Source organism: Hordeum vulgare, chromosome 2H (genome assembly GCF_904849725.1).
Source record: "Hordeum vulgare subsp. vulgare chromosome 2H, MorexV3_pseudomolecules_assembly, whole genome shotgun sequence".
Taxonomy (NCBI): domain Eukaryota; kingdom Viridiplantae; phylum Streptophyta; class Magnoliopsida; order Poales; family Poaceae; genus Hordeum; species Hordeum vulgare.
In genome coordinates, this window is record NC_058519.1 from 631,444,718 (window position 1) to 631,516,354 (window position 71,637).

The 71,637-nt window shown below is 45.6% G+C and overlaps 4 protein-coding genes across 7 annotated transcripts in view; 2 read left to right on the forward strand and 2 right to left on the reverse strand.

The window, feature by feature from the left end:
* The first annotated feature begins 27,666 nt into the window (after positions 1-27,666).
* On the forward strand, positions 27,667-31,007 carry LOC123428096 (lipoate-protein ligase A). 2 transcript variants are annotated; one of them, XM_045112260.1, is made up of 4 exons: positions 27,667-28,310; positions 28,400-28,638; positions 29,315-29,463; positions 30,421-31,007. In XM_045112260.1, the coding sequence occupies exons 1-4, from the start codon at positions 28,126-28,128 to the stop codon at positions 30,667-30,669; spliced, it is 822 nt and encodes a 273-aa protein (XP_044968195.1). In that variant the 5' UTR covers positions 27,667-28,125; the 3' UTR covers positions 30,670-31,007. The 2 variants fall into 2 exon arrangements, with proteins under 2 accessions (XP_044968195.1, XP_044968196.1); XM_045112261.1 differs by having other exon boundaries at positions 28,400-28,593.
* A 4,830-nt stretch (positions 31,008-35,837) lies between these two features.
* LOC123428097 (purple acid phosphatase 22-like) lies at positions 35,838-40,880 on the forward strand. 2 transcript variants are annotated; one of them, XM_045112263.1, is made up of 5 exons: positions 35,838-36,023; positions 36,105-36,605; positions 39,388-40,257; positions 40,340-40,428; positions 40,526-40,880. In XM_045112263.1, the coding sequence occupies exons 2-5, from the start codon at positions 36,183-36,185 to the stop codon at positions 40,740-40,742; spliced, it is 1,599 nt and encodes a 532-aa protein (XP_044968198.1). In that variant the 5' UTR covers positions 35,838-36,023; positions 36,105-36,182; the 3' UTR covers positions 40,743-40,880. The 2 variants fall into 2 exon arrangements, with proteins under 2 accessions (XP_044968198.1, XP_044968197.1); XM_045112262.1 differs by having other exon boundaries at positions 35,839-36,023; positions 36,147-36,605.
* Positions 40,881-57,658: 16,778 nt separating this feature from the next.
* LOC123428852 (auxin-responsive protein IAA33) lies at positions 57,659-58,514 on the reverse strand. Its single transcript, XM_045112971.1, has 2 exons — positions 58,105-58,514; positions 57,659-57,988 (listed from the first exon to the last, which is right to left on the reverse strand). Exons 1-2 carry the CDS (start codon positions 58,512-58,514, stop codon positions 57,898-57,900), a joined length of 501 nt encoding a protein of 166 aa, XP_044968906.1. The 3' UTR covers positions 57,659-57,897.
* Positions 58,515-69,838: 11,324 nt separating this feature from the next.
* The window catches only part of LOC123428098 (vacuolar cation/proton exchanger 3), a 4,744-nt gene continuing 2,945 nt past the window's right edge, over positions 69,839-71,637 (reverse strand). For both annotated transcript variants that reach the window (XM_045112264.1, XM_045112265.1), the window contains exons 8-12: positions 71,180-71,296; positions 71,038-71,091; positions 70,734-70,850; positions 70,442-70,535; positions 69,839-70,329 (exon numbers count right to left, since the gene is read on the reverse strand). In XM_045112264.1, the coding sequence (XP_044968199.1) occupies positions 70,316-70,329; positions 70,442-70,535; positions 70,734-70,850; positions 71,038-71,091; positions 71,180-71,296 (396 nt within the window). In that variant the 3' untranslated portion in view covers positions 69,839-70,315. The remainder of the gene's footprint in view (positions 70,330-70,441; positions 70,536-70,733; positions 70,851-71,037; positions 71,092-71,179; positions 71,297-71,637) is intronic.

Sequence of the window (71,637 nt, forward strand, 5' to 3'; positions counted from 1 at the left end):
CTTGTGGGTCATTAAGACTCTTTTCTGGTGCCGTTGCCGGGGAGTGAAGCGCCTTTGGTAAGTGGAAATTGGTAAGGAAACATTTTTATACTGTGCTGAAATTTATTGTCACTTGTCACTATGGAAACTCTTCCTTTGAGGAGATTGTTTGGGGTATACTCACCATGAACGGAAGCACGAGGAGTTGCTCCTCAACCTGAGGTACCTACTGAAAATATCTTTGATGAAATTCCTTTGGGTATGCTTGAGAAACTGCTGGCTAATCCTTTTACACGAGATGAATCTTCACATCCATACTTTCATCTAATCTATGTAGATGAAGTTTGTGGTTTATTTAAGCTTGCAGGTTTGCCCGAAGATGAGGTAAAGAAGAAAGTCTTTCCTTTATCTTTGAAGGATAAGGCGTTAAAATGGTATAGTCTATGTGATGATGCTGGATCATGGGGCTACAATCGGTTGAAATTGGAATTTCATCAAAAGTTCTATCCTATGCATTTAGTACATCGTTATCGGAACTTTATTTATAACTTTTGGCCTCGTGACAGGAAAAGCATAGCTCCAGCTTGGGGAAGGCTTAAATCAATGCTATATTCATACCCCAATCATGATCTCTCGAGATAAATCATCACTCAAAACTTTTATGCTCGGCTTTCTCATGAAGATCGTACCATGCTTGACACTTCTTGTGCTGGTTCTTTTATGAAGAAGGATATTGATCACAAGTGGAATTTATTGGAGAGAATCAAACGCAACTCTAAAGATTGGGAGCTGGAGGAAGGTAAGGAGTCAGGTATGAATTTCCAGTTTGATTGAGTTAAATGTTTTGTTGAGACAAACACTTCTAGAGATTTTAGCGCTAAGTATGGACTTGAATCTGAGATAGTAGCTTCTCTATGTGAATATTTTGCTGCTCATGATGATCTTCCCAAAGAGAAGTGGTTTAAATATCATCCTCCTGTAGAAAGCAACATAGCCAAAACCAATCTAGTTGAGGAGAAAATCATAGCTTTTAGTGATCCTGTTGTTCCTTGTGCTTACACTGAGAAACCATCGTATCCTGCTAGGATAAAGGATTATTCTAAAGCTCCAACTGTGATACGTAGGGGATACATTAGACCACTTGCACCCCCTGAGGAGATTAGAGTTGAACCTAGTGTGGCTATTATCAAAGATCTCTTAGACGAAGACATAGATGGGCATGTTATCAAATTATGTGGGGACTCCGCTAGAATTGCTAAACCTCACGTGAAAGACAAACACAGACCTGTAGTTGGCTTGCCCGCTGTTTCTGTTAAGATAGGAGATCACTGTTACCATGGTTTATGTGATATGGGAGCTGGTGTTAGTGCAATACCCCGTTCTCTATATGATGAAATCAAAGATGAGATTGCACCTGCTGAGTTAGAACCCATTGATGTCACTATTACGCTAGCTAATAGAGACACTATCTGCCCTCTGGGAATTGTGAGAGACGTAGAAGTCCTGTGTGGTAAGACGAAGTATCCTACTGATTTCCTCTTCCTTGGTACTGCACAAGATAGCTTTTGTCCCATCATATTTGATAGACCCTTTCTCAACACTGTCAATGCTCACATTGATTGCATTAAGCAGACTGTCACAGTAAGTTTCGAGAGTGTGTCTCATGAATTTAACTTCTCCAAGTTTGGAAGACAACCCCATGAAAGAGAGTCATCTGGTAGGGATGAAATCATTGCTCTTGCCTCTATTGCCGTACCTCCTACGGATCCTTTAGAGCAATATCTGCTTGAGCATGAAAATGATATGCATATGGAGGAGAGAGATGAGATAGATAAAATTGTCTTAGAACAATATCCTATTCTCAAGAATAATCTGCCTGTTGAACTGCTTGGGGATCCTCCCCCACCAAAGGGTGATCCTGTGTTCGAGCTTAAACAGTTGCCTCATACTCTTAAGTATGCCTATCTTGATGAGAAGGAGATATATCTGTCATTATTAGTGCTCTCCTCTCAGAGGCGAAGAGAAGAAGTTACTAAAAACTCTGAGGAAGCATCGCGCTGCTATTGGATATACTCTTGATGATCTTAAGGGTATTAGTCCTACTCTATGTCGGCACAAGATTAAAACCGATCCTGACTTTAAACCAGTTGTTGATCATCAAAGGAGATTGAATCCTAAGATGAAAGAGGTCGTTAGAAAAGAAATATTAAAGCTTCTGGAAGCAGGAATCATTTATCTTGTTGCTCATAGTGATTGGGTAAGTCCTGTACATTGCGTACCTAAGAAGGGAGGTATCACCGTCGTTCCTAATGATAAGGATGAACTAATCCCACAAAGGATTATTACCGTCTATAGAATGGTGATAGACTTCCGGAAACTGAACAAGGCAACCAGGAAAGATCATTATCCTTTGTCGTTCATCGACCAAATGCTAGAAAGGCTATCCAAGCACACACACTTCTGCTTTCTAGACGGTTATTTAGGTTTCTCGCAGATACCTGTTGCACAATCTGATCAAGAGAAAACCACTTTCACCTACCCCTTCGGTACCTTTGCCTATAGACGTATGCCTTTTGGCTTATGTAATGCACCTGCCACCTTCCAAAGATGTATGATGGCTATATTCTCTGACTTTTGTGAAAAGATTGTCGAGGTTTTCATGGATGACTTCTCCGTTTACGGGTCTTCCTTTGATGATTGCCTCAGCAACCTTGATCGAGTCTTACAGAGATGCGAAGAAACCAACCTCGTCTTGAATTGGGAGAAGTGCCACTTTATGGTTAATGAAGGTATCGTCTTAGGACACAAAATCTCTGAAAGAGGCATTGAAGTTGATAAGGCTAAGGTTGATGCAATTGAGAAAATGCCTTGCCCCACAGATATCAGAAGTATATGAAGTTTCCTAGGTCATGCTGGTTTCTATAGAAGGTTCATTAAAGACTTCTCTAAGATTTCTAGGCCTCTTACCAACCTCTTGCAGAAGGATGTTCCTTTTGTTTTTGATGAGGATTGTGAGGAAGCTTTCGAGATACTTAAGAAGGCTTTGATAACCGCACCTATTGTTCAACCACCTGACTGGAACTTGCCCTTTGAAATCATGTGTGATGCTAGTGATTATGCTGTTGGTGCTGTTCTAGGACAAAGAGTTGACAAGAAGTTGAATGTCATTCACTATGCTAGTAAAATTCTAGACAGTGCCAAAGAAACTATGCCGCTATGGAGAAGGAATTTTTAGCAGTCGTGTTTGCATGTGAAAAGTTCAGATCTTACATAGTTGACTCCAAAGTCACTATTCACTCTGATCATGCTGCTATTAAGTACCTTATGCAGAAGAAGGACGCTGAGCCTAGGCTGATCAGATGGGTTCTCCTGCTACAGGAATTTGATTTGCACGTCGTTGACCGAAAGGGTGCTGACAACTGTGTAGCAGATAACTTGTCTGGGCTAGAGAATGTCCTTGATGACTCACTACCTATTGATGACAACTTTCCTAATGAGCAATTAAATGTCATCCACACTTCACATAGTGCACCGTGGTATGCCGATTATGCAAACTATATCGTAACCAAATACATACCACCCAGTTTCACCTATCAACAAAACAAGAAATTCTTCTTTGATTTGAGACACTACTTTTGGGATGATCCTCACCTTTATAAGGAAGGAGTAGATGGTGTTATTAGACGTTGTGTGCCTGAACATGAACGGGGACAGATCCTGCAGAAGTGTCATTCCGAAGCCTACGGAGGACACCATGCTGGAGATAGAACTGCCCATAAGGTATTGCAATCAGGTTTCTATTGGCCCACTCTCTTCAAGGATGCCCGTAAGTTTGTCTTGTCTTGTGACGAATGCCAAAGGATGGGGAACATCAGTAAGCGTCAGGAAATGCCTATGAACTATTCACTTGTCATTGAACCATTTGATGTCTGGGGCTTTGATTATATGGGACCCTTCCCGAGTTCCAATGGGTACACTCACATCTTAGTTGCTGTGGATTACGTTACTAAGTGGGTAGAAGCTATCCCCACTAAAAATGCTGATCACCACACCTCTATTAAGATGCTTAAAGAAGTCATATTCCCAAGATTTGGAGTCCCTAGATACTTGATGACTGATGGCGGTTCACACTTCATTCATGGTGTTTTCTGCAAGATGCTAGCTAAGTATGATGTCAACCATAGAGTTGCATCTCCTTATCATCCTTAGTCTAGTGGTCAAGTTGAGTTAAGTAATAGGGAGATCAAGTTGATCTTAGAAAAGACTGTCAATAGATCTCGAAAGAACTGGTCTAGCAAACTTGACGATGCACTATGGGCTTATAGGACTGCTTATAAGAATCCCATGGGCATGTCACCGTATAAAATGGTTTACGGTAAGGCCTGTCATCTACCTCTTGAGCTGGAACACAAAGCTTATTGGGCAATCAAAGAGCTCAACTTTGATTTCAAACTTGCCGGTGACAAGCGGTTGTTTGATATCAGCTCGTTAGATGAATGGAGAGCCCACGCATATGAGAATGCCAGGTTGTTCAAGGAAAAGTTAAGAGATGGCACGACAAACGAATACAGAAACGAGAGTTCAATGTGGGTGATTATGTCTTGTTATACAATTCTCGTTTGAGATTCTTTGCATGCAAGCTTCTCTCTAAATGGGATGGTCCCTATGTTGTCGAGGAAGTATATCATTCCGGTGCCATCAAAATCAATAACACGGAAGGAAATTTTCCTAGAGTGGTAAATGGGCAAAGAATCAAGCATTACATCTCTGGCACTCCCATAAATGTTGAGACCAATATCATCAATGTCATAACTCCAAAGGAGTACATAAGGGATGTTTATCAGCCTGTTTTAGACCTTGAAAACGAAGATGTATCTGTTTCGGCTAGAAATTGGACTCCGATACTTTTCCAATAGGAAATTTCCTCAGTTTTGGAATTTTTGGAAAATTAGAAAAATAAAAATCAGTCCGGAGAGCAAACGAGGCAGCCACAAGGGCCCACTCCGCCGCCACCCCCTAGTGGCGGTGGGCAAGCTTGTGGGCACCTCGTGTGCCTCCCGGACTCCGTTTTCTTGCGGAGGACTCCTTCTGGCCCAGAAAAAACAATATATAGTTGCCCGAAGGTTTTGATCTCTGTATCGCGCAGTTTTCCTCTGTTTTCGTTTCGAGCTTGTTGTCTGCCGCAGATTTAGGTCAAGATGTCTTCTCAAGATTCAAAAGAAGAGATCTATGTGGCTGATGATCGTGATAACTCTAGGATTAATGGGGACTTGGAACCATATGTCTGGACCACTGATGAGGAAGAGAACTATGAGCCCAAAGGGAAGGAGCAAACGAGTTCCGATGAAGAGGAGGCTCCTCTACCTCAACCTGCAAGCACACATGTGGAGTTCAAGAAGTCAAGCCTCCCTGACCATAGGAAGAAGCCTAAGACCTTGTTTATCCCTTCTCGTTTCTTGCAGGAGAGTTAGCAGGAGCTTTGCCATAGAGTTTTGAAACTTGAGGAGGAAAATGACGATCTAAGGGAGCAGAACTTTTTGCTCAAGTGGAAATTAGACAAGCTCAAGACTGCTCCAACAACACCTCCATCACCACCAAAGGAAGACAACTAAACATTGGTATGGGCAATCCCCTTGGCTTCTGCCAAGCTTGGGGGAGTTGCCCTGGTATCATATCACCTTTATATCTTTTGCTTTTACCTTTGTTTTAGTTCTTTCCTTTTCAGTTTTTATTTCTTCTTTTAAAGGAATAAGTCTTTAGTTTTTAGTTTGAGTCTTTTACTTTTGTCTCTCCCCTGTTGTATTCGAGCTTACGAGCTATATAATAAAGAGTTTCTTAGTCAAAGGGCTTTGCTTTGTGCCATGATCAAAAGTATGAAAAGAACGATAGCATAAAAGATCATGAGACGATCTTATGGAAAGTGATAACTTCACTTATGACACTATGATGATTGAAACTTGTTGAGAATAAATCAACATAGACCTCAGTCATTGTTGCAATTAATAAGAAGTAATAAGGAAAGAGAGGTTCACATATAAATATATCATCTTAGACACTTTTTTACAATTGTGAGCACTCACCAAACTATTACATGCTTAGGCGTAGATGTTGGACAAGGAAGACAACATAATGAATTGTGTTTGCTTGGTTCCAAACAATGTTATATGATTAGAGATCCCTTAGCATGTGACGATTGCTTCCACCTCATATTAGCCAAAACTCCCGCACCAAGTAGAGATACTACTTGTGCATCCATAAACCTCCAACCAGTTTTGCCATGAGAGTCCACCATACCTACCTATGGATTGAATAAGATCCTTCAAGTAAGTTGTCATCGGTGCAAGCAATAAAAATTGCTCTCTAATATGTATGATCTATTAGTGTGTGGAAAATAAGCTTTGTACAAACCTGTGATGAGTAAGACATAAAAGCGACAGACTGCATAATAAAGTTCTTTGTCACAGGAGGCAATATAAAGTGACGTTCCTCCACACTAAGAGGACACGCATTCAAACCTCAAAAGCGCATGACAACCTCTGCTTCCCTCTGTGAAGGGCCTATCTTGTACCTTTACTTTTTACCCTTGTAAGAGTCATGGTGATCATCACCAATTCCCTTTTTGCCTTTGTCTTGGCTACCGTCACATGCTTGGGAAAGATCTATATTCATATATCAACTTGGAGTTGAGTACTCATGCTTTAGTGTTGTTGACTTTACCCTTGAGGTAAATCGTTGGGAGACAAAACTATAAGCCCCTATGTTCCTCTGTGTCCAGCTAAAACTTTGACACCATGAGTACCACGTGAGTTGTAACAATTATGGAAAACAAAAGAGATGATTGAGTATGTGGGTTTGCCTTACAAGCTCTTATTTGACTCTTTCTGATGTTGTGATAAATTGCAATTGCTTCAATGACTATGGACTATTGTTGGTTACTTCTCGGTAAGGTTTTTGCTTCATGCTTTGCTTTGTGAAGGAATTGTTACTTTCCCATAAGAATCTTTATGATGTATTGTTGTTCTATGTGTGATCATGATGCCCTCATGTCCGTATTATGTTTTATCGACACCTTCGTCCCTTAACATGTGGACATGTTTATGGAACTTGGTCTTCGCTTGAGGACAAGCGAGGTATAAGCTTGGGGGAGTTGATACGTCCATTTTGCATCATGCTTTCATGTTGATATTTATTGCTTTTTGGGCTGTTATATTACTTGTGGTACCATATTTATGCCTTTTCTCTCTTATTTTGCAAGGATTATTTGAAGAGGGAGAATTCAGGCAACTGGAATTCTGGACTGGAAAAGGAGCAAATCCTAGTCCACTATTCTGCACATCTCCAAATGCCCTGAAAATTTACGTGGATTTTTCTGGAATATATTAAAAAACTGGGCGAAAGAACTACCGGAGGGGGGCCACCAGGGCCCCACAAGCTTGCCCACCGCCACCACCACCCCTGGTGGCGCAGGTGTTAGAGCATATATCTCCATATGTGGTTTTGGTAATTGATGACAATTCCTATGGACTAATGGTTGCCTTAAGTTATATTTATAGGATTTGTCCATAGGCACTTCTTGAAGTCCATCTGTTGGGTTCAAGGAGTTTATATGATGACCAAGATGGTATTCAAGGTATTATCCAAAGTATGGTCATAGAGACACATGGTTGATCAAGATCTCAGACAAAGAGTAAATCAAGATGATCAACACACAAAGCGTACAAGATGTACCGAGAGGGATCAAGTGATCCCATGGTATGGTAAGCATTGTCCATTACGTGTTTGTGTACTAACCCATAGTCTTCGTGAGAGTTCTATGTGGGGGTTAGGTGTGTTTCCAACACATGGTTGATCAAGATCTCAGACAAAGAGTAAATCAAGATGATCAACACACAAAGCGTACAAGATGTACCGAGAGGGATCAAGTGATCCCATGGTATGGTAAGCATTGTCCATTACGTGTTTGTGTACTAACCCATAGTCTTCGTGAGAGTTCTATGTGGGGGTTAGGTGTGTTTCCATGGGCTTGCATCAAAGGGAAGATCTCATACAACCCATGAAGTATGACGTCAAGTTTCGATCGTCATCAAGATTGCAGTGTGCAAGTTCAAGTGGATCAGCACGAAGATATCATGCTTGAAGCTTGCCGTCCATTGTGGTGGCAATGGACTTGTGAAGATATGCTGAAGAGTGGCTCACCTATAGTGAGTATGGGGGAGCAATCAATTAGTCTTCATCAAGCCAACGCAATCAAGAAAGGTGGTCCATCTTGAGGAAGCCAAGATCATCATCATCTAGCTCAAGAGGATGAGGTGCAAGGTATAGGTTTGCCTTTGATAGGTTTTCTGTTTAGGATAGATTGCTATACTATCAAGGGGGGCTCTCAAGTGAGTAGCTTGTTCGCATCGTTCGTTGAGAGCTCAAACCATTTGCATCCTTGCATCATACTTCTTGGTTCTTGTTTGGTGTTTCTCTTTGTGAGTTTTAGAGCTTATGGTCATCTTCGTGACAAGCTCGAGTTCATCGAAAACGGAGTCCGTATGCATCTACTATGATGTTTTCGATGTTGGAGTTTTTGCCGGTTCTTCATTCATAGAGGACTCACATCTCTATATCATTGGCATTTTTATATCTACATGGTCGCTGTTTGGGTAGCTCTTGTCGTCCTGAATCCAACAAGCTTGGGTTTGCTCGATTCGGAGCTCGTATGCGAAAGTTATGACTGTTTCAGTGGCAAGCGGTAGTACCGCTGGACCTAGCGGTAGTATCGCTGCAGCCAGCGGTAGTACCGCTGGCTGGCGGTAGTACCGCCCCTGGTCAGCGGTAGTACCGCTCCAGGAGCTTAGTACCGCCTGCCTAGCGGTTGTTCGTGGACGGACCTTTTTGCGAAGACTTTCTTTGCGGTGGTAGTGCCTTTGCACTACCAGGGGGCCAGCGGTAGTACCGTTGGGGCCAGCGGTAGTACCGCTGGAGTGCCAGCGGTAGTACCGCTGCAACCGGCGCTAGTACCGCCCCTGGTCAGCGGTAGTACCGCTGGAATGCCAGCGGTAGTACTGCTGGAGCTCGGGCAGAAAGTGGGGGTAACAGTCTGATTTCTTCCCCCACTATATAAAGGGGGTCTTCTTCCCCCTTGGTCTTATCCATTCGTTGAGCTCTAGTTCTACCTCCATTGTTGACATTCTTAGAGCTTGCTTACTCTCAATCCCTCCAATGATTCTTGCTTGTTCTTGAGGGAAAAGAGAGAGGAGATCTAGATCCACATCTCCACCAATCACTTTCTCCTCTATGTGAGGGGAACCCCTTGGATCTTGATCTTGGAGTTCTTTGTGAGCTCCTTGTTCTTCCTCTCATATTTCTCCATAGCTTTCGTTGTTGTGGAGGGATTTGAGTGTGAGGGACTTGACCACTTCATGTGTTCTTGCCATTGCATTGGTTGCATCAGTTTGAGTTCTCCACGGTGATACGTGGAAGTGAAGGTTGAGAAGCTTATTACCTTTGGTACTTAGTACCCTAGATATTGTTCTTCGTGGATGCTTAGGCGTCCTAGAAGCTTGGTGGTGTCTCGGAGCTCAATCATTGTGGTGTGAAGCTCCGGGAAAGCATCGGGGTCTCCAATTAGGTTGTGGAGGTTGCCCCGAGCAATTTGTACGGGTACCGGTAACCGCCCCCAAGGGTTGCCATGTGTACGGGTTCGGTAACCGCCCCCAAGGTTTGCCATTTGTATGGGTTCGGTGACCGCCCTCAAGGGTCCCTTAGTGGAATCACGGCATCTCGCATTGTGCGAGGGCGTGAGGAGATTACGGTGGCCTTAGTGGCATCTTGGGGAGCATTGTGCCTCCACACCGCTCCAACGGAGATTAGCATCCGCAAGGGTGTGAACTTCGGGATACATCATCGTCTCCGTGTACCTCGGTTATCTCTTACCCGAACCCTTTACTTATGCACTTTACTTTGTGATAGCCATATTGTCTCTTGTCATATATTTTGCTATCACTTAGTTGTTTATATTGCTTAGCATAAGTTGTTGGTGCACATAGGTGAGCTTAGTTGTTTGAGGTTTTGTGCTTGACATATTAAACGTTAGTTTTATTCCGCATTTGTTCAAGCCTAAACCTTAATTATTTTAAAGCGCCTATTCACCCCCCCCCTCTAGGCGACATCCACGTCCTTTTCAGCAGGGCAGGCTTGTGGGCTGCCTGAAGGCCCACTAGCCCCCCTCTTTTGCTATATGAAGCGTCCTGGTCTGGAAAAAAAAAATCAATCGGGAGCTTTTTCGTGGTTTCGCCGCCGCAACGAGGCGGAACTTGAGCAGATCCAATCTAGAGCTCCGGCAGGACGATCCTGTCGGGGAAACTTCCCTCCCGGAGGGGGAAATCGTCGCCATCATCATCACCAACACTCCTCTCGTCGGAGGGGAGGCATCTTCATCAGCACCATCTCCTCTCCAATCCCTAGTTCATCTCTTGTAACCAATCTTCATCTCGCAACTCCGACTGGTACTTGTAAGGTTGCTAGTAGTGTTGATTACTCTTTGTAGTTGATGCTAGTTGGATTACTTGGTGGAAGAGTTTATGTTCAGATCCTTGATGCTATTCATTACACCTCTGGTCATGATTATGATTATATCTTGTGAGTAGTTACTTTTGTTCCTGAGGACATGGGATAAGTCATGTTAATAATAGTCATGTGAATTTGATATTCGTTCGGTATTTTGATATGTTGTATGTTGTTTTTCCTCTAGTGGTGTTATGTGAATGTCGACTACATAACACTTCACCATATTTGGGCCTAGAGGAAGGCATTGGGAAGTAGTAAGTAGATGATGGGTTGTTGGAGTGACAAAAGCTTAAACCCCATTCTATGCGTTGCTTCGTGAGGGGCTGATTTGGATCCACTAGTTTAATGCTATGGTTAGACTTTGTCTTAATTCTTCTTTTGTAGTTGCGGATGCTTGAGAGAGAGGTTAATCATAAGTGGGATGCTTGTCCAAGTAAGGGCAGTACCCAAGCGCCGGTCCACCCACATATCAAACTATGAAAGTAACGAACGCGAATCAGATGAACATGATGAAACTAGCATGACAGAAATTCCCGTGTGTCCTCGGGAGCGTTTTTCCTCCGATAAGACTTTGTTCAGGCTTGTCCCTTGCTACAAAAGGGATTGGGACACTTGCTGCACCATTGCTACTACTTGTTACTTGTTACTTTTTGCTCGCTACGTTTCACCTGCTACACAATCACTTGTTACCGCTACTTTCAGTGCTTGCAGTTATTACCTTGCTGAAATCCGTTTATCAGAGCCTTTTGCTCCTCGTTGTGTTCGACACTCTTACTTATCGAAAGGACTACGGTTGATCCCCTATACTTGTGGGTCATCAACGAGTCCCCTCCGATGAGAGGAGTGTTGGTGATGACGATGGCGACGATTTCACCCTCCAGGAGGGAAGTTTCCCCGGCAGGATCGTCCTGCCGGAGCTTTAGATTGGTTCTGCTCAAGTTCCGCCTCGTGGCGGCAGAATATCCACGAAAAAGCTCTACCCTGATTTTTTCCCGGACGAAACCCTTTATATAGTAGAAGAGTGGGGCCAGTGGGCCACCAGGGTGCCCACAAGCCCTGTAGCCGCGACCACGGGGGCAGGCCGCGGCTACCAGGCTTGTGGGCCCGTGGCAGCTCCCCTCTGGCACTTCTTTCGCCCTGTATTTTTTATATATTCCCAAAAAATTCCACGTTGATTTTCAGGGCATTTGGAGTTGCGCAGAATAGGGGACTCAGACTTGCTCCTTTTCAAGTCCAGAATTCCAGCTGCCGGTATTCTCCCTCTTCAAATAAATCTTGCAAAATAAGAGAGAAAAGGCATAAGTATGGTACCACAAAGTATAATAAAAGTCCCAAAAGTGATAAATATCAACATGAAAGCATGATGCAAAATGGACGTATCAACTCCCCGAAGCTTAGACCTCGCTTGTCCTCAAGCGAAAACCAAGATCCATAAACATGTCCACATGTTTAGGGATGAAGGTGTCGATAAAACATAATACGCACATGAGGGCATCATGATCACACATAGAACAACAATACATCATAAAGATTCTTATGGGAAAGTAACAATTCCTTCACAAAGCAAAGTATGAAATAAAAACCTTACCGAGAAGTAGCCAACAACAGTCCATAGTCATTGAAGTAATTGCAATTTATCATAACATCAGAAAGAGTCAAATAAGAGCTTGTAAAGCAAATCCACATACTCAATCATCTCTTTTGCTTTCCACAATTGTTACAACTCACGTGGTACTCATGGTATCAAAGTTTCAGTTGGACACAGATAAAGATAGGGGCTTATAATTTTTCCTCCCAACCATTTACCTCAAAGGTAAAGTCAACAATAATAAAGCATAAGTACTCATCTCTAAGTTGTTATATGAATATAGATCTTTCCCTAGCATATGACGTTCACCAAGATGAAGACGGAATAGGGAATTGGTGTTGATCACCATGACTTTCACAAGGACAAAAGTAAAGGTACAAGATAGGCCCTTCGCAGAGGGAAGCAGAGGTTGTCATGCGCTTTTAAGGTTTGGATATACGACCTCTTAGTGTAAAGGAACGTCACTTTATATTGCCCCCTGTGATAAAGAACTTTATTATGCAGTCTGTCGCTTTTATGTCTTCCTCGTCACAGGTTCGTACAAAGCTTATTTTCCACAGACTAATAAATCATACATACTTTAGATAGCAACTTTTTATTGCTTGCACCGATGACAACTTACTTGAAGGATCTTACGCAATCCATAGGTAGGTATGGTGGACTCTCATGGCAAAACTGGGTTGAAGGTTTATGAATGCACAAGTAGTATTTCTACTTAGTACGGAAGTTTTGGCTAATATGAGGTGGAAGCAATCGTCACATGCTAAGGGTCTCTAGACATATAACACTGTTTGGAACCGAGCAAACACAATTCATTATGTTGTCTTCCTTGTCCAACATCTACTTCTAAGCATGTAATAGTTTGGTGAGTGCTCACAATTATATAAAGTGTCTAAGATGATATATTTATATGTGAACCTCTCTTTCCTTATTAGTTCTTATTAATTGCAACAATGACTAGGGTCTATGTTGGTCTATTCTCAACAAGTTTCAATCATCATACTTGTTATATGTGAAGCTATCACTTTCCATAAGATCATCTCATGATCTTTCATGCTATCGTTCTTTTCATACTTTTGATCACGGCACAAAACAAAGCCCTTGACTAAGATACTATTTATTATATAGCTCGCAAGCTCGAATACATCGGGGGAGACACAAGGCAAAAGATTCAAACTAAACACTAAAGACTTAACCCACTAAGGGAAGAAAGTAAAAACTGAAAAAGAAAGAACTAAACAAAGGTAAAAGCAAAAGATATAAAGGTGATACGATACCAGGGCAACTCCCCCAAGCTTGGCACAAGCCAATGGAGTTGCCCATACCAATGCTTAGTTGTCTTCCTTTGGTGGTGATGGTGGTGGAGTCTTTGCCTTTGATTCCAAGAGAGCTATCAATCTTTGATTTATACCTTGGAGATCTGCGACATGATTCTCCAGCAAAACAACTTCATGAGAAAGGGAAATATTGCGAGCACGAGTTGTTTCACAAAACCTCAAGAGTTCAATCAAGGATGGAGACAACATGTGGAGGAAGGGTTGGAGAAAATCCACTCCTTCAACGTCTTCAATGTTGAACATAGGTTGAACTTCCTCCCTAGCTTGGGTTTTCTCCTTAGCTTTGTCCCTGGCTTCCGTGACTTCTACTCTTTCCAGATCAACATCTACTTCTTCATGAACTTGAGGGAGATTATTCTCCCCAACAGATTCCTGAGACATCTTTGCTCTAAATCTGCGGCAGACAACAGGCTCGAAACGAAAACAGAGGAAAACTGCGCGATACGGAGATCAAAACCCTCGGGCGTATATATAATGATTTTTTCTGGACCAGAAGGAGTGCTTCGCAAGAAAACGGAGCCCGGGAGGCAAACGAGGTGCCCACAAGCCGTGTAGCCGCGGACAGGGGGGAGGCCGCGGCTACCAAGCTTGTGGTCGCCTCGTGCGCTCTCCGGACTGCTTTTTATTTTTCTATTTTTCCATAAATTCCAAAACGGAGAAAATTTCCTACTGGAAAAGTTTTGGAGTCCAATTACTTACGAAACACATACCTCTTCGTTTTCACAGTCTGAAACAGGCTGATAAACATCCCTTATGTACTCCTCTGGAGTTATGATATTGATGATATTGCTCTCAACATTTATGGGAGTACGAGAGATATAATGCTTGATTCTTTGCCCATTTACCACTCTAGGAAAATTACCTTCCATGTTGTTGATTTTGATGGCACCGGAACGATATACTTCCTCGACAACGTAGGGACCTTCCCATTTAGAGAGAAGCTTGCATGCGAAGAATCTTAAGCGAGAATTGTATAGCAGGACATAATCACCTACATTGAACTCACGTTTTTGTATTCTTTTATCGTGCCAACTCTTAACCTTTTCCTTGAACAACTTGGTATTCTCATATGCCTGGGCCCTCCATTCATCTAATGAGCTGATATCAAACAACCGCTTCTCACCGGCAAGTTTGAAATGGAAGTTGAGCTCTTTGATTGCCCAATAAGCTTTGTGTTCTAGCTCAAGAGGTAAATGACAGGCCTTACCGTAAACCATTTTATACGGCGACATGCCCATGGGATTCTTATAAGCAGTCCTATAAGCCCATAGTGCATCGTCAAGTTTGCTAGACCAATTCTTTCGAGATCTATTGACAGTCTTTTATAAGATCAATTTGATCTCCCTATTACTCAACTCAACTTGACCACTAGATTGAGGATGATAAGGAGATGCAACTCTATGGTTGACATTATACTTACCGAGCATCTTGCGGGAAACACCATGAATGAAGTGTGAACCGCCATCAGTCATCAGATATCTAGGGACTCCAAATCTTGGGAAAATGACTTCTTTAAGCATCTTAACAGAGGTGTGGTGATCAAGATTTCTAGTGGGGATAGCTTCTACCCACTTAGTGACGTAATCAACAACAACTAAGATGTGAGTATAGCCATTGGAACTCGGGAAGCGTTCCATATAATCAAAGCCACAGACATCAAATGGTTCAATGACAAGTGAATAGTTCATAGGCATTTCCTGACGTTTACTGATGTTCCCTATTCTTTGGCATTCGTCACAAGACAAGACAAACTTACGGGCATCCTTGAAGAGAGTGGGCCAATAGAAACCTGATTGAGTACCTTATGAGCAGTTCTATCTCCAGCATGGTGTCCTCCGTAGGCTTCGGAATGACACTTCTGCAGGATCTGTCCCTGTTCATGTTCAGGCACACAACGTCTAATAACACCATCTAATCCTTCCTTATAAAGGTGAGGATCATCACAAAAGGTGAGGATCATCAAAGAAGAATTTCTTCTTTTGCTGGTAGGTGAAACTGGGTGGTATGTATTTGGCTACGATATAGTTTGCGTAATTAGCAGACCACGATGCACTATGTGAAGTACGGATTACATTCAATTGCTCATCAGGAAAGCTGTCATCAATAGGTCGTGGGTCATCAAGGACATTCTCTAGCCTGGATAAGTTATCTGCTATAGGGTTATCAGCACCCTTTCGGTCAACAACGTGTAGATCAAATTCCTGTAGCAGGAGAGCCTATCTGATTAGCCTAGGTTTAGCGTCCTTCTTCTCCATAAGGTACTTAATAGCAGCATGATCAGAATGAATAATGACTTTTGAGTCAACTATATAAGATCTAAACTTTTCACATGCAAACACGAGTGCTAAAAGTTCCTTCTCCGTAGTGGCATAGTTTCTTTGGGCACTGTCTAGAGTTTTACTAGTGTAGTGAATAACATTCAACTTCTTGTCAACTCTTTGTCCTAGAACAACACCAACAACATAATCACTAGCATCGCACATGATTTCAAAGGGCAAGTTCCAATTAGGTGGTTGAACAGTAGGTGCGGTTATCAAGGCCTTCTTAAGTATTTCGGAAGCTTCCTCACAATCCTCATCAAAAACAAAAGGAACATCCTTCTGCAAGAGGTTGGTAAGAGGCCTAGAAATCTTAGAGAAGTCTTTAATGAACCTTCAATAGAAACCAACATGACCTAGGAAACTTCGTATACCTCTGATATCTGTGGGGCAAGGCATTTTCTCAATTGCATCAACCTTAGCCTTATCAACATCAATGCCTTTCTCAGAGATTTTGTGTCCTAAGATGATGCCTTCATTAACCATGAAGTGGCACTTCTCCCAGTTCAAGACGAGGTTGGTATCTTTGCATCTCTGTAAGACTCGATCAAGGTTGCTGAGGCAATCGTCAAAGGAAGAACCGTAAACGGAGAAATCATCCATGAAAACCTCAACAATCTTTTCACAAAAGTCAAAGAATATTGCCATCATACACCTTTGAAAGGTGGCAGGTGCATTGCATAAGCCAAAAGGCATACGTCTATAAGCAAAGGTACCGAAGGGGCAGGTGAAAGTGGTTTTCTCCTGATTAGATTGTGCAACAGGTATTTGCGAGAAACCTGAATAACCGTCTAGAAAGCAGAAGTGTGTGTGTTTAGATAGCCTTTCTAGCAAACGACAAAGGATAATGGTCTTTCCTGGTTGCCTTGTCCAGTTTCCGGAAGTCTATCACCATCCTATAACCAGTAATAATCCTATGTGGGATTAGTTCATTCTTATCATTAGGAACGACGGTGATACCTCCCTTCTTGGGTATGCAATGCACTGGACTTACCCAATCGCTATGAGCAACAGAATAAATGATTCCTGCTTCCAGAAGCTTTAATATTTCTTTTCTCACGACCTCTTTCATCCTAGGATTTAACCTCCGTTGATGATCAGCAACTGGCTTAGAATCAGGATCGGTTTTAATCTTGTGCTGACATAGAGTGGGACTAATACCCTTAAGATCATCAAGAGTATATCCAATAGCAGTACGGTGCTTCCTCAAAGTTTTTAATAACTTCTTCTCTTCGTGATTCGAGAGGTGAGCACTAATAATAACAGGATATATCTCCTTCTCATCAAGATAGGCATACTTAAGTGTATCTGGTAACTGTTTTAGCTTGAACACAGGCTCACCCTTAGGTGGGGGAGGATCCCCAAGAAGTTCAACACGCAGATTATTCTTAAGAATAGGATATTGTTCTAAAACAATTTTATCTATCTCATCTCTTTCATCCATATGCATATCATTTACATGATCAAGCAGATATTGCTCTAAAGGATCCGTAGGAGGCACGACAATAGAGGCAAGAGCAATGATTTCATCCCTACCAGAGGACTCTTTTTCATGGGGTTGCCTTCCAAACCTGGAGAAGTTAAATTCATGAGACACACCCACGAAACTAACAGTGACAGTCTATTTAACGCAATCAATATGAGCATTGTTAGTGTTGAGAAAGGGTCTACCAAATATGATGGGACAAAAGCTATCTTGTGCAGTAGCAAGGACGAGGAAATCAGTAGGATACTTCGTCTTACCACACAGGACTTCTACGTCTCTCACAATTCCCAGAGGGCAGATAGTGTCTCTATTAGCTAGCGTAATAGTGACATCAATGGGTTCTAACTCAGTAGGTGCAATCTCATATTTGATATCATCATATAGGGACCGGGGTATTGCACTAACACTAGCACCCATATCACATAAACCATGATAACAGTGATCTCCTATCTTGACAGAAACAACGGGGAGGCCAACTACAGGTCCGTATTTGTCTTTCACGTGAGGTTTAGCAATGTCTTCGAATTTAACTTCTTTCGCGTATTTGTCCGTATTTGTCTTTCGCGTATTTGTCCGTATATGAGTATTTGTCCGTATTTGTCTTTCGCGTGAGGTTTAGCAACTCACAGAATTTGATAACATGCCCATCTATGTATTCGGCTAAGAGATCTTTGATAATAGCACCACTAGGTTCAACTCTAATTTCCTCAGGGGGTGCAAGTGGTCTAATGTAACCCCTACGTATCAGAGTTGGAGCTTTAGAATAATCCTTTTTCCTAGCAGGGTAAGGTGGTTTCTTAGAGTAGGCACAAGGAACAACAGGATCATTAAAGGCAATGACTTTCTCTTCAACTAGATTGGGTTTAACTATGTTGACTTCTACAGGAGGATGATACTTAAACCACTTCTCTTTGGGAAGATCAATATGAGCAGCAAAAGATTCACATAGAGAAGCTACTATCTCAGAGTCAAGTCCATACTTAGCGCTAAAATCTCTAGAAGTGTTTGTTTCAACAAAAGATTTAACGCAATCAAACTAGAAATTCATACCTGACTCCTTACCTTCTTCAAGCTCCCAATCTTCAGAGTTACGTTTGTGGTCAATATCCTTCTTCATAAAAGAACCGGTACAAGAAGTGTCAAGCATGGTACGATCTTCATGATAAAGTCGAGCATAAAAGTTTTGAGTGATGATTTCTCTCGAGAGATCATGATTGGGGCATGAATATAGCATTGATTTAAGCCTCCCCCAAGCTTGAGCTATGCTTTCCCTGTCAGGAGGCCAAAAGTTATAAATAAAATTCCGATCACGATGTACTAAATGCATAGGATAAAACTTTTGATGAAATTCCAATTTCAACCGATTGTAGTCCCATGATCTAGTATCATCGCATAGCCTATACCATGTCAACGCCTTATCCTTCAAAGATAAAGGAAAGACTTTCTTATTTACCTCATCCTCGGGCAAACCTGCAAGCTTAAATAAACCACAAACTTCATCTACATAGATTAGATGCAAGTCTGGATGTGATGATCCATCTCCTGTAAAAGGATTAGCGAGCAGTTTCTCAAGCATACCCGAAGAAATTTCATAAAAGATATTTTCAGTAGGTACCTTAGGTTGAGGAGCAACTCCTCGTGCTTCCGTTCGTGGTGAAGATACCCCGAACAAATTTTCAAAGAAACAATTTCCATAGTGACAAGTGACAATAAATTTCAGCACAATATATAAATATTTCCTTACCAAATTCCACTTACCAAAGGCGCTTCACTCCCCGGCAACGGTGCCAGAAAAGAGTCTTGATGACCCACAAGTATAGGGGATCAATTATAGTCCTTTCGATAAGTAAGTGTGTCGAACCCAATGAGGAGCAGAAGGCTCTTATAAACGGTTTTCAGCAAGGTAATAACTTCAAGCACTGAAAGTAGCGGTAACAAGTGATGGTGTGGTGAGGTGAAATGTAGCAGGTGAAAAGGTAAAAAGTAACAAGTAATAGCAACGGCGTGGCAAAGTGGCCAATCCCTTTTGTAGCAAGGGACAAGCCTGAACAAAGTCTTATAGGAAGTAAAGCGCTCCCAGGACACATGGGAATTTCTGTCATGCTAGTTTCATCATGTTCATATGATTCACGTTCGTTACTTTGATAGTTTGATATGTGGGTGGACCGGCGCTTGGGTACTGCCCTTACTTGGAAAAGCATCCCACTTATGATTAACCCCTCTCGCAAGCATCCGCAACTACAAAAGAAGAATTAAGACAACGTCTAACCATAGCATTAAACTAGTGGATACAAATCAGCCCCTTACGAAGCAACGCATAGACTGGGGTTTAAGCTTCTGTCACTCTAGCAACCCATCATCTACTTACTACTCCCCAATGCCTTCCTCTAGGCCCAAATATGGTGAAGTGTTATGTAGTCGACGTTCACATAACACCACTAGAGGAAAAGACAACATACAACATATCAAAATACCGAACGAATACCAAATTCACATGACTGTTAATAGCAAGACTTATCCCATGTCCTCAGGAACAAAAGTAACTACTCACAAAGCATAATCACAATCATGATCAGAGAGGTAATGAGTAGCATCAAGGATCTGAACATAAACTCTTCCACCAAGTAATCCAACTAGCATCAACTACAAAGAGTAATCAACACTACTAGCAACCTTACAAGTACCAATCGGAGTCGCGAGACGGAGATTGGTTACAAGTGATGAACTAGGGTTTGGAGATGAGATGGTGTTGATGAAGATGTTGATGGTGACGAGTCCCCTCCGATGAGAGGAGTGTTGGTGATGACGATGGCGACGATTTCCCCCTCCGGGAGGGAAGTTTCCCCGGCAGGATCGTCCTACCGAAGCTCTAGATTGGTTCTTCTCAAGTTCCGCCCTGATTTTTTCCCAAACGAAACCCTTCATATAGCAGAAGAGAGGGGCCTGTGGGCCACCAGGGTGCCCACAAGCCTTGTAGCCGCGGCGAGGGGGGCAGGCCGCGGCTACCAGGCTTGTGGCCTCCTGGAAGCTCCCCTGTGGCACTTATTTCGCCCAGTATTTTTTATATATTCCCAAAAAATTCCACGTTGATTTTCACGGCATTTGGAGTTGCGCAGAATAGAGGACTCAGACTTGCTCCTTTTCCAGTCCAGAATTCCAGCTGCCGGTATTCTCCCTCTTCAAATAAACCTTGCAAAATAAGAGAGAAAAGGCATAAGTATGGTACCACAAAGTATAATAACAGTCCAAAAAGCGATAAATATCAACATGAAAGCATGATGCAAAATGGACGTATCACCCTACACATGCAAATCAACAAGTATGACAGCAGAAAGTAAGGACATGCACATGTAAGTAAGGAGTAGATATAGGAAGATCAAACGCAAAGATGACACAAAGATTTTTGGCGTGGTTCTGATAGGTGGTGCTATCGCACGTCCACGTTGATGGAGACTTCAACCTACGGAGGGTAATGACTGCGTGAGTACAGTGGGCTCCACCCACAAGGGGTCCACGAAGAAGCAATCTTATCTATTTGCGTTTGAGCATGCAGGTTTATTTCCTGTATGCAAACAAAGAAAAAGCAAGAAACTGAAATTGCAATATGAATTTTGCGAATATAAGAGAAAAAAATTATTGATGAAAGTGGGGTTTTGTGACGTCTTGGTTTGGTCGTAGGACACAAACGAAGGACGCGAAGTTACAACTATGACAAACTTTTAATCTAAACAAAACCAACTCAAAACGGCGGGCTGTATATATGGGGGATAGAGGGGAATTTCATGAGCCCTTGGAGGAGGGATCCGAAACCAAACCTAACTTGGTTTTCCCACACATACGGACTCTAAAAACAACCTATAATGTGGTATTTCGAAATTACATGGTCCTCACTAAAAAATAAGGTGACACAACACCTATAATAGACCATGGACAAAATTTATGAAGTGACATATTGTATAATTCGTTCAAGTCTTCATGCTCCCATTATGGTGGCTTTAAAGTATGAAAATCATCATTGAAAACTCCATTGCTCTTTCCTGCGGGCACAACTTCTTATCCATGCTTGATCCCACTCTAATGGCGATCCTTCTTGTTCATGTCAGGTCCTTTATTCATAAGTAAAACAAAAGTATCGAATTTAGGTAACATCATATGCTCATGAACATTAATAGAATTTTCAAAAAACAAAAGTACCCGATAATTCAATTAGCATGTGCGAGTTCTAGTAATTGATTCAGTTTATATAGCAACAGAGGCTATGGGTGTAACACTGATAGATGTGCTCTATGTATATCTAGAATGTCATTAAAATATTTTCATCTGTGATATTAAATAAATAAATCAGAAAACTTATTTATTCATGAAAATTTGCAGGTGGTAACTAGCATCCGTACCAACATGCGAAAACAAGTCACCGTGCGGCAGGCGTGTCGAGCAATCTTCAAATCATTCAAGATTTTTGTTTTTGTTCTGGAAAATGATCACTTTCTTTACTTAAGACAATATACGAGGTGGGTTTTCTTTCTTCCTTTCGAAACTGCCCTGATTCCTTCCCGGGGTTGGTGAGCTCTCTAGCAGCGTGCTCTACAGTGCCATGCATCACATCACCGTGCCTCTATCTTTGGGAGCTACTAGCAGTAGGATCGGGCGGGGGTGAGTTCGTTCACCGTTTAGCACCAACCGCAAACAGTGTGTAAAACGCAAAGGAAAATAGGGCAGCACCAACGGGGGTTGCTGCAACGGCTCCATAACTCGTGGCTGGAGGATCTGGTGGCTGAAAGCATTAACTATTAGGTCGAGGACAGGGCGGCATGGAACTCGATGCAGTAGTAGATCTTGTGCGTACGCCTTTGCTTCGCGCGGTGCATAATGTGCCGTATATGGACAGAGACGAGCTGAATAATATTCAGAGTTTTTTTTTTAAAGAAAGGGGTCTCCTCCCTGCCTCATTTTATTGAAACGAAGCAGCCAACATCCACATTATATCTCAAACACTACCAGCAGAAAGAAAATCAAAAGGACATTTCCTTAATCAGGCATGACACAAAGGAAATGTCCTGAATAAACCACAGGCTTGATGACCCCTAAAACTTACTACATGAAAGTTTAACCAAGCATTCTTGAAGCAAGACCAACCACAACAGATTTAACTTTTATTATTACAAGCCAACAGGGGAATCAATCACAAGCTTGTGTCCACACAAACCTTAGGAGCTCCCCTCGATGCTTGTCCAGCAGCAGAATGACTTTCTTCAGAACGTCCGTTTGAGCAGCGTCGTAAAGTACCAGCCATTGTTGCAAAATCCCTCTTAGTTTGACAAGGCCGCAGCCCAGACCTCTCCAGATGCGCCCCTGTAAGCAAAATTCATTCCTCAATGTCCAAATACTTCATAAGGAAGCAACAGTGATTAAATTAAGCACTTGTCTTTTTTTTGTTTACTTTCCACAAGGAAGACCGCATACTACCATCATTAATACAGCCAAAGAATAAATGTTACACAGATTCAACATTCAGAACTGTTTTTTCAACGGGGCGGCGGTCTGCTCTAACTGTTGACGAGGCAAGTCAAAGCGACTTTCGGCTGGTGAAGCCCAAGACTCTCTCTGAGTCTCAGAAGAAGAGGAGGGAAGAAAATGGTAGAGCATGTGAACCGGACTTTTATTCAGTCAAACACTTGCAGGACGACAAATCAAACTTATGCACTGCCAACTTCTTCTAGGTACGTAAGTAGGTTTGGCCTTCAGGTCAGCCTCTCCCGATTTGCTATTTCTTCCCTCGTGGCCGAATTTGACCTGCACCATCCTGCTTTTCTTTTCTTCTCTTCTCTTCTCTTCGATCTCCTTTAGGATGGTAGGTACCGTTCACAACTGTCAGCCAATCCGACGTTACGGCGATCTTCGTGGGGGCGCAGATCAGCTGCCAATGATAAGGCAATCAAATGTTTATACTAGTGTACTAGGTTCAGTTAACCCGGCAAAGCAGTAAGAACTGCTCCCTGAAAAACACTCTGCTCATCATCTTTCCCCTGCATGTAGCCGAAGCATTCCTTCCACGTTCCGTTACTGCACCGTCAAACATTAGTTTAGCTCGACCTGGAGGTGGCGGAATCCGTCTGCTGAAACCAGGGAATCGCTAGGGCTGTTCCGCTGTTCGAGTCCCGACAACAGTCTGGTGCAAAACTGTAGGCGCACAGCGGAGTCTGAAACTCCTCGTGGATCGCGTGCTTCTCGGCAAGAAAAATGGAAGAGAAAAACTGAGGTTTCCGCTCTATAACTACTAGTAAGCTCGCACATGTAACAAAAAAGAAATTATTTTCTTATTATCTAATTATGACTTATGAGGCAATAAAAATATCATATATTAATTTCCAGATGCAAGATATAACTAAATAATTGTAAAGAAAATATTGTTTCGGAACCTCGACTTGCAAATAGCAATGCACAGACAAAGAATAATTGTTGTAATAAATAATTAGTAATCCAAAAATCCTTTAGTACGCGCGCACAATAAATAACTGAAGCGTCTAAGCGAGAAATTATTTCGTTCATGAAATTCTTTAGTACATGCGTACAAAAAAAATCGAAGATGTCAATATTACATCGCAAAAACAAGTATTTTAGTGTTACATCTTGAAGAAAATACATCCATATTCCATCGCAAGCAATGATATGTTAGTAGAAGAAGTTCGTTTTACAACCAGACCCATACAGCCAAATTTTATCTAATACAGAGGAAAAAAGATGCCCAAACCCTCAATCCACAACATGCATTTGGAACAACTCTAACAAAAGAAGATCTTAAATATGGTGTCGCTGACTCGCTTTTAATTGTGCTAAAAATCTTATATATGGTGTCATCGTGCTAAAAAATTTGACTATTCCAAATTTACCAAACACAGTACCAGGTGACCCATGAAAATGCTTTTTCTCCTTTGAAACCTGATTGCCATCCATCAGCTGTAGATGGGAGCGATGTTCTAGGAACAGGGGGAGACAACACCTCGTATCACGACCAAAAGGCCACTGTCGACAATACGTGCCTCGCAAAGCTGGCTTTCTCTTTGCAAGAGCCACACGTTGGGCAAATCTCACTGCATGTCCATCTCTAGCGCAACTACTTATCGTCCATGAGGATGTGGCCGTCCCAAACCAACCAGGATAAGGACCTCACTTTGGTCTATATATGCAACCTAACATATAGCTTGAGGAAAGAGCTTGCGTTCTTTAGTCAGGTTGCATTTACTCGCAAGTGGAAATAGAGCTCGAGTTTTTCTTATAGCAACTGAAGCCTGATATATTCCATCTTATATACACAACAATGTACACATGATCAAGTTTGCTGAAACCAAATAACTCTGCACACAACATTGCTAGTGTGATAAAATTTGCAAAGTAAAGTCATAACAACAAGGTCATATAAACAATCTATTTATCTTGTTAGACCTTTCGAACCAAAAGTAGCAATTGCAAAACGATGGTCTAAATTGACATTCATTAGTCTACATGCTTTATTTTGCCCTCTTCTAAAATAGCATACCCCTCTCGTATGACTCGATGGGGGACTACAATCACGATGTATACATATGCTTATTATGACCAATCCCTCTCTACACGCCTTAGTTTATATTCAGTCTGAAGCAGGCCAACACTAATCTACAATAGAAGTGTGTGCGGTTACTTCTTCGGCTACTCAATACAGATGCTGCGGCTCAAGTCATCATACTGAAAAATACATGGCCGCCTCCTCATTTCATCGCATAATGCTACCTGTAGGCTAAAGTCATGATGCTAGCAAATACATGGTCGCCTCATCTCATCATATTATGCTTCTAGTATTAAAGAAATTAACTCCCGAGACTCAAGTATGAATCCACATAAATGGCTATTGAGACCCACTATCGGTCTCATTCTCCAGAAGGGACACACGAATGATGCTATCTTGAAACGTAATTTTTAGAAATCAATACAAGAAAGTGCACAGCTTAGCTAGGAACACTATTTCTTCCAGATCCTTCGCTATTTCTTGTATGAATTATTGTGATGTGTCTTGCCCATTGAATTAGCAGTGAAATATAAGATGTTGCTAGCTAAGTTGGGCAAATGATAATCTTTGCAAACGATAATCTTTTTTCCGAATCTTCCTGAAAACCGTAATCATGATGTGTGAACAAAAACTTATAGGGAGCGAGAACAGATACGTAGGACCTTGAGTTGTGGAAGGAAGCAAACAGTGTTGGTGGCTCCCATGTCCTCGTAGGCAGTGAAACAAGGACTCCAAAATTTCCTTGTTCGTTGTTCAGGGGCTGCTTGGAAGGGAAGTACTTGAAGAATTAGTCAACAATAATATTTGTGCTATTTGATTCATATCAACTCATATTGCACAACAGAAAATGGCAATAAAAAGTAGAGAACATGAAAATTTCTGGAAAAGCCATTCTTTTCAGGATTGGGAATGGACTGTGGGGAGGATGTAGACTGTCCCTCTATTACTAATTTACTCTCGAAATATGTTTTAAACTTGACACTGCCACTTTTAAGTTCAGGATCTACCACGGGCACTAAGCAGTAAACAACAGTCAACATTAGCAAAACTATAAACCAGTGAACAAAGAAAAAATATGTGTTGTGTAGCAAGAATAAGCATGTCCTTGAGATATGCATATTCATCATCTGAACGAAAAATTAAATGACAATCACTTGCAATGGCATCATATAGCATTTAACTATCATTCAAAACACATACGCTGAGTTTTTAACAATCTACCCTCAGACCAACAAGTTGTTAATTTCCATGATAACGGTGTGACATGTTCTAGCACTTCCCCATATTTTCTCAATATCGACCCTTTACATAATTGAGGGACATATAAATTATGTGACTGCAAGCTGGCCCCCTGATCAGAAAAATCCTAAGCATAGACATGCACACTACAATAATTCCCTTGTACTCCCACTGAATGCTAACAAGCAGTGTGGTGGTGCCTGGTGTGTTCCAGGACACTTGGGTAACAAGCAGTGTGGTGGTGCCTGGTGTGCTGGACACTTGGGTAATGCCACTCTGAAATGAATATTGAAAAACATGCAAGTCTGGCTGAACAGGGGAGAGAATAACTTAGAGTAGTATGTGAAGAAGAAGGGGTACAGAAAATTATTGTATTTTTTTCAAATCAGTGCATTAAACTTTCAGTTTCTGTTGAGAGAAAATAAGCATATATATACTTTTTGAGAAAATAACAATATTATTTTTTCAGAACAACTTTTTTAACAACTAATTTCATAAGAATGACTCCAGAACACCCCACTACATCATCATACCAGCCAATGCATGCATAATTGAGGGTCATATCAATTATGGGACTGAATGTGGAGTCCCAGATCAGAAAACCCCAAACCCAAACATGCACAACACAGTACTTGCCTTTTACTGCCACTGGATGCATGCTAAACAGGCAGCATGGGTGCCACACTCTGAATTTCGAAACATGCAACTCTAGCCGAACAGGGAAAATGATAAACGGAATGCCTCTTTTCCTCACCTGATCCGGTGAACTTTGTGATGGATCACTGTCAGATCCTGCAAGAACCACCGGAGAGGCACCATGCCCTGCGGTACATCTACATCCACATTAGCACGGTTGTCCCAAGAACTCGCCGCCCTCGTCCTCGGCTCAATCCCTGGAGATACTGACACTGACACTATTCAGATCAGATGGATGGGAGATGCAGTGAGGAATCGGGAGAAACTCGGGGACCTCAAGGATGGACGATTCTTGGTCGACCCGCCCCACCTTCGGCCTCGTCGCCGGTGCGATTATTCTCCGGTACCGAGGAAACCCTACTAAGATGCATCGATCTGTAGGGATCCGCATGGCGGCTCTCCTGCACGTAGTGGAGGTGGAGGCCACCGGCGACCGAGATGGGGACGCGGTGGGCGGTGGGCGGCGGCGGCGACAGAGATGGGGGACACGGCGGGCGGCGAGGGGGAGGAGGAGGCGGACGGGGAGGGGGAGGAGGAGGCGGACGGGGAGGGGGAGTTGGACACGGAGGCGACGACGAAGGTGCAGGCCAGGGCTACTGGCTCCAGTTAATTCTTCCTAATTTTCTGTACTTGATTTGCTCCTTTTTTTCGTGAGGTGCAACAGTTTTTCGCTGTAGGAGGAGGTGGAGCACGGTCAGCCTTAGTTAATTTGATAAATGCACACGGTGGTGGTGCATGATGATGGAAGGCCGTTAGATTGTAATTTGTTGTCTAATTATGTGGTGGTGATTGGTGTTTGTTTTTGTGGGGATAATAGTTGTGTGTACTTAAAGAAGTTTTCGTTTGATCTTTTATTAGTAGTATAGATGTTTGGCCGTTAATAGCTATGTTGGGCCGTTAATCTCGTATTATCAGAAGGAGAACCGAACGACTGACCCAGAACGTCGACGCAAAAAAAAGTGGGGGAAGATCTCGACGACGCTCATCTCACCCTCGTCGCCGGCTCCTGCCTCCTCCTTCTCATCGCCGGCTCCTGCCTCCGGCAGTCGCCGTCGCCTACTCCCTGCCCCTAGTCCCGATCCCGCGCCGTCACTTGCCCATTCCCTCTTCGCCTTCCATCCCGTGCCTCCCCCATATCCCAGCCGCCTCCGCTCAGTCCTCCCCGCGCAGAGCCGCCGCCGCCGCCTGCCTACGCCCGGACGGACTGCTGGTTGACAGGCTCCAGTCCAGGACGTGGCTGATACAGTGACACCTGGGGCCCTGCCGTTCCATTGGGCTAGCGATCCGAGGGACGAGACGGGCGCACACCAGGTGTTCGAGGGAATGCACCTCTGAAACGCCTCTTCCCACTCTGGCCTCCGCGAGACGAACGAGCAGAGCTAAGAATGACGTTCGGGTCTGTCATCGAGAGGAGCGTGGCGCGGCCGCTCATGAGGCTGGTCACCATGGGCGGCGCGCCCATCCTGCAGCAGCTGCACCTGGAGGAACGGCTGCTGCGTCGCACCAGCGATAACTGGTGCATCGTCAACGATGGCACGGCTCCTCCCACCATTGTCATGGGCGTCTCCGGGTAATATATCCTCTTTGGTATCCTCGGTATGTTGCCATTCATTCGTGCGTGCCTGCTGTGGTTTCTCACATGGGTTTTCATGCCAACAGGAAGGTCTCTGAGCTCGTCGAGATACGGCCTGTGCTTCAAGATCATGTGCCGGTGGTAAGGCGGTTCAGTGGAGGTGGCACTGTAATTGTTGACCAGGGGACGGTGTTCGTCACCTTCATCTGCAACAAGACTGCTGTCGCTGGGTTGCAGCCGTTTCCTCGCGACATCATGTCATGGACAGGCCAGCTTTATGGTAAAGTGTTCCGTGGGTTCGGTGAATTTCATCTGCGTGAAAATGGTATGTCAAATTAGCAGACTATTTCACCACTGGCCAGTTACTTTTGCAATGGAGTTGTTTTATTTTGATCAGTGAAAATTATATCATTGTTCCTAATCAGGCCTTTGATTACGCATTTGCACTGACCATTTATATAGTGCTGTACGCTAGCTATTCTCGAATTCCTGTACCGATCTTACTCAATCGTTCATCCTTTTTTTCATCTGTATTTAACTTTATTGACTCTATTAAGGTCTCCAAATGTCTCAGGGTTTCCCACCGGGCATGTTTTGAATTTTGACCAGTTGCATCGCAAATCCTGAATCTACTAAACTGATCCCTATAGTCTGCAACTTTAGATAGCATAGATTGAAATAAAACCATGGGCTCACATATCACACAACTAGCAATTCTGATCCCCATTGTAATGTTTGATTCTTGTTCTGAAATGTCACATATAAATGCATTCTGCTCTGTTTATTGTCTTGCAAGCTGCAATGGTTCCTGGAATTATTTAATGTAGACAGAAGTTACTATCCTCTATTTGACATATCTCTTTCCAAATTTGAAATTTTGTTTGTAAAAAGTCGTTCCTGGATCTAGCATATATATTGGATATTCAGGGATGCCAATTTGCAATGTACATGTGATGTATATCTTTCCAAGGCTGCACTCATGTGTGCATTATTTTTCGCAGACTATGCATTCGATCATCGAAAGTTCGGTGGAAATGCTCAGTCCATAACAAAAGATCGTTGGGTACACCACACATCATTCTTATGGGATTATGATGTGAAAAATATGAGTTACCTAAAAAACCCACAACGTGCTCCTGAATATCGGCAGGTACAGTTATTTCTGTCATATTTTGCTTTGCTTTGAACCAACCAACGTATTAGTTTTTGTCCTTTCTAAATAGAATATGGATTTAGAGACCTTAACACTAGCTAATTATGTACATATCGGCTTCTATTTTTTGTTATGTTACCAAATTTAAGGTTGGACAGTATTGGTATGTTTCTCCAAACATTGGGAAACGAGTTGATCTATCAGTAGTGGTCCAGTGGCTATCTTGGCTATGATTTTACTATTTTGTAAACAACTGAGGATGACAAATATGTAAACCACTGAACTGTCAACTGAATTCTTTCGAATAAAAAAACTCGGCTTAGAATAGACACACTTCATAAAACTTTGTGCTATCCTTTGCACAGTTTACCCAGGAGCAGAGTTACACGGTCTCTTCCAGCTTTGGAAATACCAATGATGGTTCAACTGAGAGACGGGATAAGAAAGTTTAAGAGCGAGATTGCAGTTTACTGTTTATTGATATTGACACCTGAAGGGCGGATAATTCGAGGGATTTCAGTGTAAGCATTTATGTGCACATCCTTGAGATATGTAGCTGAAAGCACTGAGTTGAGTATTACATACACTATTACCACCAGTTATTGGCTGCAGCGGTCTGGCATTGCTGAAAACACCATGCAAATTTTAGTGCCAGCAAACAACATTTCCCCCCAGGAATCGGCTTATTTCTGTCGAAACCCTGGCCGATTAGCTTTGATCCCCAATTGGCATAATGAGCATTGAGTACATCCCAGTCTTTCATAGGTATAATAGCATTGTTATTAGTTTTGTGATGATCGGCTGATTCTGGGAATTTTTGTTCTAATGAAAACAGGCCTTCATTTTCGAAAATCAGAAACAGTGACATTCATTATCCTGCGGTCTAGGCCTTTCCTTACTTGCCTAGGAAGTTCAGCCATGTCGATCTCCAAACTAAACAACTTGTTTTTTCAGGCGAGGGACCACACTGATTTCCTGTGCCGCATGAACGAGTACATGCCATCACGGTCGGTCTTCACTGAAGGCATAACTGCGGCCCTTGGAGACCACTTTACGGTTCAACACACGGAGCTAGAGACGGCTCTCCCTGACCACGATGACTTCGTGCCTTCTACGAAGGTGCTATCCCCGCAGGACTTACAAGACATCATCTCTGCGAAAGAAACCCCCACATCACAGAGAGTTCAAGGATGGCCACACTGACGAAGACCACTGCTTGTTTTATGACATATGATGGATCTTTTTTTATGCCACACTCACTGCTTTCACTTGATTTTGAGAAATCAATCAATCAGGAGGCGTGTTTCCAATATTTTTGGCAGGCTTATCTATGCTGTTGCCTGGTGAAAATCGGTGATAGGGTTCAGACTAGGCTTTGGGGTACATGCTTGGTTGGCAAGCCTGAAACTGTGGTATGGGTCACCTGCAGGTTTTACTCTGTACTTGCTACTCTCTTTAGTACCTTACGTAGTTACCTGAATGGATGATGGTGGAAAAATGAAGATTCCAAAGAAATATACTAGCAGGGTAGTTTTTCTTTCCTTTTCTTTTGCTATTCATCGGTGCATTTCATTCCTCAACAGTAAGGTTACAACTCCTTGACGAGGTGCAATCCGTGCACAACATGAAAAGGGATTATTGAAGGCCCTGCTCGACTCCTTACTGTCACGGTGTCACCCATGATGGCCGCATTTTCAGAACAACGCTGGAAAGGCCCGCACAGAAGTACTATCTCCAACGCGGATCCCTAAAACGGACACACATTTATCCGCGGACTGATCCAAACTAGTTTGCGCTTTGCAAACACTATATCTGGCCATGTGCCGGGCCTAAGAAAGCCCATAGCAGAAAACTGAGGCCCAGGCCTAGCCTTGGCCCTACCATCAAGCCTACTTTCCAAGCCCAAGCCCGGCCCATCCGTTGAAAAACCCATTGGGCCTAAGGTCATAGGCCGGACTTGTTTTTTAAAATCTCAATATGCCAAGCCCAAGCCCAGTTTAGCCTTGTTGGTGGGCTCAAAACTTAGGCCCATGCTCGACCCATGGGCAAGCCCGTCGGGCCTAGGCCCTGGATTTTCGGGCCGGGCCTGGGCGGGCCGACCGGGCCGGGCCTTAGATGGCCAGGTATAGCGGACACTGATAAGAGAACCGACCATCCAACCATGCCCACATACATTTGAAACAAGATTTAAACAAACCAAATGATTTTCATGTAGATAATTTTCATCTAAATCGAACTAAATTTATTACATTTTCAATATATTTAACTGAACAAAATCGTTTGGAAGTTAATCTAGTCTAAATCTTCACACACGATCATGGGCCCAAGAAAGCATTCAGCCTCCAAGTCCTTATTGTTCCCCTTCATGTAGATGCCCATTGGTCGTGAGCCTCGTGAAGTGAAGGTGTGGTCGCTTGCAAGGAAGAGTAGGACATGGGACATGAACTAGCCCACATGAGACACGAGGGGCCGACGTCTTCCATGCACTACTCCTCCTTGTCGGTTCGTAACTTGGTCGTCGTTGGTGGGGTTAAGGTCGATGATGGACGTGGATGGGCCGACCTCGTCGTTGAAGCGGCGCCAATGGACACGAGTTGCGGCGTGAATGATGCACAGCTTGGGACGTTGGTGTTCGCGGTCGCCAGCGCCGCCTGAGTGTCCGATGCAGCCGCACGAGCATTGCGTGTGGTCTCGTAGAGCGCCCCTGCTACTCAACAAAGTTCCGTTTCTTCGCCACCATGGCCGTCACGGACTCCTCACTCGCGAACTTGTCTTAGATTTGGCCCTCAACCAACCGGTGATGCATAAGGAGGTCGAGGTTGTAGCTCTACTCCTCCCGCGCTTGCAGGAACGCCGTCGTCGTGTGTTCCCCCGCCATCAAGGCGTCGAAGTGCATCTGCGCCTGCTCCATGGCCAAGACAACATGGAACGACGCAAGCACGGGCGTCGGCCCATCGTCGGAGGCCACCTCCATGGTCCGCTTGTTGTCGGAGACCTCCCACAAGCTCGACGGCGATTAAGCTCTACACACGTAAGGTTCAATGACGCTAGAGTTGTTATGGGAATAATACATGTGGTTACCGAAGGTTGTTCGGAGTTCCAGATGATATCTCGGACATCATGAGGAGTTCCGTAATGGTCCGGAGGTTAAGATTCTTATATAGGAAGTGGAGATTTTATCGCCAGAAATGTCTCAGTGATCATATGTATTGTACCGGGACCATCGGAAGGGTTCCGGGGGTCCATCGGGAGGGGACACCAGCCCCGAAGGGCCACGTGGGCCAAAAGCGGATGGGAACCATCCCCTGGATGGGCTGGTGCGCCACCCACGAAGACCCAAGGCGCCTAGGGCAGCAAACCCTAGGGCGTGGTGGCTGCCTTGGGTGGCAAGCCACCCCCTAGGGCGCTGCCCCCTCCTCCTCTAGGGTTGGCCACCACACCACCTAGGGAAACCCTAGGGTGGCCGATCCCCTCCCCCTCCCTCCTATATATAGAGAGGGTTTTGGGAGGGCTGCACACACCTTTCACACGTCCCCAAGGCGCAGCCCTACCTCTCCCTCTTCTCCTCCTCCGCGGTGCTTGGCGAAGCCCTGCGAGAGAACTGCATAGCTCCACCGTCACCACGCCGTCATGCTGCCAGAGCTCTCCCTCAACTTCTCCTCTCTCCTTGCTGGATCAAGGTGAAGGAGACGTCACCGGGCTGCACGTGTGTTGAGCGCGGAGGCGCCGTTGTTCAACGCTTAGATCGGAATCTTCTGCGATCTGAATCGCTGCGAGTACGACTCCATCAACCGCGTTCATAGTAACGCTTCCGCTTAACGATCTTCAAAGGTATGAAGATGCTCTACAACCTCTCTCGTTACTGGTTTCTCCTAGATAGATCTTGGTATGACGTAGGATTTTTTTTGAATTACTACTACGTTCCCAAACACCTCGTTTCTCAATGCTTTCGCTTAGCAATCTACAAGGGTATGCAGATGCACTCCCCCTCTCGTAGATGTTAATCTCCGTAAGCATAGGAAAATTTTGTTTCCCATGCAACACTTTCCAACACATTGGTCCTCATAAAAAATATTATTTAGTAACACGATACTCCCTCCGTTCCTTTATATAGGGTGTATTTGTTTTTGATAAAACCCATAGTGTAATTTGCATTTGTTCCATATCCTCGTAATTCCGTTCTTGACCCTCCAGAGAAAGAAAAGTATCTCTCCCCTGATTGCATGTATTTCTTCTTGTAGACAAATAAAGGAAACTATCTATCTACCGATTGCGTGTATCTTTTCCTTTCCTAGCCTAAATGATTTACTTGCTGCTAATCAATGAATTATACAAGGATAATTTTGTCATAAATTGTCTATAGTTGTGTATCTTGGTCACCGGGCTGAAAATAATACACTTTACATAAAGGAATGGAGGGAGTACTATGTATATGATTTCCTTCTTTCAGTTATCGATAGGAGTTTTACATTGATTGGATGATTTTTGATCAAGATTATTTTTGGCAAGGAGATAGCGAGAGAAAGGAATATCGAATGGTCAAATGGAGTGTGGTTTGCGTGCCAAAGACCAAGACGGGTTGAGCATTCATGACCTTGAGGTTAAGAATACAACCCTCCTCAGCAAATGGTTGTTTAAATTACCGATGGAACATGGTGTATGGCAAACCCTCCCTAGGAGAAAATATGTGGGTTCCAAGATGGTATCCCAAGTATATTGGAAGCCTCGAGATTTTCACTTTTGGACGGGTCTTATGGCTATGAATAAATATTTTCTCTCATATGTATCCTTCTCGATTAGTGAAGGCTCATGAATTAGATTATGGAAGGACAAGTGGCTAGAAAATGTCACACTCTGAAAATAATATTCGGCTCTATACAACATTATGTGTCATAAGGGTGATACTATCACCACGGTAATGGAATCACTTCCGCCAAATGTGACGTTTAGAAGAGATTTAATTGGACCGAAACTCCAATCATGGTACATCCTGCTCCATCGATTGTCCATGGTGCATTTGTCACATGGGCATGATGTATTCCGATGAAACTTCATGGAAATGGATAATTCTCAGTGGAGTCTATGTATAGAGCATTAATCCAACCTGATGTATCAGTTGATAATAACAAGAAGATTTGAAAGATGAAGGTGCCTTTTAAGGATAAAACCTTTGCATGGTATCTTCGACGCAAAGTCATTCTTAGTAAACATAACCTTATTAAGAGGAATTAGCATAGAAGTTCGCAATGTGTCTTTTTTCATTGTGATGAGACAATAAAACATTTATTCTTCCAATGCAAATTCGCTCGTTCTATATGGCTAGTCATCCAGATAGCTTCTGGCTTGTATCCTCCTTGTAGGGTTGCTGATGTATTTGGCTACTGGTTACAAGGGATTGATCATAGGTATAGAACTCTTCTTAGGGTGGGAGCGACCGCCATTATTTGGTCGCTTTGACTATGTAGAAACAATAAGGTGTTTAACGAGAAAAGTATTTCTCTGGTGCAGGTTATCTACAGATGTATCGGGACTCTTTATTTATAGTCCTCTCTACAACGCATGGAGAATCAAGACCTATTTACGAAGGTGTGTACATGATTAAAATGATACAACCAATGATACTTTTAACCAACATGGATGGCGACATGATCTTAGTATTGGTCCACCTCCCCTTTAGGCGTTATATGGACTCTACGTGTTTTTTTATTTGTTTCTTTATATGTGTGAGAGGACTTTATTTGGTTGTGTCCATCTTAAATATGTAAAGACCGGGTGTAATGCTTAAATCTTTTTTTATAAAGGGCATTTTTATTAACTCATAACGTAGCATCAAGAGGATACAAATCATGATGAGTAGCGCCCAACCTCTGTATAACTAGGATGCACACAGCCAACACAAACTGTCAGAAAGAAAATAAAAAGCTGATATTATCGACACTAGTAAGTCAAATAGGACCGTCACTATGCCTATGTCAAAGGAGGTGATGGGCCGACACGAAGGTTATGCTGTCACCCATGTTGGGAAAAAACCTCTCCTTCTATCAAAGGTTTAAAATAAATTAAATAACTATAAATTGCTTGCGAGAAGCTCTCCTAAATGAAGTGGTGGACAGCACAAAGGTTTTTGTCGCCTGTCCGGGTTCGAGTCTCCTCATTCTCCTATAACAATAAGACACAGGCTTCTTTCCCTCTGTTCTCATTTTTTTTTACTATAGATTGCTTGCCATGTCACATGGTTTCAGCCTCCCAAACCGCATCTAGTAATATCCTCCTGTCCCCATCGTGTCATCGACCTCCAGCCCGTCAGCAGCTGACGTGCCGCTTTCAGCTCCCACCCAAACAACGACATTCGTCGCGACGGAGGCTCAAACGAATGCAGAAACGAAGAGGAGCACACAAAAAGAAAACCACGATAAAAGTTGCAGCAATGCCAGCCCCAACCTACCTATCCCCTCCCTCCTTCCACAACGCCGTCACCGCCACCGCCACCACCAGCGCGCACCTCCTCTCCGGTGGCCGCAACCGCAACCGTCGCAGCCGCCCACGGCGCATGTCAGGTACCGCAGTCGCATCTCCCTCCGGACCTACGAGGCCCACAACATGTGCTCACCAGCAAGTCTTGGTCTCTCATAATACAGTATTAACGCCACCATGGCGTGCCAATCCACCCACCCTACCAGGTCCCGTGCTTCTTAAAGCCCAGGCCGGCGACGGCGATGGCGACGGAGGGGACGAGCAGGAGCTCCTCCTGGCCTCGCGGCGACACGCGTAAGAAGCCGACCGCCTTCCTGCTCCACACGCTGCTCTTCATGTGCGTGGCATTCCGCGTAGCCGCGGCGCTCATCCGCGTTTCATACCACCTCGCCGCCGGCAGCGTCCTCGGCGTGGCCAGGGTCCTCTTCGCGGCGGCGAACGACCGGTGCATGCGGTGCATGAACCAGGCGGCGCTCGGCCGCAGCGCCACGGGCACCTTCTGCGGGGACTTGCTCGTGGGAGCCATGGCCAACTCGTGGAGGGTGCTCATGCAGGGGCTCGCGTCGCTGATGTTCCTCTGCGCGCGCGCCGACGAGTACGTCCGGCCGCCGCCGAGCCCGCTTGTGCTGACGCCACACGATAAGCCGGCGGCTCATCCTCAGCAGGTAATAATTAAGGGAGGAAAAATTCCCCCTGAACAACTCTCAAGAGTGTGCATGAATTTGGCATTTTGTCACATGGAGATGCTGGTAGCTGATTTATGAACTTTTTTTTCCAAAAGACAATTCATCACAAACATTTGGTGGCGCCTGTGTTAACAATAAAGCCAACTTGAGATGCAACTTTTTGTTGGTACTCTGTTTATAGCAGTAGATTAGACAGTATAGCAGTAGGGCTTTATTGCTGATTTGGTGTTGGTTTGTGGATATTTGGACTCCCGGATCGCCTGACCCATTATCCGCGAATATTTGGAGACTAGAGTTGGATGGTTAAAAGGTCCGTGTTTGGGTAGTTCGATTCGGAAATTTGGGGCAAATTTGATGATAGTTGGAGTTGCCCTTAGCTCTTGATGACTGTACAAGATGCTACCATGCTCATGTGTAGATCTGTGCAGGAGGGATTTTGTTCCTGCCTACCGGTCAATTGTGCCTACTATAAACATGACGAACATAGTATGAAAAGTAATCGGTTTTGCTTATTGCACATTTAAATATGAAATAAATATTGCACATCTAAGGCCCTGTTTGGAATCATAATAGATTATGATAATCTGGATTATGAACATAGATTATATAATCTGGTTTATAAAAATAATCCAGGTGGGCATGTTTGGAGGCCAAATTATATAAACTGTAAACCAGCTTTTAAAATGTACAATGACATGTTTGCCCTCTGTTTACAAAAAAAAATAGAAAAGTGGCGGTGGCACTGCGTAATTCTCTTGAAGTTTACGAGGGTAACACATCATTTGTAATCCATAATCTCATTTTAGCTGGGGTAGAGCAGATTATGAGATTATAATAATCTGGTCATCTAGTTTATAAAATCTATAATATAAACTGTCATGTTTGAAAATACAATAGATTATAAAAATCAGATTATATAATCTGGGTGGTTCCAAACAGGGCCTAAGTCCTATATCATTGATCTTACGTGAGGATTCATGTGGGTATTTTCTAATTTTTTATGCTTGATTTAATTATTTAGATGTGCAATAACTATGTCAAAAGTAATTGCTTTTTTGCACGCCAAATATCATGTAACACAAGGATCCCGAGGTCATGACGAAACACAAGACCCCTGTGTTGCCTACCTAGGGCGACATGGGGGGCTACCACCACCGCCATCACTTGCTCCGGCATCCCGGCAACCTCCTCTCGTCGCCACGAGTGATGGCGCCGCTGGGCAGCCCTCACGGTGTTAGGCGGCGACGACGCCCTTCTCCCGTTCCCCTTCTCCTCCCTGCGTCTCGTCACTTCCATCGCTCCCGTACAGGGATACCCCGTGAGATCTCTGGCACCGTCCCGGGCCACCCCTTCACTCGCCGTCGCCGGTGTGCTAGACGGTGCTGTTGTGTGGATCTCATCCTGGGGTGTGGTGGTCGGCACCAGGTGGGCTCCGGCCTCGCTGCAATCGAGGTAGTTGGGCGCTCCTAGTCTCCAATGGTGCCTTCTTCAAGCTGCAGTGCGGGCCGCGAGTCTTGGCTCCCACTCAGATCCGTTGACGGCACAACCCATGGTTGTACGACAGCGCGGTTGGAGGCCGGCACAGAGCTGGTCTACGTGGCCCTAGTGGTCTTCGAGCAAAGTTACCGTTCTACCTGTGATCAATCCTCTTAGATCTGTCCATCGACAAGTTCCGGGCATCTCCTTCGAAGGAAACCAAGGACTGGTGTTTATGACGCTTTTTGGACACGTTGTTTGGATTGGGGCCCATCGTGTGCACCCGCAATATCAGCATAACCAACTTCACCAGGGTATCACGAAGCTCTGTTTTTGTTGACACGTTGAGACATGTCTGCACCAAGATTTCCAAGAAATCAATGCAAGCAAAGAATGCCATGGCGTGATTGGAGGACGTGCAAGCGACAATGGTGGGGTCTTGGAGATGATGAAGACTTTGCTTCACATGCAGTTGTTCGGACTTGGCTTGCGAGATATGTTTCCATCCACACCGGGCACTAGTTCCTGCGAGCCTGGTGCTACGTGACTTGTAATAGTAGCCTCCGCAAGTGGGGGCGACAGCGTGGGAGGAGTTCGTTATTGATGGTGCTCCTTTGTGTAGTGAGTTGTGATTTTAGGGTGAAAATCCAAGGTATGACCCTTGTTAGTTATGCCTGACACTGGCCTTGTTGACGGCATTATCGCTGGGAACACAGTCTTTCTCCAGAGTAAAAAACATACGATCTTTGACCGGGCAATACTTGCATTGTTATCTTCTTCCTAGAGATGTTGCTTTTGAAGAGCCTTCTTTGTAGTTCGGGTGATGTCTTGGTGGTGGATGTTAGAGATATATTTGGTACTTAGAGATTGTCCGGGATTAAATTAGAATTATTTCCATCTTAACTCTAAGAGGTGTCTTGCCCTTCAAGTCTTGCATTCAATATATACCCGTCCTTGAGGCTCAATAATACATCCATCACATTACGCCAATATAATAATCCCTCTCTATATCCTTCTAACGATGGTTAGAGTGCTAGTCATTGATCATCATGACAGGGTTTTTTTTTTTGCTGTGTGCATCTTGGATGTTTTTAAGCATTTTGTTGGTGTGGAGGCTGGGTATAATTGACATCTACTTGATATTAATATATTTCATTTTTAAACAATTATGTAAAAGAAGTGTGAATATCATGAAAACTCACAATTCTTCTATGTAACCGTGTTTACTATTTTTTGGTATTTTCACCAATTTACATTTTTCACATGGTGCCTGTTAATTAACTAGGTGCACATTTCAACCGTGGGAAGGAACAAGATGAGGATTTCATGGGTGACGGACGACCGGGACGCGCCGTCGGTGGTGGAGTACGGCGAATCCCAGGGCAACTACACTGCGTCGGCGACGGGCGACCACGCGACGTACAAATACTTCCTCTACGAGTCCGGCGCTATCCACCACGCCACGATCGGCCCGCTCGCGCCCAGCACAACCTACCACTACCGGTGCGGCAAGGCCGGCGACGAGTTCACCCTCCGGACCCCTCCGGCGTCCCTCCCGGTGGAGCTCGTCGTGATCGGCGACCTGGGCCAGACCGGCTGGACCGCGTCGACGCTGTCGCACATCGGCGGCGCGGACTACGACATGCTGCTGCTCCCGGGCGACCTGTCGTACGCGGACGCGCGGCAGCCGCTGTGGGACTCGTTCGGCCGCCTCGTGCAGCCGCTGGCGAGCGCGCGGCCGTGGATGGTGACGGAGGGCAACCACGAGGCGGAGGCGCTCCCCGGCGCCGTGGGCTTCGCGCCCTTCCTCGCCTACAACGCGCGGTGGCGCATGCCGCGCGAGGAGAGCGGCTCCCCCTCCAACCTCTACTACTCCTTCGACGTGGCCGGCGGCGCGGCGCACGTCGTCATGCTCGGCTCCTACGCCGAGTTCGAGCAAGGGTCGGAGCAGTACGCGTGGCTGGAGCGGGACCTCGCCGGCGTGGACCGGCGGGCGACGCCGTGGCTGCTGGTGCTGCTGCACGCGCCGTGGTACAACACCAACCAGGCCCACCAGGGGGAGGGCGAGGCGATGCGCGCCGCCATGGAGAGGCTCCTCTACGAGGCCCGCGTCGATGTCGTCTTCTCCGGCCACGTCCACGCCTACGAGCGATTCGTAAGCAAGCCTTCTTCGTATATTTTTGCTCCATCCATGAACAAAACTAATTTTCTGGCTGATGAACTCATGAATGAAACAGACGAGGGTTTATGACAACGAGGCCGACGGCCGGGGCCCGACGTACATAACCATCGGCGACGGCGGCAACAGAGAAGGGCTTGCTCTCAAGTACGTACGCGATCGATCGATCTCAGTTTCACGGTTGCGGATTTCCTTGGGCTTCTCTTAGATGTTCACTGAAGTGATTTCTTGATTCTTGTTGAAGGTTTCTCAAGGACCACGAGTCGGCGCACCTGTCGGTGTTCCGGGAGGCGAGCTTTGGGCACGGCCGGCTGAGGATCGTGGACGAGACGAGCGCCGTCTGGACATGGCACCGCAACGACGACGAGTACGCCACCGTCCGCGACGAGGTCTGGTTGGAGAGCTTGGCTAGTCCAAACCTATCCATGCCTACCGCCCGTCGTCACGACCAGGAGTTTTAGCTTAGAATGTTGCAGATCAATAAACACCCTAGTTTTGGTACCGCTGGGAAACCAGCTCTTTAATTGGGTCATTCGATTCGACGGCACTTCGTAGAATCCTCGACAAAACACTTTATAAAACTTGGTTCAATCCTTGGCTCAATTTATTTACCCAGGAGCAGAGTTAACCACTCGGTCTTTTTTTCGATCCAAACGAAACCAAAACACGAACACACATCTGGTGTGCACGTCAGGTTCTAAGGACATCTCCAATGCCAACCCACAAATTCCTTTGATATATGCCCGTTTCTGTGTCCAAAAGTGGTCCGCACACATGATATCGGGGAGAGTCACCCAACACTAATTACAAAGTATACAGCCGAGAGAAAACAAAATAGGTGAAGATCATGCATGTGGTGGAGATATTTGTGGTTTAGTGTTCGGCTGGAAGGAAAAGAAGAAAAAAAATCATGGATGTGTGGATGGAAAAATAGAGAGAAGAAAGAGACATGCATGTAATTGATCAAATGCATGTTTGGATTTCCGCAAAGCTCCCCACGTTTGTCTCCCATTTACTGAAAAACGGTCGTCTGAACTACTTCATAAACCGATGCAGGACCACAGGACCATGTTGGACTATAAAAATAGTTAAAAATGTTTGATCAAACATATATCGAAGTTTTATGGGTCTTCCTTGAAGATGCTTTAAGTATCACACATGACATAGTAGAGAAAACTTAAAACAACAATCACACAAACTATGGTTCTTCATAGTACACAAGTCCCAAACGAAAACCAAGAACAAAGGAGCCCAATGCTCGAACATCATCGGGTCACGGGTGCAAAGACCACATGGATCTCATCCGCCATCTACGGATTGTTCTTCAGCTCTTCCAGCGTGGCTTGTCCCCCATGTGCAGTACCTTGAATGAATTTTGCCCAGGATAAATGACGCCGGGTTTCCCAACAAATCAGTCTGGTTCCAGTTCCACAGGTGATCGTAGCTTCAGGAGTATGTGATTTCTGAATTGCGCGACTTGGCCACCCTACAGTTCCTTGTGAGGTTTTGCCCATTACCCCAGATATTGGACTATCTTCTCAGGGCCGGTCCTGTGATTTCGGGGGCCCGGGACGAAACTATAACCTAAGGCCCTTAATATGACTGACAAAATAATTAACAATGTATACATGTACTCTCTTCGTCCGGAATTACTTGTCACACAAATGAATAAAGATGTATGTATGTAGAACTAAAATACATATAGATACATCCATTCCTATGACAAGTATATTCGAACGGAGGAAGTATACATTAAATCTTTTTTTAGTGTAAATCGGTAGGAAAGGCTCCTACTGCATGTATATATGAAACACACATCTTACATGTGCACAAGTGGGGTGGGGGTGGTGTGCGTGGGGAGGTTACAACTTAGGAGGGGTCAACTAGAGGTGCAACAATGGTATCTATGAGTACCTTGCTAGCAGGCATCCTAAACCTAAGATCAGAAGATGGCACACCCCCCGTAAGATGTTCATAGAGGCCTTCCTCGTGGCGGCTTGGAGTTTGTGGAAAGAACGTATACATATATGGTATATCCTCAGGCTGGAGAACAAACGTCAAACATAAGTCTGGTCGAACGGTGTGAGTAGAAAATGGCAAATGGGCTATTATTTTTGAAAAAACAGCAGTCAGGATTTAATAGTTTATCAATCACGGTTGTATGGTAAGTGTAGTTCAGAATTAGAGAATAGGAAAAGGATCCAACGATACACAACAACACTAACATGAGTTAGTCAGATGAACACCTACTCATTTTAAGTCGTGGTCTTTCTTACATAAATCCAACAAGAAAGAAGATAGCGTTGTCTCCTGCCCGTTCCATTCTGATTCTGATGTTGCCATGTATGTTCATATCCTGAAACTTTACTTGTATCAACATCGTTTCCATGAGCCCATCTACATTACTTTAAATCTGGATACGTAGGCAATATGTACTAGATTAGATCGATGTCTACATAGGAGGAATCAAGCATTGTTGAACGGAAAGTAGAATGGGGTAATGGCGCCTTACGATTTTGGATCTGCGGCTCCGCGCGGAAGAGCTCCACGTACAAACTCGTCCCATGAATCCAAGTATGCCGTCGTTGCGACGACGCTGGCCAGACGGATGCTAGGGATTCGCCGCGATCTTGTGCGGTGCCATAGAATCTCAAGCGGTTGCGGAGAGCCAGGGAAGAAGAATGGGCTGCGATCTCGAGCATGCGTTGTGCGCTATTACTACTCTACATGGGCCTTCGGTTGTTGGGCCATACCCAATACGACAGCACACCCCAAGTGGGCCCCCCTTTGTTTTGGGGGCCGGGGCGGTCGCCCCTCCCGCCCCCCCTCAGGGCCGGGCCTGTATCTTCTGCCACACCTGTTTGACAGAAATCCATTTAGTTCTATTAAACACAAGAGAATTCCTAGTGTTCCATAACCCCCACAGGACAACAGAGGAAATTTCATTCAGATGTAAGAATCTCTTGTTACAAAGCCAACAAGCAGCCAGCTCCAAGAAAATTTTGAAATTCCTATTGAAAATTATTTCAACTTCTCTCTACATAGAGTAAAAGGCGCTGGCGGTCTGAGAACTTGTCTTGTGGGTGCACATAAGTCCCACTACTTGCAAATCGAAAAAACCCGTCATAGAACTTGAGTTTCGGGCTTATCTAGGTCACAACCGACGTTTGGACCGGCCGGCTGCCCAGTTTTCTCCGTCCGAGGTCACGCGAGGCGCACGTGTGGGGTGATTTTTGCATGAAAGACCCTGCTCTGTGTGCTAATCAGTTGTGGACGTCCGTGCCTGCCTTTGTTGACCTTTTTCCCGATGCTGGAGGCTAGTGGCGGCGGCGCTGCGGGTGCGTCGAGATCGTCGGCCGCTAGTCTACCGGAGGTGATGGAGATGCTGCCGAAGTTGAGGACAAAAGAATGCGGCCGGTCGATCTATGGTTAGTTTCTCGTTCTCCTCCCCCTCCCCTGAGTCCCTCCCCTCCCGTATGGTTAGATGTCCTCCCCCTCACCTACCGATTTATGCTTAATGTACCATGTTTTTCGCAATGTAGGTTCCGATTCAGTAAAGTTCAATATAGAGATGCATCATGGTGGGTTTTTCATTGGAAAAGGAATTAATTTTGCATATTTGGATGAAAAAGTAGCATGGTTTGATAACCTTGATAGGAACACGTTCTGCAATGATATGATTGACTATATGTTGGGTCAGTTGAATTATCCACCTGGTGATTTGGATATTGTTTTCTGGTGCCCACGTGGTAAAACAATTTCAGAAATGGTGGCAATTGGTTTTGAAGTGGATTGTTTGAAGATGGCAGAAGCTTCTATTATTTCAAAGATGCTTGTTTTGTTTGTCAAGCATGTGAAAATAACAGATATTAAAAAACAGGAGGAGGAGGAAGATGACATTGCTTATAGGGTTGTGCGTGAATTACCTGCAGTAACACTTAGCCCTATTAGCAAGGATAAAATGAGGCCTATGAAATCAGATGGCAAGAAAGCTAGTGTAGAGAGTGTTGAAAATGAGGATACAGATAATTCTCACAAGTCATCGGATGCAGAAGAGGAATGGGAATGTGATTCAGAGACTGATCCAACATGGTATGATAGTGATTATGCAGTGGATGAAGATGATGAGTTGTATGATAAAAAATGTAGATGATGCTGTGCAGGATGCATTGTTTCAGAAGGGGAAGAAAGTAGGAACTGAGTACACACATGTTGCAGGCACAAATGATGTCACTGAAGAGGAACTGAAGCTACCAGAAGAAGATGATTTTGAGAAGATGCAGAAGAGTGACTCTGATGATGAGGAGTACAAGAAGAAGAAAAAGAAAGAGAAACCCATATACAGGTTCAAAACATTTAACCCACTAGTGGAGATGGAAAATCCTCAATTCAAACTAGGTATGGTTTTTGATTCAGTGGAGTTGTTGAGAAAGGCAGTAGCATATTATGCAGTCAAGAACAGAGTGCAGATCAAGAAAAACAAGAAATAACAAACAGAGGTTTGAGGCAGTATGTATGGATGGTTGCCCTTGGAAACTTGTAGCTGTGGTAGATAACATGACACAATCTTTCCTTGTAAAAACATTTGTTGGAGAGCATAATTGTGAGAAAGTATGGGATGTGAAAGAACTAACAGCACCTTTTCTGGCCTCAAAATATGTTGAGATGTTCAGGGACAATGACAAGATGTCTTTGTCTACATTTGCAAGGAAAGTGAGGAATAAATACAACATGGATGTAAGCAGGCATAAACTTGGGAGAGCTAGGAAAGCAACATTGGCTGTGGTCCATGGGGATGAGGTGAAGCAATACACACTTCTTTGGAACTATGCACGGGAATTGAGAACAAGCAACCCAGGGTCTTCTTTCTATCTAAACCTAGAAAATGGATTGTTTAGCACTTGTTACTTCAGTCTTGTAGCATGCAAGATAGGGTGGTTAAAGGGGTGCATGCCCATTATATGTCTTGATGGTACTTTTATAAAGACAAAATATGGTGGCCAGCTACTTACTGCAGTACTTTTATAAAGGTTTGCAAGTAGTGGGACTTATGTGCACCCGCCACGCAAGTTCTCAGACCGCTAGCGCCTTTTACTCCTCCACATACGTCTAGCTATTACACAATCAAAAAACATGTGATGTACGTATTCAATATCGGTACAATGCACACATTTTCAAGTGGAATGGGAATGCCTCTCTTTCTCAAGTTGTCACAAGTCATTATCTTATTTTGAGAGAATAACCATAAGAAGCCCCGTATTCTTGGGGGAATCTTCAATTCCCAGACTGCAAGGAGTAAACAGGTTAAACACCCCTAAAATTAACAATAACATATATAGATTTTGAAGAATAGATACCATTTGATTCATATTGCCAGATCAGGCTATCTTCCCGCTCAGAAAATATAATAGATTTGTCAATGTTCTCTAATTCAAACCACCGCATCATAAGATCTTCGTCAAAGTTCCTTCTAAATTAAACTTTGAGATTTAGGCCACCCCAAGTTTTTGCTACAGTTTCGTTTTTCTCATTCACTATGCAATATAAATCCCTAATCTAGGTAGCTAACGAAGAATCGTCAAACCAAATATCTGCCCAGAGTAAAATAGATTTACCATCTCCCACTCACCATTTATACCCTAACTTGACAGCCTTCATGGCCCACATCATCCTTTAATTTCCAAATCTGGGATAGATGTGGATCATGACAACAGAGCACTTTTGGCCTTCTAGTGTTATACTTAGCATCATTGCACCTTCACGAACAATTTCCACATCGTTGCAGCTCCATGAACAATTCTTCAACGAGTTTGAAGCACCTTGAATGCCTTCTTCACATCATTCCTAGCTGCATTTTCATTGTTGCAAAATGACTTGTTTGTTGCCTTGTGGTTGGGATATGGTCTTCACAAACGCCGCCCACTGAGGATAGATGCCATCGGCAAGATAGTATCCCATGTCATAGTCACGACTGTTGAAAGTGTAGTTGCACGGCGGTGATTCTCCATTACAAAGCCTCCTCAACATGAGAGATCCTTGAAGCCCGTTGATGTCGTTGTGACAACCCACATTTCAAAAAAAGCATGTCAAATTCACAAGTCATGTGATGCCACTCCTTCCGGTAAGATGATGGCCTTTTTGGTGTGACCTTGATATATTCTCACAAACCTTCTGGGCATTTCTTTCATTTTCGGAGACCTTATCCCGATTGATCATTATTCTTTCTTTGATTGAACGCTTGAAGTTCACAATATGCTCCACCTATCGGTCATTTCCTCTTGCATGCTCATGAGCATGATCGTGTCCACTTCATGTGAATTCGGCGAATCAAAGAATGGATCTTCAATCATTTAATCAAGCTCCGTCGGTCCATACGCCTCGTCCGACGAAGCCTCAGAATCCATCATTTTCCCTTCAAACAAATCACAAAACAGAGTCGGACAATGTGTCAAACACATAGAGCGCAAGGGGCAGCACAAAAGTTGTGGGACGTACCGTGGTGGCGTCCGGGCCGATGACGACATTCGCAGTGGCGAGCATGGGAGAGAGGATTGTTGTGCCGTTCTTGGCAGCGCCGAGGCTCGAAAAGTCTATGGAGCAAGGGTGATGGCGGAGCTGCGAGGCGCTCGATGCGGAGAAGGAAAAAAGAAAGGAGAGAGAAAATGAATTCAATAGGTCGGACAATGGATTAGGTGCAATTTGTGGTGGGGTACGTCTGTCGGGTCCGACATGACAAACACGTCCGGACATCCCATATATGTCTTATATTTGGACTGGATATAAAGGATGCGGTCAGCTAGGACGTTTGAGGCTCACTTGAGACTGTTGAGTAAATAGGCAATTTTCCGAGTATGTTAATCCACGATATAATAACTAGCATGGCATTGACTAGACTAATGATGTACTAATCTTGAACTAACCTAGCACATGCTACGCATATAGTTGATACATCTATGCATGCAAGTAGTACTGCAAGGATAAATACGAACATGAGGATAAACGAGTAATACCCTCCAATAGGCCAGTTGGCCGTAGCAGCGGCGTTGGCGTTGGACGCGGCCGTAGCAGCAGGAGCATCCTCCACCCTCTTCTTCTCAGCTTCAAGGGCGAGACGATCGGGTTCGGATGGTGAAGATATGGCGATGACGAGGGCGACGCGGACGTAGACGAAGCAGACGGACGGAGGCGAGCAGTCGCCTGATCGCTCCCCAAAAACCTAATCGCCCCTCTCCCGTACAGGAACCGGAGATGCGGGGTTTCGGAGGCCTGCTCTCCCGTCGACCGTGTACGCGGTAAACGGGAGGGAGTCGCCGGCAGCAGCAGCAGCAAGAGGAACGAACGCGTGAGGCAGATGTGATCTGATTGTCGTGATGGCTAGGGTAGGCGTTAGCCTCCTTATAAAGGCGGCTGGGCGGAGAGACGTGGGCCGAACCCATGTCCGAGTCGGTAACAGCCCACGATCCGACGTCTCGGATCGTGTCGTGTCCGTTACGTATTCTCCATTCCTGACCGACAAAAATAAGCGCGTAGGTATGAGCTCGGCTCGGCTCATTCCCGCAACCCGCGGCGCGGCTTGACGAGGCGTGGCGAGGCGGGCGACGGAGGAGGAGTGCGCGAGCGCACCTTCTCTTCTCACTCTTCAATAGCATGTGGAAGAGAGACCCTTATAAAGGGGTCCAACTTCTCCTCCACTAGCGGGGTGGGACTAAACTTCCCACCACCACCTTGTCATGCCACCACCTACATGGGCCCTTGGAGGTTTTCTGAAATTTTCTTATGGGCCTAAGGCCCATCACTAATTTCAACAATCCCCCACCAGATCTCAAGGGCACATCGTGTTCCCTCGTTCCAATCACTGTTTTAATATACCAGCGTTTCAGTGAAGACCTATTAAGGTTGAGCTTCACCTAGAGCAAGCAGCTACACTCCTTTACAACTGAACAATGGACTATGCCTTGAATTGTCAGTTTGGCGTAAATAAGCTTCACCACAAGTCTTACTAGTACTAGGCTGCCGAAGGTGACCCCTCGGGTGGAGCATATTAGTCACACTCCTGGCCTATTCATGAGTTTACTAGAGATCACCCAAATCTCATAGACTATGACCAGCAGTCAAGCTCATATAGGTGTGTTCCTCCAAAGATCGCTCTGTAGGACAACATCTTGCTTACACATAAGCTTTAGAACACATTAAGACAGTAGTCATCCTACCATACATTATCCGAGAGCATTGCATCTCCAACGGAGTGGGTTAGGAAAGTTACTCTCCTTAGTTCACCACTGGCTTGTGTTCCCAGGTCCTACTTCACGGGATCTCCGATCATATAAGTTGGGTTACTGCCATGGCAACTCATGTGGGTCTCATACCCATCTCCCTCGATGCACTATCTATCACAACACGTGATAGCCCTTTAGTAAAGGGATCTGCCAGATTCTTAGCCGTTTGGATGTAATCCAACGCTATCACTCCGGAGTTTCTCAAACGTCTGACAGACTTCAATCTCATTCTTATATGTTTGTTGGACTTCATATTGTCCTTTGAACTCTTCACTTTGACAATAACCGTCTGATTATCACAGTTCATAAGGATAGCCGGAACCGGCTTCTCAACCACAAGTAAGTCCATCAAAAGATCTCGAAGAAATTCTGCTTCAACACCTAATTCTGTTAATTCTGCTTCCATTGTCGATCTCGTTAAGATCATTTGCTTGCAAGACTTCCAGGAAACAGCACCACCCCCAAGAGTAAACATATACCCAGTAGTGGCCTTCATCTCATCAGCATCAGAGATCCAATTCGCATCACTATACCCTTCAAGTACCGATGGGTATCCCGTATAGTGAAGTTCGTGGTTGGCAGTACCTTTCAGGTAGCGCATAACTCTTTCAACAGCACGCCAATGAACATCGCCCGGGTTTGCAACAAACCGGCTAAGTTTTCTCACAGCGAACACAATGTCAGGCCTCGTTGCGCTAGCTAGGTACATAAGCGAACCGATAATTTGAGAGAATCTCAATTGATCTATAGTTGTGCCTTTAAACTTTCGAATAAGCACACTAGGATCATATGATGTTTGAGAAATTTTGCAGTCTGAATATCCAAAGCGACTCAAAATCTTCTCAACATAGTGGGATTGCAAAAGTGTAATCCCACCCTCATCATCTCTCAAAAGCTTGATGTTCAAGATAACATCAGCCACCCCAAGGTCCTTCATCTCAAAGTTTTGAGATAGAAAAGACTTAACCTCCTCAATTACTTTGAGGTTGGTTCCAAATATTAGTATGTCATCAACATACAAGCACAATATAACTCCTTCGCCCCCACCATGGCGATAGTATACACATTTGTCAGCTTCATTAACAACGAAGCCAGCAGATGTCAGAGTTGTATTAAACTTCTCATGCCATTGCTTAGGTGCTTGTCTCAGACCATATAAAGATTTCAGCAACTTACACACATTTCCTTCCTGACCTTCTATCACAAAGCCATCTGGCTGTTGCATATAGATTTCCTCATTTAGCTCTCCATTCAGGAAAGCCGTCTTAACGTCCATTTGATGAACGAGAAGACCATGAGAGGCCGCCAATGAGAGTAGTAATCGGATGGTGGTCAGTCTAGCCACAGGTGAGTAAGTATCAAAGAAATCTTCTTCTTCTTTCTGGGCATAGCCCTTGGCCACAAGCCTAGCCTTGTACTTTTCAATCGTACCATCGGGCCTAAGCTTCTTTTTGAACACCCACTTGCATCCCAATGGTTTGCAACCATAGGGACGATCACTGATTTCCCATGTCCCGTTAGCCATGATGGAATCCATCTCGCTACGGACCGCAGCTTTCCAGTAATCAACATCTGGAGAAGCATACGCTTCTGAAATAGAAGTGGGATTATCATCCACGAGGTATACGAAGAAATCATCACCAGAGGTCTTTGCAGTCCTTTGTCTCTTGCCCCTACCAAGGGTTTGCTCGTGATCCTCCTCAGGATTATCATGTGTTTGTTCATAATATTTCATAGGAATGGCAGGCTCGGGAGTTATCTCAGATTCCTGTCTAGAAGTGTTTTGGATATCTCTCATGGGAAATATATCCTCAAAGAATGTAGCATCCCTCGATTCCATTATTGTACCGACCTTCACGTCAGGTACCTCATATTTTACAACTAGAAATCTATAGCCTACGCTATTCTTAGCGTATCCCAAATTAACGCAGTCCACAGTCTCTGGTCCAAGCTTACGCTTCTTGGGAATCGACACATTGACTTTCGCCAAGCAGCCCCAAGTACGTACGTACGAGAGCGTCGTCCTTCACTTCGACCATTCCTCATAAGGAGTGACCTCATTATCTTTTGTAGGAACCTTATTCAGGACATGACACGCGGTCAATATAGCCTCCCCCCACCATGCCTTGGATAAACCCGATGTATCTAACATGGCGTTAACCAAATCAGTTAGAGTACGGTTTTTCCGTTCGGCAACCCCGTTTGACTGGGGTGAATAGGGAGGCGTCCTCTCATGAATAATTCCATGTTCCGCACAAAAAGAATCAAACTCATTTGAGAAGTACTCTCCACCACGATCAGACCGAACTCGTTTAATTTTCTTTTCAAGTTGATTCTCAACTTCTGCCTTATAGATTTTAAAGTAGTGTAGAGCCTCATATTTAGTATTTAACAGATACACATAGCAATATCTAGTGGAATCATCTATCAATGTCATGAAATATTTCTTTCCACCTTTAGTCAACACACCATTCATCTCATAAAGATCAGAATGTATGAGTTCTAATGGTGTCAAGTGTCTCTCCTCTGCAGCCTTGTGAGGCTTGCGAGGTTGCTTTGCTTGCACACACGAATGACACTTTGAACCTTTGGCTAAAGTGAAAGTCGGGATTAAATTCAGTTTTGCTAGCCGTGACATAACACCGAAACTTATGTGACAAAGACGTGAATGCCAAACTTCAGATTCATTAACACTCGAATGAATATTGTTCACAACTTTATTATAAAAATCTGCAAGGGAAAGGCGGAACAAACCTCCGCATTCATAACCTTTTCCAACGAAAAGTCCATATTTCGTAACAACTACTTTATTAGACTCGAAGACCAACTTAAACCCTTCTCTACACAGAAGGGAGCCACTAACGAGATTCTTCTTGATGGCGGGGACATGCTGCATGTTCTTCAGCTGCACGATCCTTCCCGAAGTAAACTTCAGATCGACCGTGCCAACACCAAGAACAGAAGCACTCGCGCCATTCCCCATCAATACGGACCCGCGACCGGTGGCCTGATAAGAAGAGAACAATGATATGTCAGCACACACATGAATATTTGCACCTGTGTCCACCCACCAATAGGTGGATTGACAAACTAAAAATACAATAAGTAAATTACCATACCCAGATGCACCACTTTCATTGTTGCCCACAATCATATTGGCAGACTTGGAGTCCTGCGCCGTCTTCTTGTACTTGTTTGGGCATTTGTTCGCCCAATGTTCCTCTGAACCATAAGTATAGCAGCCATCTCCTTTCTTATTCTTCTTGAAGGTCTTCTTTCCCTTCTTCTTGAAGTCGGTATTCTGTTGGACAGAATTCTTTCCCTTGGGCTTGTGGGAATTGAAGTTCCTCTGATGTACCATATTGGCAGCATAAGAGCTTTTCACCGCTTTTCCATTGGAGTCCTTTGCTCTCGGGTTCTGCTCAACACTCAGATGGCCAATGATGTCTTCTACTGAGAACTCATACCTCTGATGTTTCAGAGTAGTAGCAAAGTTCCTCCAGGAATTAGGGAGCTTAGCAATTATACAGCCCGCGACAAACATGCCCGGCAAATTGCACTTAAGAACCTCAAGTTCTTTAGCTATGCATATTATCTCATGAGCATGTTCCAATACAGAACGGTTGTCAACCATCTTGTAATCGTGGAACTGCTCCATAACATACATCTCACTCCCAGCATCGGTGGTCCCGAATTTAGATTCGAGCGCCTCCCATAGGTCTTTGGCAACATGCATATGTAAGTATGCATCAACCAGCTTATCTCCGATCACGCTTATGACTTCTCCAAGGAATAGGACGGTGGCCTCCGCGAACATCTTCTCCTGTTCAGAAGAGATCGTTCCCGTTGGAGTGACACCGGCTACCCAGAACACGTTCATAGCCGTGAGCCATAAGGTGGTTCTCGTTTGCCACGCTTGAAATAAGTACCGGTAAACTTGTCCGGTTTTAGTGCAGCAGCAAAACCATTACTCGAAAAATTCCTAGACATATTAGGTTTTTCGATTGTTGAGTAAATAGGCAATTTTCCGAGTATGTTAATCCACGATACAATAACTAGCATGGCATTGACTAGACTAGTGATGTACTAATCTTGAACTAACCTAGCACATACTACGCATATAGTTGATACATCTATGCATGCAAGTAGTATTGCTAGGATAAATACGAACATGAGGATAAACGAGTCATACCCTCCAATAGGCCAGTTGGCCGTAGCAGCGGCGTTGGCGTTGGACGCGGCCGTAGCAGTAGCAGCAGCATCCTCTGCCCTCTTCTTCTCAGCTTCAAGGGCGAGACGATCGGGCTCGGATGGTGAAGACATGGTGATGACGAGGGCGACACGGACGTAGACGAAGCAGACGGACGGAGGCGAGCAGTCGCGTGATCGCTCCCCAAAAACCTAATCGCCCCTCTCCCGTACAGGAATCGGAGAGGCGGGGTTTCGGAGGCCCGCTCTCTCGTCGACCTTGTATGCGGTAAACGGGACGGAGTCGTCGGCGGCAGCAAAAGGAACGAACGCGTGAGGCAGATGTGATTTGATTCTCGTGGCGGCTAGGGTAGGCTTTAGCCTGCTTATAAAGGCACGTGGGCCGAACCCGTAGGTATGAGCTCGGCTCGGCTCATTCCCGCAACCCGCGGCGCGGCGCGGCGCATCGTGACGAGGCGGGCGGCGGAGGAGGAGTGCGTGAGGGCACCTTCTCTTCTCACTCTCCAATAGCATGTGGAAGAGAGACCCTTATAAAGGGGTCAAACTTCTCCTCCACTAGCGGGGTGGGACTAAACTTCCCACCACCACCTTGTCATGCCACCACCTACATGAGCCCTTGGAGATTTTCTGAAATTCTCTTATGGGCCTAAGGCCCATCACTAATTTCAACAGAGACGTCCATCTGATTTGTGATTTTTTTATATGAACAGTGATCGGACGTTCCGTCGAGACGTTTGACACGGGTTTGAGATGCCCGGTTGTTGATGATCTTAATGTTGCCAGGTGACTTTAGCAAATAAGAATGAGAAAGATGTAGTTTCGATGCATTTGGAGCCTTGATTAGGCTGCTGCCTGGTGAAAATTGGTGATGGGATTCAGACTAGACCATGGCCCTGTTTGGATCCATGAGTTAGACTTAGAGTTGGTTAGATTGGACCAATCTAACCCTATAACATCCAAACAGGGGGGGTTAGAGTTGGTTAGATGCATCTAACCCACCCAAAATAAACTAACCCACCCAATAGGTGCTTATTTGGGTTAGAGTTGGGTTGAGTCCACAAAAAGTTTCTTTTCTCTTTACCTCCACCACACCAAATCCTTGATAAAGGAGCCAAATGATTGGAAAATGTTTATTTATTGACAATCTAATCCTTTCATCCAAACACCTCTTTGGTTACAATTAGTTTGGGTTAGTCCAGGGTTAGAATCTAACTCTAACCTCTAACCGAGTTAGAGTATCCAAACAGGGCTCATGGAAACATGGTTGGTTGGGAGGCTTGGAGCTGTGGTATAGCTCACCCGCAGGTTTTACTTAGTACTCCTACTTGCTACCTGGATGGATCCAAGGTCCATTACCGGAAGGAAGAGTGAAGATTGCGAAGAAATATACTCTAGTGCTGCACTCGAATCAGCACAGTGACGCCATCCTCTACCGACCCAGACATTGTTGGCTCTGGGGATCATCAGAAACATGCTGCCGGATCCACGGTTTTCATGGACGTTTGGATGGGTGTGTGCCAGCTCAATGAACCGGTGCATGTCCAGACTCCAGAGTGTATATTCACCGTGGTTTTCATCGACGTTTGGCCGTGTCCACGGCCGGATCCACGGTCGCAGTCCTTTGTCTCTCTCGTGGCGTCATGGCTCCACCGATCCAAGCTTGTTCGTCAGCCGGTACGCCGTACGTGCGCGCTTCTTTTTCCTCGCCCGCCAGCTGCCGCCCCGGCCAGCCGGGCGGCGAGCCTCCGAGTCCGAGGGTAAAGTCAGATCCCCCCGCACGCCGCGTGATGCCAACTGCCCCGTCGCTCGCCCGTGCATGCAGGGATTGGACGGCGACTTCACATCCCCTTGCTTGACTGACTGACTGACAGGCAGATGGGTCCTGTTCGATCTCTTCGTCTCTTGGCCGTGTGTGGTATCCAGGATCTACCAAAAATGCTACACCTATGAAAGAATGCTACGTAAACTTACGCACTTTCCTTTCTCCACTAATCAAACTTCCCTCCTGATTTTCAGAAGTGTCCCGCGCGGGCCTAATGATCAATGATAGTCCTTCAAATCAGCCTCTGCGTAACCTTGCGTAGGTAAATTACGTAAACGTAGCATTGCTCAGGATCTACACTAGTAAGGTACGTACAAGATTGCGATGGGCTCATCGAGCAGCTAGCCCATCTAATCAACGGTTTTACCTGGGGTTGTAAATGGAAAATTTCCTTTTTTGTATATTTTCATGGACATTATTCTTTGTAATTTATTTTGGAAAAGTTAGTAAAAACACACAACAGAGTCTTGTTGTTTTCCTAAAAAAAGGCAAATAAACGGGGACCCGCAAGTCCTGTCTAGTTAGCTTTATTTACTTAGCTTGATATTTTATTATCCCTAAAGAAAGCTTGATAGTTTATTTTTCCGGAAACATAACAATTATTATTGAGCTGTTAGACTGTTGGGTTTAAATTGGATTAAACATTTTCTTTTCTAACAAAGATCAACATATATCATATTTGTTATAGAAGTTCATCATATGTACAAGTACAAAGCATTGTAAACATAATAAATGATTAAATTACATGAAGGCATTTATACTACCAAATGACAAGTACTGCTGCGAGAATGAGCTATCGACGCTCTGTTGGTAGTTACCCTACCGGTGTTGTCTTGACCACATCAGCTGGAAAGTCTTCGTGCACCTCTGAGAACAAGTGTCATGTATCCATGGTTGTTGTCTTTGGACCCCTTAAATAGATTAGAAGCAACTGCCATCAAATCTCATAGTGGCGCATGAATGATTAGAAACGCTAACCCCTGCCGTAGTCACAAGGAGAGAGCAAGAATCTACACCGGAGCTCCATGGACTACATCCATATGAACAAAGCAGAGCCCAAAAGAACTTGAAGAAGAAGAAGCGTTACCATCTGCCCAAGCGCCACACCTTCGAGGGCTAAAATATCTAACCTAAACTATTAGCTCGAGCAAAGGCATTGAGATTTCCCTCCGCACCACCGGCCGCCGAAGCAACATGCAGAAGAGAGGGGAATTTGTGGGCTCGTCGACGAAGTCGAGAGAGGAGAGTCCGCCCTAGCCACCAAGGGAAGGTTAGCATCAAAGGGGTTTAAAATCTGTTGTATCAGCTCTTGGTTCCAACTCCTGGACACAAGTTCAGTTAGCTGGTACACCCATCTAATTCTCGGGCCTGCAAGTGAAGTTGGATGCTCTCAGACCTTCTCGCCTAGGTATCCATTGATCTCTTTGTATTTGTATGCTCTTACCATTACCCACCCGCCAGATTAGACTTTTCTTGAGTAGTTCAAGGCTAAACTCTATTCCTCTCCACGACTGCGATGCATCATAGGCAAAAACTGTGTCCAGAAGCTCTCCTTTGGGCTAGTATTTAGATTTGGAGACTCTTGCACATGAGCTGTCCGGATTCGGTAACAATCTCCATCCTTCCTTAGCCAATAGAGCTTGGTTGAACACATGCATATATATCCCTAAATCCAATACCCCTCCTTTCTTCGGTTTTATCCTTTTGTCCCAGACCATCCAATGTACCTTCGTATGCACATCCTCCTCACCCCACCAGAACTCTCTGATTAGTCTTTCGTACTTCTCACAAAATGTATTTAATATCTTGAAGACTTCCATAGTGAACGTTGCAAGTGCTTCGATAACTTATTTCAATAGTGAATGTTGTCTTTTTAGTACAACAAGATGTGCTATGATATTTCTTCCCTAACACAACAATAAAGCATCCGTTCGACAACTTGCCTTGATGGGGAGTGTGCCACCCACAATGTTGTGAGTGATTTTAAAGTTGTCTCGGGTTAATTTCAACTTGTACTACATGTTTGGTGTTCGGTAGTTTTTATAACTTTTGCTTTCAAGTAGTTCGTTTTTATAACTGGAATCAATGACATCAAATGCTCGCATACAAAAAACGAATGACATTCCACTTCTTCTTTCGTGCAACCATCAGATACGAATCATCAGTGTAAAAAACGGATTTATTAAAATACATCTAGATGTGAGATAAATGTTGCAGATCTAAGTCATATATCACTGATCTTACATGAAGATTTGTGTGGGTATTTTTATTTCTTTGTTCATTTTCTTGTTATGCTTGATTTTATCATTTAGATGTGCAATAATTATGTCACGTGTCTAGACACATCGTGTAAAAAAATATTAAAAAAACAGATTGGAGCCATCAGTCACAGACGCGACAAAGAACGAGACAGGGTTCCCCACATGACCGTTGGTCCAAGGGCATGCACGCCACCGATCTCCGCCCATTTTACCGGGAAACAATAATGGTGCCAGGGTGGTCTGGTCTACCAATTCCCACGCTGTGGGCGACAGTCATCCTGCCCCGGCGATCCATGCATGGCCGTCGTCGACAAGTCTCAAATCAACTGTGCGCGCGCCCGGCCATGATCGTGCTAGTAAATTGAACAGGCAGCAGCGCTCATTACGAGCGACGCCGACGTCGATCGTGGCTCCCTACCCCCACGAGCCGATCGATCCGGCGGTGAACCGCACGCACGCACGGGCACACGACATTCCGTCTCCGCCGCCAGCTCCACGTCGCCCGATCGCGCCTCCACGCACGTAACCTACCCGAGATGCCTACGCGCATCCGCATCACTGTTGGCACTTCAACGACGTGGCGCTCAAAACGGAGATCCCAACCGTCCGGAGCCGGCCGGGAGGGTCCGGATGCGACCCGGCCTGAGCTTTCGCGATAAAAACACACGGCGAGCGTGAGTCACGTCGAGAGGGACGTGCTTGGTGGCCGTGGGGTGGGGCGGGCCGTCGATTTGACGCCGCTACAGTGTTCCGGTTAGCGACGCTGGTGGCCGTCGCATGAACACGGATTAATTAATTAGTCGGGCTAGAAAATCCAGATGAATCTATTCTTTTGTTTGGAATTTCTCTTCCTTTTTCATTGTGACACTGAAATCTCAATACAGCGAGAAATGGGAAATGGCGGGATTTCGATTGATTTAGGAGGATCACGAGGACGGCCGACTTGTTGATCGCTTTTTTCATCAGGGTTGAGCTGCGCAGAGGTACTATTATGGATCTAATTACACTTGATGGTTCACTAGGCATGGCTGCGGAGCTGAGTAGAGGACTAGTTCGCCCCTCCTCCGCATTGCTTGATCCTCCGGGTCGACGACTTGGCCGGGATGATCCGGATCCTCTTCGCCACGCGCACGAAATCCCTGCGACACAAGGGCCGGAACCGGATCAAAGCTCGTTCGTGAAAATGATCCATGCATGTCGGGAGACAGGAGGGAACCCGTGGTCAAGTCAAGTGTGAGGATTATATTGCTCTTACTTCCAGTTGAGGTCGCCGGCGAGGAGGAGGTCGTCCTCCATGTCCTCGTACGCCACGACGTGCCCGGGCACGGCATTGGAGAGGTCGAGCCCGTCCTCGTCGCCCTCGGCCGCGTCGTCGACGAACATGCGGCGGAGCGCGCCCGCGAGGCTGCGGTACCCGGTGTGGCGGCTGAGGTGGACGCGGTGGCAGATGCAGCGCCCGTCCAGGACCACCGTCACCGGCGGCACCACGCCCGCCGCCAGCGCGTCCTCCTCCCCCTGCCCGTGCTGCACCGACAGCCGCAGCAGCTTCCGCTGCTGGTCCGACGCCGGCGTCGCCGGGGGCCGCCGCTTCCCGTGCCGCTCGAAGCTGGAGCTGCTCGGCCCCGCGCCGCTGCCGCTGCCACTGCCGCCGCCGCCGCTCATCATGACTGATCTTGGTTGGACTGGGTCGAAGCCGAGGGCCGGGCCGGCCGGCGGCCGGAGTTTGTGGTGGGCGGTTGCGTGTGGGGTTTAGGGGAAGGGCTCCGTGGACTGGTCTTGAGTGTGAGTTCTCCTGCGGCCAAGTGAGGGAGGCTTTATAGGCGGCCAGCCCGGCGACGGATGATGGGACTGAGACTGAGGAGCTCTAGCTCCTAGCTAGGGTTGCAACTTCCTTCATTAAATAATTCCCGAGTGTCCGCCAAAATATTCCTACACGCATATAAAAACGCTGTCACGTACACGACTTGTGCAGCCGGCGATGCCGTGCACCGGCGTATAACACCAACACCATGCCTAACTATATATACCCTCGAATTTGTACGTACGTACGTATTGGCATTTCACGCCACACGTTCTCAAAAAACAAGAATTCCACACGTGCTAATTAACTCTCATACGTACATACGTACGTGCTATGCACGTTGAAAGGCAACTTGGAGAAGCCTCCTTCCAAGACGAACAGTGAAGCCCATTGACAGGGCTGAATCAAATCGCCAGTGTGCCAGCAGGGTTGCTTGCGAGGTGAGAAAAGGAGAAACGGCGGTGCACACACACACACACACAAAATATATACACAGGGTTATCTTGCAGAGCGGCCCGAGGCATGGATGCATAAACAAAGGCCAGACCCAGATCGATTACAGCTTCCTGCTGTTTGCAGGGCATAGATGGTCGTGTGTTGGTCCGGGAAGCGGAGCCCGTGCGTGCGTCCGTGCCGTGCGTGCACGCAAGAGTTAAATAGTGGGGGCGAGGGAAGCGGGAGTCTGTTCTCACGATCCGTGAGAAGGGGCACACGACCACATAGCGCAGCGCGCGGTTGCCGATCGGCTCGCCGTTTGACCCTCCGCCGGTCGTTCCATCCTGCTGCGTCTCGCCGCCATGCACGGCGCCCACCACTCCACCACCACCACCACCACCGTATACTACGTGATCGTGTGCCCCCCGGCCGTATATATAGTGGTGGCCGGGCTGATCGATTTGATTACTCCTGATCTCCCGCTCCGGCCCCCGGCCGGTACGTGCCGGTGCATGCATGCATGCGTGGTATAGTAGTTGCATGTGTGAGTAGTAAAAAAGTGTAAAACCCATCTTAATGCCAGTGCAGAACAGCAGCTCGACCGATGGAGGTGATCCATCGATCGATAGTGGTTAGAGGATGATGCAAGTGAGCACCGACAGTTAAGTAAATCTGTTGCATGGGGAGCACGTACGTAGGGTGGTCTTTGTTTGGTGGAACAGTGCGGGGATAATAATGGACCCTGACGCGCGTGTTCCTCTGCCTTGCGCTTTTTTGTCTAGCCGGGACGACGAGGTGCTGTTCATGGGTAGCAAGGGGGCAGGAGCTAGCCATGGCTGCCTGGTTTCATCATTTATGCCTGTGCATGCATGTGGACATGGTTGCATGAAGGAGGACGGACGGACGGACGGACGTCCCTGCATGCATGGATCGATCGGATCCGGCGAGCGTGCCGTGCCTGCATGCCGCCCTGCCGGGGCTGCAGTGCGCAGACAGTGCGCGGGTGGCGAGTACGTACGCACAGTGCGCGTGCACGTACGCCTGCACGCACTGTGCGCAGACAACTTAATTTTGTTCCGCGGGAAGGATCGGGAGGAAGACGACGATCGAAGTCGATGGGGCCGTGTCCTCTGCGATCCATGGCCCTTCTTCGGCTGTGCGTTGTACGTATGTACGTGTGGCTGGCCTTGGGTGTCGTCGTTTTCTCCCGTTCTCTGGGTTGCAATTTGCAAGTTGCAACGCATCTCAACGGGCTGTACGCCTGTACTTCTGTTGATTTACTGCATCTTTAGTTAGCTTGTACGTAAAATGTAGGGAAATAAAAACTAGCTTAGAGCATCTATAATTGAAAGATCCAAACCCGCATAAAACGTCCGGACAGACGGCTCGATCACAAAAATACAATGTGATGGAGTCATCAAACGGGCTCAAAAGTCCGGACTGATCAACATCTTTCATATTTAACCTAAATCTATGACGAATATGAAGGCGTTCGGGTGCGTTCACCACGTCAAACTGACGATAAAGACACACACGGAATCGCCCCAGGAATTCGACGGTCCGACGCCCGTCGCCACGTCGCGCCGCTCCGGCGGGCCTCGTATAGCCCTAGCCTGACTATTTAAGCCAATCGTCGACATCAAACCCAAACCACCTCCTCCCTCGTGTCCGTCGCCACCGACACTTTCCTCACTTCGTCCAACACTTAAAACTTGTCGTTCGCCAATTGCCGCTAGTAGTTATGCCCCGAAACCATTGGGAAATTTATCTAATACTCGAGCGCCGGCTGGAGCTCCTTGATCATGTCCTGTCAAGACACGAAGCCCGGATAGCCGCGGGGCTACCTCCGGATGCAAAAAATTCGAAGGAGGAGGACGAGGACGGAGAAGGAGGAGGAAGAGGACATGAGGGACGCCGGCACCATGGATCTGGAGGCGAAGGAACACGATCCTCAATATCCTTCGGCCGAAAGCGAAGAAGAAGGCGAAGCGTCGTCTTCTACAGGAGATAAAGGTGGAGCACACTACAGATGCTTCGAGGTGCCTGTGACTATGGATGAGGAGGAGGAGGAGGAGCCGGAGTCTTCATACACGCCCATCTACCCGGTGCCCGGCTCGGACGTCGTGGACATCTTTGGCTATGAAGGTTAGCGTAACGTGATGTAAGCATAGTACATAAGAACTCTTTTATATGACTTGTATGGATATATGGATGAAATATGAGGTATTCAGATGCATAGGATCAAATATGAGGTGTTATCAGTGAGTGCATGTCGATTGGTCAGGACGTGTCTCCGGGCGTTTGAACAGTCAGATTTGTCAAGTCCGATTGCAGATGCTCTTACAATAAAAAAATTTAGCTATGCACGGTTCGTTCGTGTACTTGCAGAGTTACACGGTGATTTCTATGCATAGCTAGCACCATTTGTCAACCAGGCTGCCTACCACGGTATGGAATTCAGTCATTCGGCCACGCAACGATGGCTAGGCGGTGGTCTTCGATTTTATGTTATTTTTAGCACAATGATTTATAATTGATGTCCGTTCCAACAACTGCAACCGGATATGCAAATCAATATGTGATTGGATGGTTAGACGCACAGTGCTCTCTTAAGTCTGGTGCTTGCATTATTTATAGATATATTTTAGGATTTTTAACAATATGTTTTTTATGCATGAAGAAGACGTTTCCGTCGACGACGATGTGACTATGATGACTTCGTAAATCTTAAGATGGTATGTCAGCTCGATCTTTTAAAAGTGTTCATTAAAATAAGACATGTGTGTTTATAGGGATGAGTAACTGAGGATATGCACGTGTATATAAACACGTTGTATTGTGTTAAAAAAATTGCAACCGGGGTGCATGATCCATGTTGTGTCTTGGTTTTCTGCAAGAAAAAACCGTGAAACGTACTGTACTAGTAGTAACTATCTTGGGACATATCAGTGTATATGTACATCCCTGCATGCACGGGTGGATATCGCGAGCAAGCGTACGAGGGAGCGTGCCTGCATGCCATGCATGCCACGCTGCCGGGACTGCGGCAGCTGGGTGTCCAGATCTCATCTTATACGCAGTACGCACACTATGCATGCCTGTACGCGCGCGCGCACGTAGACCTGCGTGCACTGTGCGTGCGCCGGCAACTTTGTTCCGCGGAGTCAGAGAGGCGTGCAGAGGAGGGGCCGTGCGTTCCTTGCAAACCCATCTCAACGGGCCGGTCTCGCTCGCCCGTCGTACAGTACCTCTGTTGATGTACCATATACACAGTGCTTGTGATTTCTATGGAACAGCTAGCTCCACTTATAGTAGTAGCCATCAGCAGCGACCTACCTCCGTATGGAATCCACACCCACCCAGCGATAGCCCGGCGCCCGGCGGTGGTCTCTGATTTTAGAATCGTCGATATTTTAGTAGTAGCAGCAGCAGCAGCAGTATGTTCCAGATGATCGATGTTGTGTCCGAGTTGTCTGCGAGGAAATGTCTCCCGTTGTCTTACAAAACAAGGCATCGATCCTCTCTTTTCGTGTGCGACATGGGGGTGGCCATAGTATATGCATTTTCACGTGCACGGTGATCGGTCTTAGCGACACATGTGTAGGTCGGTCCGTCTAGCTTTGTCCCAAAGCCACCGGCTGCCACTTTTTCTTTTTTTTTTTTGGAAAAAAAAAGAAGGAATGCTGCGAGGCCGCGACGGAGGTGATGCGGGCTGCCTAACGGTTAACCCCAGAACACTGTGACGGATTTGATGTTATTTATTCGAGGTGCACGTACGCACGTCACGTAGTACGTGGACCTGCTAGCTAGCTGCAAGTGCTACTGCTAGCTAGTGTATGGCTGCTGCACTAGCGCCGCAGTTAAGACGGATGCTGTGGCTCGTAGCTAGGCGGTAGCGCGCGCGTAGGACGTACGTACGTGCAGTACGTGTACCACGTTTTCCTTTTTCCCGTTTCTGCGTCGTAGCAGTGTATGCGTGCACGTACCACTTGATGTAGGATTCTAGTACTTCCGCAGCCTTTTCGTTAGGGAGCGCAGGGTTGCAGTAGGCGCGCAACATGTCTGTGGCATGAGCGGGGCACGGTGTACCTACTACGTGACCGAGCGTACGTACTCCTCCGAGAACTCCCGGACCGGAGTGCCCAGTTAAGAAGTGCCGCGCGCTCCATGCACCCGTGCTGGCGCGAGCGGCGGAGAGAAACGCGCGGCCGACGAGGCGGAGGCCGTCACCGGTGCGCGCATCGATCGACGGTGTCCCCGCTCGTGCGCGCGCTTGGGATCTGGTGCCGCGGCGTGGTCGCGTTGCGTGCTCGGATCGCCACCGCTTCTCGCTGGCTGCATGCATCGGTGCAAGATCGGTCGAGGGCAACGGTGCGCGCCGGCCGGTGCCCATAGTTTTCTGAAACCAATGCGTTCGCACGGGCCGACGGGGTGACTCTTATGCATCCAAGTTACGAGTATGTCTAGCGGCTAGCGCGTTCAACTTCTATCTCCAAACACTAGTTTGCATGCATGTTCTCTTGGTTTCCGTCGGGGTTATGGGATCAGCAGCAATTTTCACGGAGTGGTTGATACGGCAACAAATATTGGAAGGTCATGTTTGATCATTGTGATATCGTGGCCTATGAGCTACTCCCTCCGTAAACTAATATGAAACACATTGGCAAAAGCTTCAAGACTCCAAAATTTATATTGAGTGATCATTCATCACATTGAGTCCATAGAAAACTTAATGCTATTAAGAAGGGATCTGGTTTTGATGATGACTCAGTTGCTCAAGTTCTTAGAGATTTGCCACGAAATACCCTCAACTACATTCTCAATTCAATCTGTCCAAAACCCTAAAAGTCAACACGGTCCCATCGAGTTACTCAAGACACAACAACAAGCCAAACCCTAAAAACTCGGTGACATCGAGATGGCATTTGGTCCCACCGAAGTGCAACGACCAAGTTGATGTAATCGGTTGATTTCATCTCAAAACCTTCCAGTGGATTCGTTCAGTCCCATCAAAAAGCCAAAAGTTGAAACCTTTTGCACTGATCGGTTCCACCGAGATTTTATGTCGGTGCCACTGAGTTGTGCACAAAAGTTGTAACGGCTGAATTTTTTATGGAGGCTATAAATCTAACTCCACCACCACCTACTTGGAGAGAGAGCCATTAGAACGAAACTACATTTCCACCATTCATTTTCTAAGAGAGAACCACCGGCTCATGTGTTGAGATCAAGGGATTCCATTCCTACCATGAGATCCTTGATTTCTAGTTTCCCCAAGTTGTTTTCCATCCAATCATTCTCTTCTACCAAGCCAAATTCCGTGAGAGAGTGATTGAGTGTTGAGGAGACTATATTTTGAATCACAAGAGCAAGGAGTCTATCATCAACATGATATCTATTATGTTTTGGAGAGTGACGTATCCTATATTGGTTAGATGTCACTTGGGAGACTCCAAATCGTGTGAAGTTAAACCATAAAGTTTGTAAGGGAAAGAAGATCGCCTAATTCGTGAAGATCTACCCCGACTGAGGCTAGTCCTTTGTGGACGTAATCCATGATGGCACATACAAGGTTGTCTCTTCGTGGACCCTTTGTGGGTAGAGCCCTTCGTGGAGTCGCTAATGTTGGGGAACGTTGCATGGGAAACAAAAAAATCCTATGCACACGCAAGATCTATCTATGGAGATGCATAGCTGCGAGAGGAAGAGTGTGTCTACATACCCTTGTAGATCGTTAAGAGGAAGCACGTATCATGCGCTTAAAGTAGTCACAATCTTCATGATCCAATCATATGAAGCGTCGAACGGATGACACCCCCATGTTCAGCACACGTGCGGCTCGATGACGTCTCCTCCTTCTTGATCCAGCAAGCTAGGAAGGAGAAATAGATGGGATCCCAACCAGCACGATATCGTGGTGGAGATGGTGGTGGAGCAATCCCGTCAGGGCTTCACCAAGCACTACTGACGGGTGGATAACCCCGGGGTAGATCAAAAGCTAGCACTTCTCCATTCCCCTTCCAAAAACATACACAGGACGACCACTTCTCCATGAAGGGACGGTTCCTCCTGGGCGGCTACATGGTAGAGCCGGCTCAGGCAAGGCCGCTCTCCGTCCGGCTCGACTACATCTGTTAGAGCATATATCTCCATATGTGGTTTTGGTACTTGATGACAATTCCTATGGACTAATGGTTGCCTTAAGTTACATTTATAGGATTTGTCCATAGGCACTTCTTGAAGTCCATTTGTTGGGTTCAAGGAGTTTATATGATGACCAAGATGGTATTCAAGGTATTATCCAAAGAATGGTCATAGAGACACATGGTTGATCAAGATCTCAGACAAAGAGTAAATCAAGATGATCAACACACAAAGCGTACAAGATGTACCGAGAGGGATCAAGTGATCCCATGGTATGGTAAGCATTGTCCATTACGTGTTTGTGTACTAACCCATGGTCTTCGTGAGAGTTCTATGTGGGGGTTAGGTGTGTTTCCATGGGCTTGCGTCAAAGGGAAGATCTCATACAACCCATGGAGTATGACGTCAAGTTGTGATCGTCATCAAGATTGCGATGTGCAAGTTCAAGTGGATCAACACGAAGATAGCATGCTTGAAGCTTGCCGTCCATTGTGGTGGCAATGGACTTGTGAAGATATGTTGAAGAGTGGCTCACCCATAGTGAGTATGGGGGAGCAATCAACTAGTCTTCATCAAGCCAACACAATCAAGAAAGGTGGTCCATCTTGAGGAAGCCAAGATCATCATCATCTAGCTCAAGAGGACGAGGTGCAAGGTATAGGTTTGCCCTTGATAGGTTTTCTGGTTAGGATAGATTGCTGTACTATCAAGGGGGGCTCTCAAGTGAGTAGCTTGATCGTATCGTTCATTGAGAGCTCAAACCATTTGCATCCTTGCATCATACTTCTTGGTTCTTGTTTGGTGTTTCTCTTTGTGAGTTTTAGAGCTTATGGTCATCTTCGTGACAAGCTCGGGTTCATCGAAAACGGAGTCCATGTGCATCTACTATGATGTTTTCGATGTTGGAGTTTTTGCCAGTTCTTCATTCATAGAGGACTCACATCTCTATATCATTGGCATTTTCATATCTGCATGGTCTTAAGATTTCCATTCCCTGTTTGGATAGCTCTTGTCGTCCTGAATCCAACAAGCTTGGGTTTGCTCGATTCGGAGCTCGTATGCGAAAGTTATGGCTGTTTCAGTGGCGAGCGGTAGTACCGCTGGACCTAGCGGTAGTACCGCTAGAGTTGGCGATAGTACCGCTGGCCCTAGCGGTAGTACCGCCCCTGGTTCCTTCCCCCACTATATAAAGGGGGTCTTCTTCCCTCTTGGCCTTATCCATCTGTTGAGCTCTTGTTCTACCTCCATTGTTGACATTCTTAGAGCTTGCTTACTCTCAATCCCTCCAATGATTCTTTCTTGTTCTTGAGGGAGAAGAGAGAGGAGATCTAGATCCACATCTCCACCAATCACTTTCTCCTCTATGTGAGGGGAACCCCTTGGATCTTGATCTTGGAGTTCTTTGTGAGCTCCTTGTTCTTCCTCTCATATTTCTCCATAGCTTTCGTTGTTGTGGAGGGATTTGAGTGTGAGGGACTTGACCACTTCGTGTGTTCTTGCCATTGCATTAGTTGCATTGGGTTGAGTTATCCACGGTGATACGTGGAAGTGAAGTTTGAGAAGCTTATTACCTTTGGTACTTAGTACCCTAGATATTGTTCTTCGCGGATGCTTTGGTGTCCTAGAAGCTTGGTGGTGTCTCGGAGCTCAATCATTGTGGTGTGAAGCTCCGGGCAAGCGTCGGGGTCTCCAATTAGGTTGTGGAGATTGCCCCGAGCAATTTGTACGGGTTCGGTAACCGCCCCCAAGGGTTGCCACATGTACGGGTTCGGTGACCGCCCCCAAGGTTTGCCATATGTACGGGTTCGGTGACCGCCCTCAAGGGTCCCTTAGTGGAATCACGGCATCTTGCATTGTGCGAGGGCGTGAGGAGATTACGGTGGCCTTAGTGGCATCTTGGGGAGCATTGTGCCTCCACACCGCTCTAACGGAGATTAGCATCCGCAAGGGTGTGAACTTCGGGATACATCATCGTCTCCCGGTGCCTCGGTTATCTCTTACCCGAACCCTTTACTTATGCACTTTACTTTGTGATAGACATATTGTTTATTGTAATATATCTTGCTATCACTTAGTTGTTTATCTTGCTTAGCATAAGTTGTTGGTGCACATAGGTGAGCCTAGTTGTTTGTCGGTTTTGTGCTGGACATATTAAACGTTAGTTTTATTCCGCATTTGTTCAAGCCTAAACCTTAATTATTTTAAAGCGCCTATTCACCCCCCTCTAGGCGACATCCACGTCCTTTCAACATCCTGCTAGCGGGCGGGTCAGCTCCAGTCACATCGCCTTGACAAACCGCGTCACGAGCATCAAAATCAAAGGCATGGCTATTGCGGTTCAGGCATCGCTGACCTGACCGCGCGTGGCTACAATGGAGGGGGTTGTACCACTGACCGTCGCCGACTACGACTAGCCGAGGCGACACAGTGGCAGGCACGCCCTCGTCCACTCCATTAGTTGTCCCGGCGTGGCAACAGTGCAGCCGGCCATACCGCTGACCGCAACGGCTACATAAGACGACGCTGCATAGTGCGGCGCATGCTGCTGCGTAACAAGCACGCACGAATGGCGACGCCTGGCCGGTGGGCCCCTACATGTGACAAGATTTCTCCAGCCAATGGCCCCCCTGGCCGGCTTGAGAGGTTGTTAGCTGGGTCCCGGTCGGTACCCTTTATACCTATTTTATGCCAGGGAGTTGACATATAAACCCCCTGGTACCACCCCATGCAAGGGGTCGGCAAAACACACGCACACACCACACATGAGAGGCAAAGAGAGCTCCCAGCTCCTTCTTCCTGCTCCATCATATAGCTCAAGGAGCACATGGTAGCCCCATCCGGTTTATCAACAAACACAAGCAGGACTAGGGGTGTTACCTCCTACGGAGGGCCCCGAACCTGGGTACATCGTGTGTCTCGCACCGCTCGTCTCCAATCCCGTTTTCGGAGCTCGTCGGCATTCTTACGGCCCCAACCACATTCGATTAGCCACCTCATGGAATCTGTCGTGGGAAAACGACGACAGTTGGCGTCTAACATGGGGCCGTCCGCGGCGCCGGCTGGAATCACGCTCCGAGCGGGACCCCTCGCCAACTCTGTCGGACGCATCGCGTCCGGACTAATCAGCACGCTGGTAGAGCTCTCCCTCGCGGAAGATTCTGCGGCATTGAGCCTCGGATCCACCTCCTCTATATGCCTCGTCGTAGCTTCTCCTCACGAGTCGTGCCATAGCCATGCCTTGTTCGACGTTGACGACCTCTGCGACCTCATAAGCAAGCTGCGGCTTGACGGCACGCCTGCTTTCGACGAGTACCCCAGCGAGGTGTTGGACTACACCAACCCACCATCATTCGCGGGAGCGACCGTCTCGAGGTTGGACTACACCAACCCACCGGTCGCGCCAGGGCACAGACGGACACAGTCGTTGCTGCAGCTCGCGCCAGAGTCGAGGCACGTGCGACCGCCACCGCGGCTCGCCCTGGTACCTCCGATCCTCTCCGCTCCACACTTTAGGGGCTGAGCACCCCCATCGCGCGAACGGCCAACCGAGCCACGGCTGAGCTGGAAACGACCCGCAAGCAACTGCTCGCGGAGGGCACCACCCTCGCATCCGCCCAACGCCGCATGGAGGCTGCACAACGCGAGTACAAATCCGCCTACGGCCTCACCCCGGCTGGCAACTGTTGAAAATATGCCCTAGAGGCAATAATAAAATAGTTATTATTATATTTCATGTTTTAAGATAATCGTTTATTATCCGTGCTATAATTGTATTGAATGAAAACATAAATACATGTGTGGATACATAGACAAAATACTGTTCCTGGTAAGACTCTAGTTGACTAGCTCGTTAATCAAAGATGGTTAAGGTTTTCTAACCATAGACAAGTGTTGTCGCTCGATAACGGGATCACATCACTAGGAGAATGATGTGATGGACACGACCCAAACTATAAACGTAGCATGTGATCATGTTATTTTGTTGTTATTGTTTTCTGCATGTCAAGTATACATTCCTATGACCATGAGATCATGTAACGCATTTGCTTTGTTGCCAAAAGGAGTAGTTGATTTTTTTTTGCAACGAAACCTGAATTGCAAAAAGATTCTGCAACAAGACCTATGTTCTATGTAATGGTGAACAGCCGCCAGACACGTACCAGACCAGATGCCAGACGCGTACCACGTACTCTGTGTTGTGTCTGGGTTCACAAAATTTCTGTCATTTGTGCTGTTTATTTGTGAAGCAAGTGATGTTCACTTCTGAAGCCAATGGTGTACAATCTGGTTGCCTGTTGCCTAAACCAAAGTTGTATTATTTCCAGATGATTTCACTAGTGTTGTAGCCAGCACGAAGACCTTGCTCTAGTGTTTGCCTGTAGCCTGCAGTTTGTGAACTCGAAATATGGATGCATTTCTTATGTGGATCCTGCTTACACACATGTAACTTCCAGTGGGGCTGTTGGCGTCCCACCACAACCCACTCTGTAGGTGGGACGCCCACGTACAGTCCCACCGGTAGCCCTACCGACCAGCACACACAGCTTCACGGCAGCATACAATAGAAACGACCACCATAAAATTTTATCTCAAAAGGAAAAAACCACCATAAAAAGCGGCCCGTCTCAATATTCACACGTATGTGAGTCTGCCTGTCTGATGTATGTATATGTATAACTGATGAACCAACAAACCACCCCATAGAAGAAAGAAAAGCAGAGGAAGAAAAAAAAAGGGCCTTTTAACTATTCAATTCAATAAATCGAATACAGCAGATTTAGGGCGGGCGGGCAGGCGGGCTTGTTGCTTCTGTGTACATTAAGATGGTGACTACCACTGGCGCCCCTCCTCAAAGCTTCACTTAATTCGCAAGAAAATCTAACAGATTAATCCCACAGCAGTTTGGCTATGAAGGGACCACCGCGCAATGAGCTGCTGTCGCCGTGCCGTCGTTTCAGTCAGGATGCTGCTTCGGACAGGCAGGGCTTTACTAGAGGGGGAGCGGTGGCGGCTTACCGGAATAAGATTAGCGAGTCATCGAGGGTATTTGGTACAGTAATTACAGTGTTTGTTGTTGGTGGTGGCGTCAATCATCATCGCCTGCATAAGAGTCGCATTGTTAATACTTATGACATGCAGCATGCAGGCGTCTGCTGCCTCAATCATGAAAACAAGAAGAAAATCTATATATAGCCGACGAATTAATGCTTACTGGCTTGTGGGTCGACGTGGACAAAGAAACTGGCAGCAACTATTAGATAACACAGGACCAGCATAAGTCCTTTCAAATAGTTCGCAACGCCATCCTGCAGAAAATACAAAGGCAAACAAAATAAGCCCACGATACTGAAGCTTTACCAACATGGATGGAAGTAGCACCCCAACACATCAGCACAAAGGGTAAACTAGAAATATGTCCTTCAAGGAGTAGAAAACACCTTACAAACCCGCCATGCATGTTTATGTTTAACCAAAAGACTCTTAGTACCCACTTAAGAACTTACCTGTAGCATAAATGCCACAACAAGCACTGTTATGAAGAGAGTTGCTGTCTCAAATAGTTGGAAATTCAAGTCCATCTTTTGCCCCATCATCCAACCAACGACAACACAAAATGGAATCTGTATTGACAACATATGTCAAATTTCACAAAGAATAAATTAGACATGATACGCAGAACAGAACAGAATGTGGAGGAATAGCAGTAATCAATAAACAACGCAGCCCAGTAGCACATTTACTCCCTAATAAACAAGTGCAAACATTCACACAGATATCACAATGGGATATTAAGTTCAAAAGCATTACCACAAACATTGATATCTGTGTTGACGATCCAATTGCAACACCTATTGTTATGTCCTGTAGCAGAAAACGCAAATGCAAGAATAGTTAGGAGGATGCTGAAGGGAAAAATATATATAAACAGTAAACACATATAAACACTTACGAGCTTATCTTTCATGGCAAACATTATTGCACTAGCATGTTCTGCTGCATTGCCCACGATAGGAAGCAAAATAACACTGATAAAAGCCACTGGTAGGTTCAATGAATCGGATGCTCCCTGACAGCAATAGAGCAAAACAGCAACCGATTACATACTTGCAGAGGTATACAGTTAACCTGTAAACTACAAATATATTGGTACCCTCCCTGTTCCAGTTTACAAGTCATGCACGCTTTTTAAGATTTAACTTTGACCATCAATTAGTAGACCAATAATGTACGGATACAAGTTATATGTGACTTAAAAATTGAAGAGGCACATTTTCCCTGACACATTGAGTGCACATTATTAACATAAGGGATTTGCTTATGTTATCAACTAGGTTAGATTTAACCAACTTCACTTATAACATATGAAGAAAAACTGGTAAGTTTGCTTTGTCTTTTCGTACTGGGGGA

Excerpts from the sequence above, each read along its gene's own strand:
- LOC123428097 (XM_045112263.1), top strand. The coding sequence starts at position 36,183 with ATGGCGACGGAGGGGACGAGCAGGAGCTCCTCCTGGCCTCGCGGCGAC. Across the intron at positions 36,606-39,387 it reads CGGCGGCTCATCCTCAGCAG|GTGCACATTTCAACCGTGGG; the intron begins GTAATAATTAAG and ends TTAATTAACTAG. Across the intron at positions 40,258-40,339 it reads TCCACGCCTACGAGCGATTC|ACGAGGGTTTATGACAACGA; the intron begins GTAAGCAAGCCT and ends TGAATGAAACAG.
- LOC123428852 (XM_045112971.1), bottom strand. The coding sequence starts at position 58,514 with ATGATGAGCGGCGGCGGCGGCAGTGGCAGCGGCAGCGGCGCGGGGCCG. Across the intron at positions 57,989-58,104 it reads GCCGGCGACCTCAACTGGAA|GGATTTCGTGCGCGTGGCGA; the intron begins GTAAGAGCAATA and ends CTTGTGTCGCAG.
- LOC123428096 (XM_045112260.1), top strand. The coding sequence starts at position 28,126 with ATGACGTTCGGGTCTGTCATCGAGAGGAGCGTGGCGCGGCCGCTCATG. Across the intron at positions 28,639-29,314 it reads ATTTCATCTGCGTGAAAATG|ACTATGCATTCGATCATCGA; the intron begins GTATGTCAAATT and ends TATTTTTCGCAG. Across the intron at positions 29,464-30,420 it reads GTGCTCCTGAATATCGGCAG|GCGAGGGACCACACTGATTT; the intron begins GTACAGTTATTT and ends TTGTTTTTTCAG.